We start from the raw sequence: 72,089 nt of genomic DNA, 5'->3' as shown, positions 1-72,089 counted from the left end.
CCGGTAAAACGCGCTGAAGATCATATCACCACTGTAATCAAATTACTACATGTTCTCTTTAGGCTCTTGGGTGATGTCATAGATTGAAACTGACCCAAGGGCAATTTGGGCCTCAGGCCAACACACACAAACTTGTGATGTCACAATCTCTCTGTTTTTTTTTTTTTTTTTAACTGACCGAGGGCACAAAATCAGGGCATCACCAGGGCATTAGTGAAAGTAACTGGCCTGGGGCATGTGTCACAAACTGGTCCCATTTATAAATTGTGCAGTAACTGGCCCATGGCAAATGGTTTCTAATGCTTGAAACTGTGATATATCAAATACGATTTACTTCCAGTGACATTTCAAGCAGAAAACTAAGTGGCCTACTATCAGTACCTAGTTTGTCCCATAAGTAGGAGCTTGGCCATGCTTCACACTGTGATTGATTTGGTTCTCTCATCTACTCATCTTTAAGCTTAACTTGTTATAGATCAGGGGTGTCAAACTCAGTTCCTGGAGGGCCGCAGTGTCTTCTGGCTTTCGTTCTACCCGAGCCCTCAAGTACTTAATTGGTCTAATTATTTGATTAATTGGACACATTTAACACTTCTCTCCAGGCTTCAAAATTTTTCATAGGTCGTGTACCTTGAATCAAGTGCATTTTGTAAACCATAAACTGTAAAAGACCTTGAAAAATATTAGATATGTCTAATTGAACAAATAATTAGCTCAATTATGTTAACTGAGAGCTTAAGTTGGAATGAAAACTAGAAGACCCTACAACCTTCGAGGACTGGAGTTTGACACCCCTGTTGATTTTGGAATACCCTCCATCCCTCTCCTCATAACAGCATCCTATAATTTAGACCTTTATAAAGAAGTAACCAGATCACAGAGTGGGAAGTAGCATTAGCAGTAACATGTGATGCTGAAGCCAATTGAAACACTTTACAGTACTTTTTTTTGCTTGCTTCAGTTGGAAAACAACCAGACTGCCATCACTGCTGCAGCAAGATCTCTCAATCATATTTATAATAGGACTGAGCAGCTGGGGCAAAGGGTTAGCTTGAGCCAAGAGCTGCTGGCTTCCCATTTCTTAAAGTTATCCCGGCCAACAGCCCTGGCCAGAAACACTTGGACAGGATGGTGAACTAGCTTTGCAGTGTTACGAGACTAATCCACAAGCACTTCTGTCACTTCATGTCTGATAACTGGCCAACTGGCCTGGTTTTCAAAGCTTGGTGCTTTAGTTGTACAACCGGTATTGAAGTATTTTTTCATAAATAATATTAGAAGATACATAAAATACTTCATGTCCTTCACTTGAACACTGTAGTTTTAGGCTGTAACACATTAACCTAGTTTGGAAATATTAAAAGTGAGTACATTCATTTAAAATTCACTTGCTAGGTTTTGAAAATCAGTTCTTACATTAGTACCCTTTAGTACACGAGGTCACTGTGAATGCTTTTACCAAACCATCTTTATCAAACTGGTTCATGCTTTGATATGCATTGACATACTTCACCTCTGACTCCTTCATTCCTTTTTCATGTGACACTGTGACTTTTCATCTCTGCTAACCCCACCTGCTCTCCATGCACATAGATAGAAAGAGTAGGTGGGGCTGACAGAGTTGATAGTTTACAGGGCCACAGGATTTGAATGTAATCATGAAGGCTTTTAGTTTCCAGACAAGCACAAAGCCAGGTAAAGGCAGATATAGAAAAAACTGGTAATAATAGTACTGGAGCAATTGAATCCAAAACCATCCATCATACAGTAGTAATGGAATTGTAAACAAAAAAAAATAAATTCAAATAGCCTGTGTAGCTATTTTTTGTACTTAAGTGTTGCTTGTTTAATAAACAATTGGATTGTACAGGTGCGATCGCGGGCCTGGGCTGGTGTGCGAACCTGCAGACTCTCATCCTGTCTGGCAATAGCATCACAGAGGTGGAGAGCCTAGAGTGCTGCCCACAGCTCTGGAGACTAGACCTGAGCAACAACAGGGTGAGTATCTGAGGTGAGGCTAGATAGCTATTCATTGATTTCAGTGAGCACCAGCAACCTGCCATATCTACAAAATACCATTTTATTTTTTCTATAGGATCAAAATACTGATATTTCTAATGGGCATTAGTTGTCTTAGTGGTGTCTTAAATTACAGAATTTGTTTTGAAAAGCTGATGCCAGAGAGCTGAACTTTTGCAGTCGTTGTAAGAAATAAACAATAATACACATGTTACTTGGTCACATATCGTCCATACATCAATGTAATGTGTTATGGTATATTATGGTTCTGTTTTCCATATATGTGCTGCATCTGTGCCTTCCTTACAAATCTTGCTTTTAGAAAGTTGTCTGACATGTGACTGTCAATAAAGAAACTGTAATAATCTATGTGTTGAGCTCTCTAAAGTTTAAAATATAAAAGCACACCACAGCGGGTGTGTCAGATGGATCTGGCCTGTTTGATACAGGAGATTTGCTCAAGCACACAATTATTCCCAGACATTGTTATTTTCGAAACAGTGTCTCTGGTTTCTGTTTCAGATTCAGGGTTTGGGTGGCCTCAGTAAATTCATGGCACTGGGAACCCTGGACCTGTCCCACAACTTGCTGGCCTGGCAGGAGCTGGAGAAAATCCGACACCTGCAAATCCTGGATCTGCGGCTGTACGGGAACAGCAAGCTGGAGAGCGACCCGCACTGTGAGCCCTGTCTCTTCAAAGCTGATTTAGGAGAATTCTAAGTTTAGGCAATTAACAGATTGCACAACAAGTAATATTAACTGGGATTCTATAAGCACATCATCGGTAGTATCATGGTATCTGCAGATTAATCAAAACAAATAATGTATTTACTACTTGTTATTTATGTGACCCTATGATTTCTCTTCAGCAATGGCTTCCCTCCAAATAAAACATTAGCGACGGTACAGCTCACAGGCACGTATACACAGGGGGAAAAATACAGCTAATAAAATACAGTTGCCTATAGGTGGCCGAGTGCTGTTCCCATTAAAAAGTGAGGTTCCTAAGGTATTCTTGGGAGATTTCAAATCCCCTAAACAAATTCCTATAATAAACAGTATAACCACGGTCCGGGTTCCACACACGGTGTCCTGTGACTCGTTTGGCTTCCCTCAAGGTTTCCTTTGTTTCCTTTGTTCCTTTGTCACAAAGGTCAATATGCTCTGGCTAATCAGCCCTGAGGTAGTGGTAGTGGCTCCCTTTTATAGCGAGACTCTCCGCCAGGACACGCCCACTAGCTGGTCAATAAACCTCAGCCACCCAATCCATGGCTGCGATTCCCTGTAAAATAAACACAGCATCACAGGCAGAGTGTCCAGCTTCTCCTTCACGTATGCGTCAGATAAGCCAGTGACAGTACTTTGTCCCTGTTACAGGCCTTTAGTGTGCTTTCATTTTATATCTTCTTGACCGCTTTGGTGAAGGAGACATTTGAGTCCTTATTAATTCCTACCCCATTCCATTTTATTCAATGTAAATGTTTTCACAGACCGCCTCCATGTGGTTGACTGTGTATCGAATGCCTGGATGGTTGACGGCCATTTTGTCTCCTCCAATGAGAGGCTTCAAATTGCTCTGTTTTTTCAAGATTCAGCTTTGAGTGAGCATCCTGTGGTAGGTTTGATTATAGTTTCATTTCTCCACAGCACAGCAGGATGACATGTGCACCACACAAACAGGAATAGGAGTTATCCAAATCCTTAACAGCTGCACTGGTTTTCAGTGGTTCTTAATTCACTCTTGCCTGACAAAAAAGTTAAACAACTTATGTGGCACAGTAGCCAACTTTTTTTTTCCTGAAACCTGATTATATTGTGATTATGTTGTGAAACTGTATTACACAAAGCAGAGAATAGCTGAAACTTAGAACTGGGTAATTCACATAAACACTGAAAGCACAAATAGTATTGCTATTGTTTCACAGAGGCATAAGCTTGGGAAAGATCAATTCATACCGACCCACAGAAAGAACCTGGCTCACACCTGTCCTTATGGAGAAAGAGTAAGTGCTGTTTCAGTCTTTATAGAATACAAATCTAATTGGATATATGTACAGCCCAAGATGACCTAAATTATTATAAAAGGTTCAGAACATTGAACTTGTTCTCTGTGGAATACAGGATTATTTGTTTTAAGATATAAAAGCTATAAATGGATTGAAACATTTATCGAGGGAAACTTTCCATGTAAACTTTATCAGGTTATCTAAAAATGAGGCACTTAGGATAAAAATGCACACACGCACACACACAAAACCCCAACAACATGTTCTTATATCTGTGACTTATTGAAACTACTTTTACTAATATTCAATTTGATTTATATAAGTGACAGTGCTGAAGTATTCCATGTGTGTCACCTGCGGTTTACTGTTTGATTTGAATATCTCTTTTTAAATACAGACAATATGCACACACACAAAAAAAAACCATTAAACAAGTGCGGCTTTTTATTTTATTAACAGACTCTTCACTTTATGAAAAGATTCCCTTTCAAAGAGACACAAAATGTGGGTAAGTAGGATTTTCAGTAATCCTTAAGAGCAAAATCAAAATGAATGTTCTGCTTTTTGTATTGTAGGCATTCCTTTTTAAGACATAACAATGATAACATGTTTTTGCAGTGATAAGAGTGTTGATTTATTTCCAGAAACAGACAAACGAAGATTGAAGTACCTGGCTTTCAACCTGCAGGAGGATTTGGTGCTTGAGTTATTCTATATGGAAAGGTACAGTAGGGGTCTTTCCATTGCTGCTCTACATGGAACAGTCTTTTGCATTTCCCTTAGTCAAACACAATCATATGCATGTGTTTTCCTGTTAAAATGATGCACAGTTTCCAAAGATGTGTTCTTTTGTACTATGAATAATAGTGTGTTTGCAGCAAGATCAGAAAATAAAAATACTTAAAGTTTAACAAATAAGTCTCTGAAGGGCACCATGACTACAACAACCAGGATCAGATATTTGTTTGCTTATTTTATCTCTCTTGTTTACAGGTTTTTGTTTAGCCAAGACCTATTTAGCCAAGAAGTAACTGTGCTACAGACAAATCTTGTTGTCCTTGTTTAAATCAATCACTCATTGTAACAAATATGCACTGAATGCTCGCTTTCATTTATTGTTATAATGTCCTGGGGGCTTGGAAATGAACAAACAAGAGGTACCTTTTCACAGTGTTATCATCAAGACAAGTCACATTTGTATGTAGATGTTGGAATGTTCTATGGTCACTATGTGTGGCTCAACATCAGGGTCAAAGATCACTCCCAGATTTCTTATATAAAAACTGATTGATAATCACTTTAACAATAGGGTTGCTGTAAGTCGTCATTATGGACAGCAACCTGGTTGAAGAGTTACTGGTAAAGGGTAAAGGTTAATGTCGTTTTTAATGTCCCCAAACTGTACAGAACCCCCCACCCTTACAGTTTGACATCTACTTAAACCCCCCAGCATCATGCTGTCAGCTCCCTATAATGAGCAGGCCTCTCTCATTGTCAGTGCTGGATGTATTTCTGGGGCTGGGAGTGTGTGGTTCTTTCAGAAGCCAGGCTGTTCTCATACAAACAAAGCCGGACCTCTGAATTTTAATGAAAAAGTTTGCAGACAGAGAGGCTCAAATTGAATGTCTGTGTGTGTGTGCGTGCGTGTGTGTGTGTGTGCGTGTGTGTGTGTGTGTGTGTGTGTGCGTGTGTGTGTGTGTGTGTGTGTATTTTCTACAAAGTTTTCTCTGCTAATCTCACGCCTGCTTGACTGACAGGACATGCAGCCTTCCCCTGAATAGTGCACGGACTAACAGCCCCATTCTCTTCCCACTCAATGGAATGTTTACAGAGAGTTTTACAAGGCAGTTGATTTTTTTTTCGATCCCAGCCTTAAGCCTCTTGTGAAAATGTCTTATTATCCCTTTTGTAAAAATGTTTTAGTGACTGGAGCCTGTGGCCCAAAGAAGGATTATGGAAGACTTGCTTTTCAAAGAAAAAAAATGCTGAAAGCCCCTGACAGTGTAACATGTCCCCTTCTGCTACATTTAAAAACCACGCTGAGCCCCGACCCCTTTCCTTAGCAGAAAAATCTGCCTGTAAAAATATGCAGGGTATTTAGTTTTGAATAGATACCGGTAATGCTTTCCATTAATAACAATGAAACATATATGAAGTGCTACTATAAATAGTTTAATTCTTATTGAATGTGTATAAAAAAGTAAACATTAAAATAATGATGCTATCAACACACAGTATGTTCATGTTGACACTGTCACAATGAATTATTGTTGAATTTGTGGTTTAATATGAATAAGTGGATTGACTCATTTATTAAAAGTTTCTTTCTATACATTCATTAGATAATTACTTCGTACTGCAGTTAAAAAAAACACATTTGCTGGTCTCTTGCTAAATATCTACGTAGATAGGTAGATATAAAACCCCCATTTTGAGCAACTACATATTTAACAGGTAATTTAACTCTACAACATGGTCAACTGACTGTAGAAGTTTATAAGTTTTAGGAAGAAAGTTTGTCTGAGACACAAAGGTGGGAGGGAGGAGGGGTGTTGTAGGGCAGACATCAGTGGCTAACATGTGATGCCCAAAATGTCCCTTTAAGAAGAAAAAAAAAACAGGGATGTGGGGGCTCTTACTGAAAGCTAAATTGAAACATCTTGAAGGCATGACACAACGGTTTTGTTTCTGCTTCGGACTGCGTCAGCCGTAAGGGAAAAAAAAAAACAAGACTTGTCAGAGTGGACCTATCAGGAGCAGATTTTAATATCGCTCACTGGCATGGAGGCTTGTCAAAACCCCCCCCTGGGAACACAGCGACAACAAATTAGTCTCCTTTTATGTGCGAGCAGAGGAACGACACTTGGACAGGCGCGAGATTGTCCGCCCAGGTTCCCATGAACCTCTCCTAACCTCCCCTTTCAGCCTAGAAGGAAGCGGCCATTGTGCCAGCACCTGTTTCTGTGGAAATTGGTAAAATGATGGCTTTGTTAGGCCGTTGTCTAGGAAACGAAAAAGAGGGGGAGGGGTATAAGTAGAGGAGGTCATAGAAGAGCAATAAATGGACAGAGATAAGAAATAGGTTGAGTACAGCACCAGGGATGAGCAGCCCTAGTAACTGCCTGAATTGCCTTTTTACTGTTGTGTTGTTTTTGCTTTCAAACTTTATTATTCAAAAAGGGTCAGTCGGTGTCAGTGAGTGACTGCGAGTTTTTATTGTGTGCTTTTATTTATTTTTTCTAGATTTAGAATTTATTTGTCCATTGGGGTCCAGTTATCTCAGTACAAAGATACACAGATATAGCCTAAAACGTGCCTTTTTAGGTATATATTGTATTTAACACACAGCCCGAATAAGTTAACAGAGAAAAACAAAATACTTCTAGGGAAATTTTGATATTTGCTTATAATTTCCCCCTCAAAATTTCCAGTAATACTTCCTATGAAAAAAAAAAATACATGAGTTAGGCCCTGTACTGGGTTTTGAATCCATATGAAAAAATATTATGATATTCTATAGTACAGCCAAAAACTTCAACACTCATATATTCATGTGGTTTGGGGAATTATAGTATTTTGGCAGTGAATATTGTATACATTATTGCAAGGCATCACATACGCAGCAGTTATTCAATCCTTGGGGCTCAGATAACAGTTTAATATATTATACATTTTCTCGTCTATTGTGGGAGTGATGAAAAGCAGGTGCTGTCAAAACTCAGTCTGTTGCATCCATTAACATGGCCTTTCTCCTGTGAACTCCAGTGTTCTCTTCCCTTATAGAAGTGACCTGGAGGAGACGATCTCAGGCTCTTTGCTGGAACTGATGACAGTTAGAGACAAGGAGAGGGACAAGTGCAACATGCTGCTGTTGATTCTGATGGTAAATTCTGCTCCAGAATACTGGCATTCTTATTTAATTTGGGCTACTGTAACAGGGCAGAGGATGAGTGAACCAGCAGCCTCACACACCACAAGAGAGCGTCTAACCACTATGCAAAGAGCTGTGCTCCTCTATATTTGTGGTTATAATGCTTTTAACCTCATCTCATCTCACAACAGGGAACAAAATCTGTAATGGCAAAGTGCTTCATACAATACTACCCGTTACACTAGTCCTTTGCAAGCTTGGGAAATATATGTAAAGCCTTTAAATACAGTGCTCAAAAAGACACTAAGTAAGTAGGAAGTTATGGCCAAATACGCAGCTATGACCAAAAGTTTTGCATCACCCTATATAATTAACTAATTTTGCTTCATAAAGTCGAATGAAACCTGTGGAATAATGTTACGCTAACATATTGAATTACAAGCCGCTTTACTTATTTCCATATACTTAACGAAAAACTGCCCAAAATTGAAAATTGTGACATTTCGAAAACTGATATGAAATACTGTACTACTGTTATGGCTTCCGGTAGACTTTTGCGATCTCATTTTGTAGTTTCTTTGATAACATGATGTTAAATAAAAGATCTAAATTATGTTCAAATTGTTTATTTTTTATTTGTTATTATGTCTCAATCCTAAAATTCTAAGTGATGCAAAACGTTTGGTCGTAGCTGTAGTGTCCAGGTGTGGGATCAGCTTGTCAGAGAATCTCTTTAAAGATGAACTGCGATCATCTGAGTGATCACCAGTAATTTCTCTGTGCATCAGGGCTATATTGATATACAACAGCATCCAATGGAGCTGTCCATTTACAATGACATGAATGCATGCATGCATGGCTGGGCATTGTCAAGGCAAGAGTCAAAGGCAGAATCCATTGCTTTCTGTTTATATATACTCGTACATATATGTCCCCAGGTTTTGAAGTGCTATATGTATTTTCATGCATAGTATTTTATTTTATAGCATGTTTGTGGACGTTGTGGTTTAAAAGGTTTGCATGTAAACCCCAATATCATCTGAAAATTAATTAAATTGTTAATGCTATCATGGATTAAATGCCAGAAGAGGTAGAATATGAATGGCATATGGCAATGAATATGAGGTAATTTAGAAATGGAATAAACATCTCAAAGTGTTTAAATCTGTGTTCGAATAATCAACGGTTTTCATGTCAAACGACACACAAAAAGAGTGGATTAATTTCACCAATTGACCACTTAATGTTGTTTATCCCTTACATAATAGCTGGTGCTAATGGTATGTTGTCCTCTATTGTGAACAGGCCACCCTGGAGTTCTCCCTCCCACTGGAGCTAATTCAAGACACTCTGAGGATCACCAGTCTAAACAGGATTGGGTAAAGGTCTTATTTGATCTGATTGGTTTATGTTGTGACTTCTTACACCTGAATCACAGCTGGAAGTTCATGTGAGATGGACCACCCCTTATCTCCAAGACAGCTGCCACATGGCTAGCCGTAAGAAGTTGTATATACTGTCCAACCACCTTATCCTCAAATTAAGTGTGTGATAACCTAGAACTTTTTTTTATTGTCCTGGTTTATTGATGTTAGCTCTTTTCTTCTTGAATTTTGATATTAGTTCACTGGACATGCCAGTGTTTGTATTTTTTTTTTTTTTTTCTCACTGCCTTTTTTGATTGGGATATTTAGGAATGTCTTCACCCCTGACATGTTCCTGCTGACCCCTGGACAAAGGGTCAACATTGTGGCTCTGCTGGTTGGAGCAGTCAAGCTGGACAAGGACAGTAAACAGGTGACAAGCTCATTGATGTTCATTAGTGTCAAGCTTCCTCAGGCTTATGTGTCCACTGATTTACAAAGGTAGTGGTTTTTGTTTTAATGATAAATAGAACAAATATAATATAATAAAGCAGTAATACATTTTAGCAGGCAGTGCCAAATAATAATTAGTATTAAAAAACAAAACTTTTTAAACACATTCTGTGTATTTAGCACATAATATCAATCATAAATAAAATCTAGGTTTCTTTAGACAGCTTAACATTTATACAGCTATAAGAAATACAGCGTTGCTCTTCTGGGATAACAATCAACTATGATGTGTCCAATCAAATACCAGGCAATAATTCAATCAAATGGTTAGGCTTATCTTTCGAACAGTGTAGTCATAACTGAACTGTTTGATAGCAAGAATTCAAAAAGCATCCAGTGGGGATTGACTTTTTATAGGTGACCGAACTTGTTGGATATTTAGAGTGCATTTGTTTTTATATAGTTGGGATTAAAACTATAATGGGGACTATCTGCCATGGTCACTTTAAGGAAGGTGAAGGCAGCTTTCAATGGACAGATTGCATCCAGGGAGCAATTAACCCAGCTTACCCCTTTAGTGCAGTAAAAGCTGAATCAAATGTTCTAATGTAACTCACTGTACAGGTGTTGTTAATGTGTTTGTATAGGATATCTAGAAACATCTCTCAAGCAGCTCTGAGTTCCAGTCAGTTGGAACTTGCGTTTCAATAGCTATGGATAAATACTAAAAACACTGTACCTATCAGTATTGCAAACTGCTGTGCCTCAGCAAATATTTACTTGTGGTTGACAGGCAAGAACTTGTGTCTGTGTATGCAAACCTGTAAAGACATATCTGTACTTCTCCTGTACTTATTTACAGAACACTGCATGTAAACAATATTATGAACTACAAACAAACTCTTGTTTGGTTTTTTTAATCTTATTGATTCACTTCTTACTGAGCGCTGCACCAGAATTCCAGGGTGTGAACTGATCTGTGAAAACTTGTAGGGCTTTGTGACCTGCCCAAATCCCAAATATCAACACATCGTTGTCAACTGTGTTAATGTTAGCATTTTTGTTCTGGGCCAGCTTGCACAAAGCAAACTTTTGTGGAGCAATTTCTGTAACTGCCCATAAAAATGACCTGTTTATAATGTGTCTCAATTTTGATCAATTCAATTATGTCTCAAAATAGATAAATGTTACTATAATTTTATATTGACTTACTACCACCAGGTGGCACTCATTGATAATGATTTTCAGCGTGGCTCAGCGGCCCGTGGATGAAAAGAAATACTTGTTCTTTTCTGACATTTGAGGCACCAATGTTAACCTCTTACATTTGTAAAATCTGACATACAGCAACATAAAGCTATATCTTTTACCATACAAGTAATTAAAACATTATAATAATGTTGAAAAATTCACTATGGAATACAGTATTGTCAAATATACAGTACTACAACATGCATATAACTTTCTAGTTAATGCCATAGAATACCAGTATTTTTCACATGGGTGATTTGTATTTTTGCCTTAATCTGTGGCCTTAGTCAGTTGAAGCTAGTAATACAAAGCACTGGGTCGAATTTACTAAGCTTGTTCCAGTGGATGTTAAAAATAAAAGTGCATAAAAAGTGAAGCAAATCCAGAAGGTAATTTTACATTAGTGTCACTCAAAGAAATGTCAAATTAGTTGTTAAGGCTTCTAGGAAAATGACTATCAATTTATACTTATCATGACAGATGTGTGAAGCAGTCCACATGGTAAAACTACAGTGTGGACTCATCTGAGAGTTGATATGGGTTGGGACCTTGTGAGGCAAAACATTGTCAATAAGGAGAAAGATTTATTCTTAAATAGTACAAATATTACCAGCTTACACGGGATAATTGTGTTATTTCTGTAAACCACTTCTTATTAGAGTTTGTGCTGTGGAGCCTTCTATCAAAGCAGGCTGTGCTGGGTTTATCACCAAATGCCTGGGGGCTTTTGTTGTCACTGTAAAGCCTGCTTGTAATAACAAGCGCATCGTTTGACCTCTAATCTTGGTGCTTGACCTTGGCTTAGGGAAGTGCAGCTGGTACATCTGTTTCACATTTCAGTTCATCGTGACAGGTGGCCACCCTTCATCTACCCGACATTCACATGCCGTCTACACTCAGCCTTTAGAGATGCAGAGTATTGTAACCCCTGTCTCTTATTTACTCACTTCTGATTTTGCTTAAACAGTGGCCTGTAATGGTGAACACTGTAACAATTCACAATAAGGGGCTGTTTTTCAAAGCTTAGTAACAAACTACCAAATCCATTGACATATACCAATAATGGCCCTCCACGGACGATTTGCGTAATTTCATTAGTCTATGTATTAAGTACTATATGTCATGTCCACAACTGATATCTTGGGTGCTGTTCTCAGGATGGAAGCCTATATGACCAGCTATTCCTGTGTCTCTACTTCCTGCTTACGGAAATGATCAAAGGGGGCGTCTGCGATCAGAGGAACCAACAGCTGCTTGTCAGGAAGTACAGAAATTCCAGGTATGCCTTTCAGTATCACAGTCAATTATATGAGAAAGGGTTCTATTCCTCCATGTTACTGTGGGCTACAGGTTTCTATCATCCCTTAGTGTGTTATCTAGTATCTACCACTCACCCATCACCCATCTCCACATGTTTTTTCAGTCACAAACGGTTCCAGACTTTACTGGCCTCAGAGGTAGCCGTTCTGTTTGCGGTTGTCCCCGCGTTTTACACCTTCATCAGGAGTGACTGCAGAGTGGGACAGCTTCTCACACTGGCCACAGGGGATCAATGTACAGCCGAGAAGGTTACTCTCATGATGCAGAGGAGCGCCAGTCAGAAGGTACACAATTTTAATCACTTTGGAGAAGTAACGTTTTCATGTTGAATGAATCAACTCTTCTCTCTACCACTTAGTAAATGTCGATTTTAATATAGGATTGGGATTTTTTAATTATACCAGTAATATAAAATACTTTTTTTGTGTGGACAAACACAGCTTATATCTGTTTCTTACAATCTTACAGCAAGGCACGGGGCAGGCTGTGGAGCTTGCCTCAGAGTACATCACCCGCCAGATCCAGGAGTCTCACAGCAGCCAGCTTCACCTCAGTGCCAACCCCTCCCACAGCATCCAGGAATCCTTCATCCTGTCTGTGAGTACAGCTCAGTGAATTAGTGTGGCTCAGAGCGTGCTGAACAGAGCATGCTGGGTTCACACTGTACACAGTATTACAGCTACATTAATAATAGGTAGCAAAATGGCTAGGAGAGCTGTTTGGATGCTTGGGTTAGGCTCAGGTCACAAGTGATTCAAGATCTGGGATGAATGGTAGATACACAGGAGCAAAACAGAACACAATACAGTGAATGAAACAGTATTGTTTCCTTTTCCTTGCAGGCCAGAAATGTGTTACCCCGTAGAGCTTTCTCTGCCATTCTCCAGTCCAGTGAAACATTACATCAGGGGTTAGTAGCATCAATATTTTGACATGAATAGAAGACTTCTGGTGTTCTCTGTCTTGGTACCTCTAGTGGAGCAGATCCAGAAACAATGACATTCATGATTTGGCTCTCAGTCACTAGAAATGGCTGCTTTCTTAACAGATGAGGAACATGGTAAAAATTTAAATGAAGCTTCTTTTTCCAGAATTCGGAACTCAACATGGATGAAGAAACAAGCTTGGGGTCAGTTTTCTGGAGCTGCAGATCACATCATTATTCCAGGTACCATTGCTTAATGTCTTCCTGTAACAGCGCTAAGAGAACCTTGGAAATTTACCTTGAGGTATGAGTATATTAGTAACACTGATATAATTATTTACTTGGAACTTCTGTAGTTAATTAACCAGTGAAGTGTTTGAAAGCAAACAATCTTGTCAAAAGTGTCAACTATATCTTGTTGCTAATTAGTTTTCAAACTGGAAAAAAAATACCCTGCATCTTTTTTATTGATTTGTTTTTAGAGTTAGGAGATGCAGTTCTTCTCGGACAGCACAATGTGGGACGAATCCTTGCACTCCCAGAAGCCAACCTTGCACACATTCAAATGGATACTGTTGCAGGTAGGCAGGCCCCAATTTGCCTGTTATTCTTACCAATTTGCCTTACATTTTCAATAGGTGGAGGATCCTTGTTCCACAGATTTAGGGTCATTTTGTATCCTTTCATTTCTGGTTCAGCTTAGGAGGAGCTGTGGAGGATGAAGGTGATGATTGCAATGAAATGTTAATGTGAAATAGCAAATATTTTGACAGAAAACCATCAAGAACACAAAAAAGTTAAAGCAACAATAGAAACCAAGATCTGATTTGTATTTGCTGAGTCTCAGAAGGGGAAAGTGCTTCTGAATGAGCATCAAACATGACATCCCATTACTGTAGGTGATGTTTGGTGAGGACGTAAATGAGTACTGAGATTTGTAGGAATTTTAAAGAAAGCAAAGAAAATAAACCAATACAGTTGTGCGTACATCAAAATAAAATGTTGTTTTTTTTTGTTTGTTTTTTTTAAATCTTTCCTTCTTCAACAGTGCCCAATGGCTCTCTGGTGGTGCACAGAGGGAGACACATAAATGAACACTACTTTTATGTGGATCTGACCCTGCTGGAGTGGGATTGGATGTTGGGATACTGGAAGCCCAAAGGATCTTCTGGGGACAGGTAGGGCATTTCCTCTGTGGTGTGCCAGCCCTGGGACACAAAGACATTTCTCACAGTGATCAGAAACAGTGATGGAAAAGCCTACATATCACTGGAAATTGGAAATTGGACAAATATGTGAATTTAATTGTTTCCCATCAGAATCACCCTCCATGATACAACCGACGAAGTTGATACCATAACCCCAGTCTGCTCAGTGGAAGGTAGGAAATTAATCCTCAAGAAATGAATATTTTACCCCAATAAATAGTCTGATGTGTTGATTCAGCTTCTTTTTTGGTGGAACTTTCAAAGTTTTTTATGTTATTTTTAAAAACAGGCAAATATAAAAAGAACTTACCATCCAAAGGTCCCAGGGGAGTCCCAGCCACTCTGTTAAAAAAGGCTGACACTGAGAGGCCTAGCTCAGTTTCTATGACAACCGAGCCTTCAGTCTCCAAGAAAACAGAAAATGGAATGACAGAGGTATGGTAGTGATCTGTTCTATTACCGTATTTCCCCTTGTACTGTACAGAGTATCACCATTACAGCACCAATTTGCTCATGCAAGTGTCTTTCTAACATTACCACCCCCAACCTCCCCACCACCACCACCACCCTTATCACCCTTCCCAGTCTCATCATCTAGGCTCCTTGTCTGTATCTTTCAAAGTGAAAGAGGATAGTGATCCGAACCCAACAGTCCCTTTTAACAGTGACAGTGACCCAGCAGCGTCGACATCCACAGAGAGAGCACTGGACCTGACTGCGGAAAATGGAATGGTGAGAATTATATTGTATTTTCCATAACTAAATGTTATGCATTTCACCTTCATAACCATTTTTGGGTATGCATGAGGACCACAAAGTGTAAGCTTATTAGATAGTTTCATCACCATTATAGACAAGGTGAACTGTTGGACTACATATCTCTTCTTTTCTTGTGTGACACTGTCATTTTTCACAAAATCAAACAGGTGATTTGATTTCAATCCATATATATATATATATATATATATATATATATATATATATATGTATATCCTGCTGGAGCATTAAGATCCTGCTTGTATTTGTACTAAATCCACAGGGGCCAGGACAGGAAAAACAGTCTTTAGGAAACTCCATTGAACAAGCAGAGCAGGGGGCGAAAGACAGGTATAAAGATTTTAGTGGAGTGTTTTTGATAATCATGATAAAACTTTCATGCTGAGTTTGTACAATCGATTTTACCAACGTATTTTTATTGTCTTATTAACTTTTGACATTTCATTTTTAATATACTTTCTTAAGTCTTCTAATTCTTTCTTTTGGGCTATATTCACTGTTTCAAAAGAACCCAGTCTTCATGCTGGGTTGTGCAATTTAAACATTAATAAAGGGTATCTCCATGCATGCTGTCAAGTAATGTGCCCCTGATGGGGGCTGGGGGTTATCTGCAATTCTGTTCCTGTTTTCCATCCACATTAAGCAACTTGCATAACTAGCTTTCTTATGAAACAGTAAAACCTGGGTGGGCAATGGTTCTGCGTGATGGATGCTGATATTAAAAGTTTGCAGGAGCTATGTGGTTCATAAATCAGACTTTATGGGAAGTCTGAAGACATCTTGGACCACAGGAATCTATGTGAAAAGCCAACCTTGCATCAAGTGCCTCTGTATTTATGAGCATTTTTCCATGAGGCTTTACAGTTAGATAAAGGTCAAATAATGGGCTTTCATCTTGTGCTTATTAATCTCCAGACATGTGGAATAACGTCCACATGTATAAATAAATACCCTTCTTTTGAAAGATGAATCTTATTTGCAACTGCCCCTTTTGACTGCAAAACTGTTGTCAGCTAGTCAGTCTGCTGCAAAATAAGGTTACTGTCCTGAACCCACTTTGAATACATTTGTCTATACCTCTGGATGTTCACTGCCACAGTACTGAACAGCCTTATCACTGAGATTCATTTCAATAGTTTATGCTGTTTTTGTTTCACAGTTCTCACATACCTGTTCTGTTAATTGGACCATCATACCGTATGTGTTCTGAGAAAAATAAAATAAAGTCTTGTTGCCTGTCCCTCTTTGCTAGCTGTTTTCTCATCAATGACCTTAACAAGGTTACAGAGGACCATGGGTTGCTGGAACAGAGGGACAGCAGGCCACCAAGCCCCAAGAAGAAGATAAACTTCAACTACAAGGTCAGCAAAGATAGATGGCCTTGCTGCTCTTTAATCAACCAATATGTTTATATATATATATATATATATATATATATATATATATATATATATATATATATATATATATATACTTCAGATCACATCCACAATATATATTAACTTTACTTAAGCTGTACACAATGTGAATTCTACATAAGAATAACAAAGTGAACTTTAAATGACCAAGTTTATGATATTATCTATTTCGCTGTGATTTTAGTGTGCCATTATACCTCTAATTACTGCCCCATAGGTGACTGTGATTCCTGATTCTGAAACAAACCCTTGTGTCCCTGGAAGGAGCAAGCAGTTGAGAGCAAAGAGTGCAAGAAGGTGCCACATTGTATCTTACAGCTATATATTTTTTTAGGACATTGAGATGCATGCTTGGCTTTCGAATATTTTATATTTAAAGTTGCGGGCTGAACATTTTGAAATCTTTAAATCCTGTAATTTATATTCTACAAACCAACCAATAATAAATAATTGAAGGGATTATTGTTATTATCCTTATAGTCTGTGTCCTGTTTTCTCATAGAAGGATCCCTGGGATTTTCCACAAAGTCCCTGGAATGGACACTTCTTCAGCTGATGAAGGGGAGATCTCCTATAGGCCAGAGAGTAGCTCCTCCTACCAGGCACGGTGCATCGAAGCATGGAGACAAGTCCCTCCAGGAACCCCCATGGAAACAAGTTTTGTCTCAAAAGGTATCTGCTGAGTACTAGGTTTTGTTCTTTTTCTGAATTTTGCAGAATGCTTTAAGACATGTGTCTCACTCACATTTCTCTGACGACAAGTAAAACCAACTGACCCACCTGAATTGTTTTTATTCTCTTTCAAAATACCCCCCCTTAAGTTCAGTGTACTTGGTCCACTCCTTCTTATAGTCCATGCATAATTGGAGGAAACACAGTAGATTTTAAATGTTTCCTAACCATCCACATTCCACCATAATCACCTAACTTTGCACACAGTGACTTTCAAGTTGTGAAGAATGATTTGGGTGGGATGGGTTTGTCTCCGCTGACACCTAAAGGAGTGGTACAGAGACCTGTATTATGATAGTCCTGTAAAACAAGTCTATTATTACTTCCTGTGTTTTAGATGACAGGTCCTGGTTGCACCACCATGCTTCCAAAAGCACCCCACGCATTAGAGGACTCTGCAGATCGGCAACCATCCAGTCCGCCAATGAGTGGTTAGCCAGAGGCCAGCACATTTCCTCCCAGCATGCCTTGCCTAGACTGCCCAAGCCAGTCTATCTCACCGGATTGCTACAGGACACAGCAGAGGTCAGAAAGAAACTCTTCACCAGATTCCAGCAGAGACGTTCCAACTTACTGAGGTCTCAGTCTCTGCTGTTGACACCCCAGCCACAACAAGGTAACCTTCAAAACAGCAATGTGTGAGGGTGTTGTTGCTGTAGATATGACATGTACCCAATTTGCACTTTTCTCACAATTCCTTAATCTAGCCAGAGGTTGCAACAGGACACAGAGAGAGAAAAAAACAGGCTATTTTAATAGTTCTCTATCTTATATACTGCACATTTCCACAAGGAACTCCAGTAAATTGAAGAATTAAGTTCAAGTAAGTTATTAAAGTAAACACAATCAGTGGGCAGCTTTTTCCTTTGTGAATCCGATTAAGGTAAATAAAGATAAAGTGGTTGTTCTTGTCACTTTAAGAGCCGAACCAAGTGGCTTACAGAAATGCTTCCCCTTCTGTTTTTTTGGCTTGTAAAGAGCGGAGACAGCATGTGCTTACTGGGCTGTCTGAGAATAAATCAAAGAAGTAGTAAGGGCCTTGCTACCATCTTTGTTCACTAAAACTGTCTGGGCCTGGTCTAGCTCTTTCGCTCTTTGTGAAAGAGCGACAGCTTACAGCCAAGGGCCTAAAGAAGAGGTACTCAGGCCCTCACTTGGGGGGTGGCTGGGGGTGTTTTTCAGTACCCAGGAGCACTTAAAACATAGCTGGGGCTCAACCGAAGTCCACTTTAAAAGTGGCCTCTATTGCTTCACGCTGAGAGGCATTGTGCTGCCAATGCAAAAGGAATTTATTTAGCATGCCAGTGCACTCTAGGGGTTCCTTGGTGCCATAGGGAGCAAATAAAACTCAACCCCTTCACCCATTCTTCCATCTCCAAAACCTTCATTGTCATGTATTCAGGTATCCACACAAAACTGAAATAGTCATTATTTTTTCAAAGCTACAGGATACATTATTAGGAACAGTAAGCCAACTGTAGAATGGTTATTCTATTAATGTTTATATCTGTATTTTAAATGACCAGGGCATTATGTGTGAGGTTTGTGCAATGCTCCACAGTGCTGATTTCCAGAAATTGACACAATCGTTACAGAGCTTCTAGCCACTTATCTAAGGGAGCCAGGCTCTATTTCAGTTCTTGGCTGTGAGCAGCAGGGTTGCCAGTGTGTACACCAACACAAGAACTTCACTAATAAAAGGAAACTGTTAAAATACCAGGATGATTACAGTGTGGGTAAAAAGAATCCTTCTGTTTGCTTTCAGACAGGTCCCACGGAAAGGTTCTGGATTTTGGTTTCTCAGTGAAAACTGCGTCGCTGGAATCGCTTCACTCCACCCACCTGAGATGAAAGCAAGTTGCCTTTGCAAGACAATTTTACTAAGACCCACGGGGGTGTTGTTTGCTTTAGTTTTAGAACCACACAGGTCCCGCTGGACAGCTGTTTTCACGGTTGCTGTGATGCTTTTCATCTACAAATTCTGTACAAGGGATTTTTTGTAATATAAAGTTTATATACAGTATTTTAAAAAATCTTAATTTCTTATTTTTATTATTATTATTTTGGGGACATTCTCCTCTTAGTCTTAAAAGGGTCATATCAAGTGTGCAGATATTACTAGGAAGGAACTCAATTAGATTATACACCTAGTTTACTGATTATCCTCAGGGAATTAACAACTGGATACAGTGATGGTAAATCCAAAAAACAATGGTTAGTGCCATTTAAGTTGTTCTATTATGGAGATAAAGAGACCGCTTTAGTTATGAAACGGTATAAGAAAGGTGCAATATCTAATCCTTAGGTTAACATTTAGAGTCGTTCTCAGTATTTGCAGTTTTCCAACATGTATTTTTTTATACCTAAAGCTCAGGCCCAAATAACTGTATACTGTATTAAATAAAGATTTAAAGATAAAGAGTTCATTTGGGGTTTAAGGTGAAAGTTTTGAACAGATGGTGTTACTAAGTCATACCTATCAGTCATGACAAATTTGAGTTGTACAGGGCACTCCGGTCTGGCAAACCTCTTAGACCTCTTTGAAGTTAGCAAGGATGGACACAAAGGAGCCTATGATATCATAAACTTGGACTTCCAAAACACTTTTGACAAAATGCAACATGAAAGACTAATCCTGCATTTCTAATCACTGGTAATACATGGAAGTGGCTTCATAAGTGTCTAAAACATACGAGGCAGAGAGCACTTGTAAAAGGGAACACTGCTAGCTGTGTCCATATATCAGTGGGCTACCGCAATTGTTTCCTGTTTGCATGGGATAGTCAGCAAACTTGTCAAATTTGCAAAAATGTGAAGTGTTATATGCCGGTCACAAAAATGTAGGATCCATGCACCAAATGTGGGGTGTAGAACTGAAACAGGCACACCAACAGAAAGATTTTGGTGTTGTAATAGACTCATCACTGTCAGCAACCAGACAGTGTGGGGAAGCAATCAAAAAGGCAAACAGAATGCTTGGATATATATCCAAAAGTGTAGAGTACAAATCCAAGGAGGTTATGATGAGGCTGTATAATGCACTGGTGAGACCGCACTGTACCAAAGAGACACTGGGGGCCTGGAGAGAGTCTAACAAAGAGCAACCAGACTAATCCCAGGGTTTAAAGGAACGAGCTATGAGGATAGTCTGAAAGAACTGAATATGTTTAGTCCAGAACAAAGACAAATTAGGGGAGACATGACTGAAGTCTTTAAATTCTTAAAAGGAGTTGACATAGTTAACCCTAACTATTTCTTTAAAGGGTACATACATACCTTTTTTATTTTATTTTGTTACATGTTCCCATGTGTTGCTACAACTGTTTACGTAAGGTGTGTGTATTGTTTTAATTAATTTTCGGGGTTTTTTTTACATTTTGACCACTTTTTTAAACTTTTAAATTGCATTCTCTGCCTCAAGATGGCTTCACATGTACCCGCATGGACCTCTCAGAACTGCATTTCCCATCATGTGAGCAGGAGGATGATGGAAAATGTAGTGGTCACTTTTTCTGAGAGGTCCATGCGGGTACATGGGAAGCCATCTTGAGGCAGTTTAAAAAAGTGGTCAAAATGTAAAAAAAAAAAATAATAATAATTAATTAAAACAATACACACACCTTACGTAAACAGTTGTAGCAACACATGGGAACATGTAACACAATAAAATAAAAAGGTCCTTATGTACCCTTTAAGTGCAGTACAGAAACCTGGACCAGAGGACACAGTCGGAAATTAAGTGAGGCTAGACTTAGGACAGAGGGAAGAAGACGTCTTCACACAGAGAGTGGTGAGGTTATGGAATGGGCTACCCAGTCTCGTTGTTAAAGCAGTATCACTTGAATCCTTGATAAAGTTTTGAGATTAATCAGCTACGAGGAACCAGACTAACTGAGATGGGACGAATGGCTGGCCACCTCTCTCTCATTCATACATTTCTTATGTTCTTTTACCTTCTTTCAGTAGATGGCGCCAAATTTTCAAGGTATCTTCTGTTGTTTGTGGTTTAAGGTTACAATATAGCAGGTCCTTATAATCAACATGTCTTTATCCACTAAGTTAGATTGTAAACCTTTCTTAACAAACAATGGTCAAGGATATAAAAAGTGCAAATGGACCCAAGCAAAAGTAAAACTACTCTGTGGACTTCTATTGATTACAGATTTCGAAGAAGACCCTGTCAGTTACAGTGTAGTTAAAGTGGAGACTTTTTCTTCCATGTTACTGTTCTTTTTCACTACAGTTTGTTTTCATATGGTTCATTTACCTTTGTTCTTAAATCGTGAAAAATATTTTAATAAGGGCATCAGTCTTAAGCAGAGCTTGAGAAAAAAAATAGATACTGTTGCTTCAATTAAAAAAAAAAAAAAAGCATGCCATTGGTTTCTTGGCACTGGCCCACTATGGTGTGTGAGGGGGCTAGTTAAGAATGATTTATTCCCACTGTGGGATTCACAGAATGGTTTCAGTTTAACAGATTTCCCAGAGCAACCGGAAGCTGCTACCAGCCGCCACAGCAAGGAATTCTCATTCCTGTGTCAGATTGCTTTAACCCCTTCCCACCTGGAGACTGCTGCAAAATAGTGTGTTTATGTATGTATGTACATACATATGCATCTATTTTGTTATTTGCTCATTTATTTGTTTGTTGATTGATTGGGATTTGTGCAGGTGACCATTAATAACTAGTAATTGGAACAAACTTTGTTATATGATTTATATAATAAGGATTAAACATAATACATACACAGGTTAATGATGATCAGATTTGGGAACCTTACCAACTAAAACCTTACAATCTCCAACATAACATCAAATGTGCCAATAGAGGTTTTAATATTGTATACTTATTGTATACTTCAGTCCTCACAACTATTCTTCAGACTATTTTCTACCCCATCCTTTTTACACTTGTGTATCACACTGTTTTTGTTGCGATATCAATAAGAATTGTAATGTTTTTCTATATTTGTTGTTGTAAAATATGTATTTATATTAGTTTTAAATCAACACACACTCATTTGTACAAAAGGGCAAATGGTAATGTAATATATCATTTATAATGTATTACCTGTCAAATAAAGCTAAACAAATTTTGACATGGTGCAAGACACAAGACCAAGCAGAACACCAGAGAATCAGGGAATCCATCTATTCAACAATGGGCTTGCTTTTTCCTTTTCTATTTCAATATTATTTATTTCAACTTCATTGCAAATAAAGTGCAAAGTAAAAAGTGCAAAGTAAAAAGTGGAGTCTTGGTTGGCCAAAATGATTTTTTTGTTTGTTTTTTTAACATTTATGTTCTCCTCTTTTTAATATAAACTGAGACGCTTTATTGCCCATTTTGGTTTTGGTTGGGTGTCAGGGTCTCTGTTTTCAATCGTGTCCTGTGTTTTCACAGCTCACTGCTGGGCAAGCCTAGGGTATGCGTTTCTGTCTCCAGAGGGGGCCTGCCAGGTACATCAGCAACAGCTTCCTGTCCCCACCCTTCCTACCCACCTCGCAGGCACACAACCCCCTCCCTGTGCACAACAGGGACCACACACAGGCCAAACCCTGAGCCGCAATACACACACAAATTGCCAAAAAATGTCTGGAATTTCATAAACATTTATTTTACTAGAAAGGTAAACACTAATCTTTTTGACACAGACTGACAGAGAAAGTCTAATGTTTTTAGTATTGTTCAGTACAAAAAAAAAATGTATACCAGTATCTGAGAAAAATACTGATACTAATAATATTGGTATGTTTTTTTTTTTTTTTTTTACAACACATATAAGCTATGTCCACCATATTTTTAAGCCAAGAGGTAGGAGGAAAGTGGAAGGAGGAGAGGGAGGGAGGCTGATGACTGATTCTACCATGAGGCCAAAAACATTACCAATAAGCCTTACTTCTATTATATTAAAACTTACGGAAACTATAATAAGATCCAAAATGGAAAATTACCTATATGCTAACAATATCCTGGGAGACAGTCAGCATGGTTTTAGGAAAGGGAGATTGTGTCTAAATAACCTGCTTGACTTTTTTGAGGATGCAACATTGACAATGGATAATTGCAAAGCGTACAACATGGTTTATTTAGATTTCCAGGAAGCTTTTGACAAAGTCCAGCATAAAAGATTAATTCTCAAACTGAATGCAGTAGGGATTCAAGGAAATGCATGCACATGGATTAGGGAGTGGTTAACAGGTAGAAAACAGAAAGTACTGATTAGAGGAGAAACCTCAAAATGGAGCGAGGTAACCAGTGGTGTACCACAGGGATCAGTATTAGGTCCTCTGCTATTCCTAATCTTCATTAATGATTTAGATTCTGGTATAGTAAGCAAACTCATTAAATTTGCAGACGACACAAAAATAGGAGGAGTGGCAAACACTGTTGCAGCAGCAAAGGTTATTCAAAATGATCTAGACAGCATTCAGAACTGGGCAGACACATGGCAAATTAAATTTAATAGAGAAAAGTGTAAAGTATTGCATGCAGGAAATAAAAATGTGCATTATAAATATCATATGGGAGATACTGAAATTGAAGAAGGGAACTATGAAAAAGACCTAGGAGTTTATGTTGACTCAGAAATGTCTTTCAGGCTAAAGCAGGCTAATATTAATAACAATAATATATATATATATATATATATATATATATATATATATATATATATATATATATATAACATGCTATTTACATTAACAAATCCTTTTGTGTAACCAATTCATTTTGAATCCACCAGCACCTCAAGGTTGTGTATTGTGAAAAGCACTCCAGTGGCCTGTCATTTTGACAGACAGTGATTGGACAGTGCATGGACAATGGTTTGTTTCTGTTGTTCTTGTTGTCCCAGCCTGCCTGCCTGACTGGCCTGGTCTGGAAGACTGCACAGGGTGTGTAGGAAGTCAAAGCACTGAGGCAGAGCGAGAGCTGCTGGAGCCTGGGGCTGCACACAAAACCATTCAATAGAGATGGGGATGAGCTCTGCTCTGTACAGCAGCTCTATACAATCACAGGACTGTTGATTGGGGTTATTCTCCACTGTGGACATTCCTTTAGATGACAACTGACTAACAGTCAGACAACCTATATATTGCCACAACAATGTGAAGCATCACATTCTTACTGAAACTAGTCATCCTGTCTCTTGATAAAATGCATATTCATTTGGTCAAACTTACCTTACACAACCACAGCAAGGTGATGCTGAGGAACTTGTCCAACTCTACATACTGGTATTGTATGTACTTTAGATGCCAGTCATAGTGATCTTTACCTCATCCTGATACTGATAGCTGTAATTCTGCTTTGACGGCTATGACTGGGGTTATCTATTATTAGCATACTTGTTGGTAAAGTGGACTGGTTGGAGTCAGCAGCACAAGAAAAGTCTTTCGCATCTAACCATTCCTCCCCTTAACCAGCTATCGATTATGTCAGTTGTATTTGGCATGGGATCCTAAAACTACTCTTTTCTGGGTCACCCAGCATTAAATCAAAGCTTGTTAAGGTCCCCTTTTTTAGCATTTTTATATTCCCCCTTTGGCCTGAGGCCTAGGATTTATTTGCACTTGACTCTAAAGAGGATGTGACTTTTTTTCAGGCCAGCTGGAAGTCACCCCGTAAGAACACAGGAACACGGGCAGGAAATTGGACACCCTGGGTAATGGCAGCTTAAGATCCCCAGGGCCTAATTTGTCAGACAGCATGACAGTCTCCATCGGAAATGTAGAGATTATAGTTCAAAATAAAAATAAAAACAATTCAAGATCTAATATGATAATCCACACGATAACATGCCAAAAAAAGATTGGGAGTGATGAAGTTCCAAGACAGCTGAGAAACTCATCTGTCAAGGAGTTATACAATTTTTGTATGAGCTGGAAATTGGACAGTTATTTATTTAAACATAAGTAACAGGCCAGCAGGTGGCAAACATACCAAAGCTTTCAGCATGTGAATGTTGAATGGCAATTCAAGGTCATCTATGGAAATGAGGGTGCAGAGGGGATCATGAGAAACCATTCATTTTCTGTTAGTGGTGTTTTACAGGGGTTTGTGTCATTTTCCTTTTGAGGGGTAACATGATAAGCTTGCTGTGGCAGGTCTGCCACCTGGGGTGGGATGGGCACCATGTGGGAGGGTCCAAATTTGCACCAGTAAAGTTCAGGTAAGAGGTAGATAGCCAGTTTTGCCCTCTGAGGCTCTGTGTTTCCATATACGTGTTGCTTGATACAGTTGGAGTCCAGCTATTATTTGTTTTAGCAAAAAGAACAATTTGTGTGTAGACAATTGATTGACTTTAAATGGACTGTTTTTTTTTTTAACCAGCTCTAACTGTTCAACCCACGTGTTTCTTGAAGCACACATTTCACATGAAACTTCAAACCTAGGTGTCAAAACATCCTTAATTATGACAAGTACCTTAGAGTGTCATTGTTTGTTTCGCCTTAATTTAAGACACTTGTTATTTGTGTTTATTTGACAACTCCAGTAAGTTAATTTAAAACACAAACAGAAATGTGATGTCTAGTCTGTAAGTCTCCTTAAAAGTAGCAGGGCAATCAAAGGAGGTCCAGAGAATTTCCCCCTATTGATTGATGACCCAAGAAACATGGATAACAATATAAAAACAACCATGATTATGTTTAAAAGGAAGCAGGAACAATAGAATCCAGGACAGTGATACTTTAATGAAACAGAAATACAGTACAAGAGATTTTCTAGTTATTATTTAAACATCTTTTTGTTGTATTATTTATTTAGCAAACATTACCCAGTCGCTCTCTCTCTCCTCCCTTCTCTGTCTCTCTTTACTGGGGGAGGGCAAAAACGCAATTGAGAGTCACTTCAAAAATGGAAATGTAATTAGGCAATATATCAGCCTTTGTAACTGCCAGCACACATGTTTCAAGCTTTGGTTTGGAAAGCAATAGGCACTGAGCTTGCTCCCAGATCTGTGGACAGAACCCTTGGCAATTGCCAGATTGCTTCAAAATATACAGTAGTGTGCACATTGATGAGAATACCCCAATGCATCTGTTGTTTTGATTTGTTGTGCACATCAAAACTGGAATTGAAAATCTTGAAAAATTGTCAAAATGGGCTGATGGTCTATTTAATTGATGGCTTTAATAGGCTGCACATGCAATTCATTTAAAATAGTAAGAGAAAGGGAACACATAGCCACAAATGGTAAAATGCATGAGACTTTTTAGAAGTTGTTTAAGATGCCTAATTAAAGCACAAAGTGGTCTAACATTTTCACACATGACTGTCTATTGTCTCTATATCATTGATTACAGAGCACAAATTTAAATGCTCACACTGAGGTTTTCATGCAGGTGTAGGTATATATATATATATATATATATATATATATATATATATATATATATATATATATATATATATATATATAAATGAGGTGTGCAGATTTCATAATGAAAAATCAGGACATAAAAGTTAAAATGAGGGGGTCACATGCTTCCCCAGGACCTCACAGAACTAGAGGTTTCAGTGTGTAGGAGCCTGTGTGTAGCCTGACTGTGGCTTGCCTTGTAGGGCACTCCAGCCCAATCACAAGGCACTGAGGAGCAAGGATGAGGGTAAACCACACCTAGGACATCAAAGCATGTTGTAACAAAACTACTTACCATTAATTTCAGTAATTCTTCAGTGTGACAATGGTTGTATTGACAGTTCTTGGGATGCCCTGAAGTGCCAAACAGAATGTACTAAAACATTGCCCCCCAAACAAACTACAAAAGACATTTTACCAGGGGTGTCACATAAACTCTTAACGGTCCCTTCTGGAATTGACTTGTTGATAATTCTAAACCTGTAACTGGTCCGTTTTCTGCCCATAAAGTGCCTGACCTTTTTTAATCTTATAAAACAGGTCTGAACCATACAAATGAAAAGCCAACAAAGCCTCTAATTGGCAGATATCCTGGGGGCAGCCTGGAAAATTAAAGCATGACGCAGTGGGAACTTGGAGGGTTAATTATACCTCTTTTGTTACCATAGGCAAAAAGGTTGGAATCCCAGGCCTAGTGACAAAATTACGTGAGAGAATAACGTATGAAATCAGAAGGGAAAACAAGTGATACACAAGTAACCGCAGATCTTTGTGTGTCAGAGGTTGAAGGTATTGGGTGTAATTGAAGGTTACAGTGTGAAAGTAGTTTTTGCCATTATTTGCCACATAATGCAGGAACAATGTGCTGAATTACGATACATACAACACCATCGACTTGGAATTCATTGTGGAATTACCTCCCTGGCTTGGGGTTAAGGTAAGGATAAAGGTTATTAAAGTAATCTTTTTATATTTGCTCATAGAGTGGCAATGATTAGGAGATGAAATCTCGCAGCTTTAAAACAAGCTCTCTACCATTGTGCTAACAGAATCAGGCTCCTTCTAGTGTGTCATGTCAGACTGCCAGAATTTTCTACTAAATGTATTGGTTCTCATGTTTTTGGCTGACCGGTCAGGTGTAAGATTTGGGGCGATCTGGGGCCTCACTCTATATGCTGGATCACGTTGTGAGTTTTTGATAATGCCAAGCTGGTCTGACCACAAACAGCCAGGACTGAAGCCACACAGGGAGTTATGGGGATCATTAACCGTTAGGAATCCTAGAAAGTGCCAAACAAAGTGTGGAACAAATGCATCCAACAATATCCACTCACCTGGTTCAGAGGCCAGCTCAATGTGAGAGTCACCAACACACACATTTATCTTTCAATTCCAATACAAGCACACATTCATTGATGCCAGAATCTCTTTTTTTTGTGAGAAATAATAAAATGAAATAATAATGAAAAAACACATTCAGCTCTAACAATTCTGACATGGTGTTTTATATTCACTCTCCACTGTAATGTTTAGCAGTTACACACCATTACTGTAGCTGTTACTACATTATCCATACGATGAGCTGTCAATTCTTTCAAACTTGACCCAGGAAGTGTTGCTGCAGTTTTGAATATCAGGCTGCATGTTTTAAGTGAATAAACAGTGTTGGTATAATATGTTATACTTACTTTGTATGAAAGTTAACTCATTATTCATATACAGTTTATCAACTGACCAGTCATGCTGATTAAGAACTGAGATTTATATTATGGTGAAATACTTTATATAACAGACACAAAGTTGACTCACTTAATATAGCTGTAACCTTTGGGAAACCTGTGTGTTACTAACAGTCTAGCACAGTCACCTGTCTGCATTTATTATTAAGACTGGTGTAAAAAGTTAAATCTATTTTATGTGGCTCTGATTCAGGCATGCCAGTAGTCAGTAACACATGTTGTCTCTGTCTATTGCAGTTACTAACTCACTTACAAATGGGTGCTTTACAGATTTTTGGCCTTGCAGCTAAACACAAGGCTCTGTCTGATGACAGTCAGTAACACCTACAGGCAATTCTTAAACCTCTCCCACTACGCTGTTTGCTGCCAGAGTCTCCTTTATGTGTTTTTCAGATGCAACATAAAAAGCATAACCTTCAGATTTATTACACGCTTGTCCTGACTTTCTTCCCTCTTCAGTGGTCTTTAACTGCTGCTGAATCATTCCCCAGTCTCCTGAATTAAGCCTTCAAAAATCTTCTGAACCTCAACCCACATTTGGGCAGGTGGCTGTGGTGTAATAAGCTATTCACATGGGTAAGCATTTAAGTTTTATTTATATACATATAACCTTTAATCAAACTCATTCAAGTTCTATTGGGTACATTTTTAAAAACCTGCTTCTGTACTATAGTCTATTCAATATATTTATAGAGTCAAGTGAAGTGAATAATGGTCAATTTGTGCAAAAATACTGAATACAGACTACCCACCACCAATAGTCATTTCAGTCACATTTCTTATATTAGTATTCATCCTCATTCTTGTCTCTTTTCCCATAAAAGAGATCACAAAGCTGAAACATTTTTTATATATTCGTTCGTTACAATCCTAGACACACAGCCAATGTTTGCTTACTATTGACACATCAGTACAGTACTATGATTATTAAATTGTTTTGTTTATTATTTTACAAGTAAACACAACATCTGCTGAACACAACTCACTGAGCATTAGCGGCAATGTCCTGATATCTTATTGGACATTTTATTGATGTTCAGTTCCATTTAGCTCCTCCCAAAATGTCAAACTTCCAGTCAACAGATGGCAGCATTATCAGCTGTGTATAACACTAGCTGTGAAGGGGAATCTTTTATTTCTCATTTAAGCACCACTGGAATGTGTCCTAAAACCACACTGATTTCAATTGCATTCCTTTTCTCTCTGTATTAATCCCAGAAAGATCTTGGAAGTCTCCCCGATGAATAAAACAGTCCATTTAGACTTCAATAATGCTTTATGGTACATCCATATTGGGTATAACATGTTGACTGCCTTTATAAAAATGTAAGAGAGCAGGCCAGCGCTAACCACGGCAGAAAATAAATCTGACACATTCGGCGGCTGAAGTGACATCGGATTTCAGAGTCTTGATTTCATTACAGACATGAAATAGGAAAAGATAAAGCACACCACATGTAAACACAGAGCACGTGCGCAAGTTTCAGAGTGACTTCCAAGACGTACAGCTTCTTGTGGCAAACAAAAAAAGGGAATGTGTCTAGATTCACAGGGAAACCAACCTTTGAAAACTAAGACAGGCTGTTTATGCACTTTACAAACAGAAGTGGCTTCTGGAGTACTATTAGGTAGAGTAACTTTGCAGTTGTAAAACAAAATGCATTTGGACCAAAAATCACTTTGCATGTGTACTGTAAACACAAGTTGCACAGAGCTGGAACAGAGATCTTCATACATACTTTTAACCCGAGTGGACAATAGAAATAATATAGCATATATTGTATCAGGATGCATTTATGAAGCAAATGCTACCAGTAATTACGATAATGCACAGGCACAGACAGTGCAAGAATGGAATCAGATACTGAAAGGATTCAAATTCAATATTGGGGCAACAGAACTCATAACCACTGAGAATGATTGTAATCAACATAAAATATTAAGGGATAGGTAACAAATAGATATACAAAATGATACTCAAAGCTACTTATCTATAACTTTTATTATTAAAAAAAGGTGATCCTGCCTGCAATCGAACCTCCACTTGACGGCAGGGCAGCTGGAGTAACAAGCTGTCCCTGTGAGTGCTACAAACAGAAACCACACTGCAATTTGTGCTCCGGCCGATCTGGAGCTCCAAGGGAGGCAGGCGGTCGGGGCCTAGGGCGTGTGCCATGGGTGGTCCGGCCGGTGAATGTTTATGATCTAAGCCAACCTAATCTAACTGGCTTGTTTAAAGGAATTGGATATGATTTACAAGAGCTGCAGTGCCCAGGAATAGGAAATAGAGGTAGAACTTTCAGTCTATATTAGCTTTTTGGAGATTGGCTTTCTTACTTTCTGTCTCTCTTTCTACTTTTTTTTTTATTCTTCAGACAGATGAATGTTACTTAACATGGAGGCTGTCAAATACCAAACAATTACAATTGCCACGAGGGTGGAATTCAAACAGGGCTCAGTGGATTTGCAATGGCATATGATGTATTTCACCTGTATTTTAAGAGATTTATTTGCAGTGTGGAGGATAAATGCAAAATCTTATTTCATGGGAAAGTGAAGGCATTTCAGTGAAATTAAATATTAAATGGAGAATTATCTATCACCATTTTTTAAATCGGTAGTTTGTTATTGAAGGCACAGTTCCTACACAATTTAAAAATATGCCATGGGATATTAATGTCACTACACAAGACCTTGGTTTAACCTTTTGAAGGCAGTATTTCCAGCTGCCTAGTTCCCCCTCCTGTACGCTTAGTCACCCCTGTCCATATGTTGGAAGTCTCCATCTAAATACTTAAAAGGTCCATACTTGAATAGATTCTATGAACTTTGCTGTTAAATTGCAGTATAGCACTGCTATTGTTTAAATCATTAAAATATGACTTGCTGAGATATGCATGCACTGTAAGGTGTTTGATTTTCATAACGTTGGTACACAAAGAGCCCTATTTTAATTAAGGAATTAAGGCAAAGATATCCATTCCAAATATACTAGAAGTTGTGCTGGCAGTTTGTGCTTTGATAACGTGAGTTGACTATTGTGAAAGGTGTATGTTTTGCCAGTAGTTTATATTTATTTTTTTATTTAAGACGATGCCACTTAAGAGACCGTAAATAGACTGCATCTATCAACAGTGTACCATACACAAAATTTCAATCAGGAACATTTGACTAATTTGCCCTAATGAGGAGAAATGTGAGTCAGAGCCTCTGTCCTTGGTGTATGCAGCATATTCTTGTAGATTGGATTGTTAGCATTTATATCATGTGTGACTCTCAAGTGCCCCCATTTCTCTATAATTTGAATTCTGTTTCTTGGAAGAACCAGGAAACCAAGGTGCAGACAAGCACCACATCAAGACAGCCCATTAACCAGTTTTCAAGCATAAAAAATCTGCTTATGTCAAACAAATTATCCAAAAGGATTCTTCCATCTTTAATCCATATTAGAAACAAGTTTTCAACCATAGCACTTTGTGTGCTTGTCAGGTCCTTGATCTGAAACTGAGAAGGCCAGAGTGCTTGTAAGGCACTCATTTTTGGTCAAATGCTAGAGCAACATTATGTGTGTGTTCTTTTTGATTACAGGCATGTCATGAGGTCCTCACTGTAGAACAGTCTTTGGCCAAGCGTTCTCAGTGCACTGTTGAAACAAACAGGATAAATAAACAAAATTAAGGTTAGCCTAAACTGATGTGATTTGGATCTTTGCAGAAGATGTCAGTCAGGGTGGTCTCTGTGTTTGTCCTTCTCCTACATCATAAAAAAGTTACTTTGTTTGAAGAAAGGAAGTCTGCCTGGAATGACATTGGGGGGGGGGGGGGGGGGGGTTATGTTTTCCTAAAGGCTGCCGAGGTTTACACATCATAAACATAAATACATAGACCACTGCACAGCTTGTACCAAATCTTTGAAAACAATACATACATGTGTGTTAGTGTCTGTGCTTTTTTTTATTTTTAAGACAGCTCCAGGATCGGGTTTTCCACATTTTCCTCTCCTGGCAGCTACCAATGAGGCTCATCTCCTTTCCACAGAAAATAATGCTGAGTTGCATTCTCAGAGTTCAATTTACTGTTACATTGGAGGCCTGTGGATTGAGGTTTGGGCTGTACCTCTCAACCAGGGAGGTGGGTGGGTGCTTACTTGGATCAGTTGGGGGCCTCAAATTTACTGAAGCGAATTTGCAGTAACCGCTCTAAAGTTCAAGAGACACTAGTAACCACTGGCTAAAACAACATGCCCTCACCTTCTAAAATTTCATTTTTTGAAACATATTAGTCCCTCAACCTTTCTGGCCACACAAGGCCTGTTGCCAGAAGCTACAAAACAATACAGTGAAATCTTTAACAGATAAAGTTTGTATTTATTTATTTTCATATGCTGTGTATGCAGGTGTGTGTGTGTGTGGACACCATAACCTGCTGTCTTTAATAAATATACTTAAATGGGCACAGCTAGTGCAATGTTTGGGAGGAAAAAGGAGTGTCTATTTGTTCTCCATTCTATAGCACTGTACAGTATTTACTACCATATGTGTTAATAAAAAATGACTATGAATACACTATAGGACAAGTTAGGATTTTTGCAGCATACATTGTACTATTTCTTTTTTTTCAAAGTGAATTTTGAAAAAAAAAAAATAGAAAGAGCATAGTGTTTTTCCTAAACATACCTTTCTAACACTTAATGCTAATTGTGTTCTTTTATTTATGAAACAGGCAGTTTTTGCACTGACATCATTTTCATCATTTTTTTTTTGGGGGGGGGGGGAGCTTTTGTTTTTGATATACTGTATGAAATTAGTGTTTTCGGTTACTTTCCAAAATGCTTGAGCGTTTTTTTTTTTGGGGGGGGTTCTGTCAAAATATGTAGTTGTAACTCGACAGTACTTGCACACTTAAGTTGTACCTTCTTTCCTTTGCTGTCTTCCACAGCGAAATCCCTATGGTCACGGGCACATTCTTCTGGGGTTTTTGTGTGTAGGCATTTTTGTACATTTCACCACAATTCTGTTTTAAATCCACCGTATTTTAACAGTAATAGTTTTAAATCCTACTAACAAGCCTCCATTCCTGATTGTAATCTCGTTTTAAATCCCCCCCAAATCAACACGACACAACCATCATCACAGTAAAAATAGTTACCAATAATGAAGCGTTCTTACCTTTGTATAAGTTAGTGATCAGCACGTGTCAGCCACACAAGAGCACAGCGTGTGTTTTTCACTAAGTACTGTGCAGAATAAATGATTTTTCTATGGGTAACGGGACTTCCTTCCTATGCATTGAGACGCGGGACATTTGTTAGGAAATCGGGACTGTCCCGACCATATAGACTGTTGGCACGTATGTAATTATAATAGCGTGCACGGGGGTAGTGGTCAGGGCTGGTAGGTGACGCAATCAAGACATAAGATAAGCCCGACACCAGCTCCTGCACCTGCTCTTTCTGTACAGCGGTATTGGCGCTTTGCATTCGCGTCCGACTTTTGCATGTGAGAAATCCCAGCCTGCGGCAACCGCGGTTCGCCACAATAAGAACACACTTTAAAGTATTGTCCGAGCTTCTAAAACACTGTGGTATACAGCGCTCTGAAGACAAGAAAATAACAAATACAGCATCAAAGAACACTATTACATTGCAATTAAGAAGTAAGAAATTACTCAAATACAATATTGCATAAATAAAGTTTCACTACAATTTCTTAAATGTGTGCAATAAAGAATTATGTAATTATGTAAAATAATAAGTAAAGAACTTCTAAAGCTGATGGACTTTCTTAATGTATGAAACCAATCGGTTCTTCAGTTTTCACGCACTGAACTGGGAACCATTGGTTAGATTGTCTGTTTCTTTGGGGGTTACATTCATCAGCGGCACCGAGCAACTTGCTGTACGGCAGATACATTTTCATGAACTACGTCGTGACAAACCAAGGTTTTTGAATCAGTAATTCTAAATATAAGTATTGTTTTTTTTTAATCAGTAATTCTAAATATAACAGTAATATTGCTAGACGCTTGTAGTCACATCTCAAACCTGATATCGGAGCGTTGCTTCCTGCGTTTGGTTTGCTTGGGAGAGTTGTTTTTGCGGCAGTCAGTGAGAAAAGAGTGCTTATGACAGCTCGGTTTCTGCATTGAATTATCAGCAGTGTGTAGAAACAGGTAAAAATCCGTCATTCCGGTCTATTTTTAACGTGGTAGATTAGTTATATAATTAGTCATTAATCATGAAATATAGTCGCGTTTGAAACTAAAGACTATGTTATTTATCTTTACGCCGAAATTGATGCTTACGATTAATGCATCCACTTGTTCTTGCCAGCACTACAGCTTGCTTCATTTGCAGCAGTAACATTGTGTAGTTAGTAATACAACATATTACGAACCGATACTGTAAGCAATTGATAAATGAAAGTGGCTTCAAAACATGTTTTTACTGAGTCTAATTTGCTTTCTATCATCAGGTAAAGAACATAAGACGAACTAAACATATGGAGTTGTGACAAATGACGTTGATGTATGATACAATATAGTATTTATTAGATTATTAATATTATTTCAATCCACTCATTAAAAAAGTGTTTTTTTCTAAAAATGTGATGATTATAAATTCCTCTGTACTTCTCACCTGTAACGGTTTTAAGACTCACTTACACCGAGTCCCTAAATAACAAGGGAGTGCTAATATAGTCGCCTCAGTTTCACTCTCCCTAGATAATGAACCTTAGTTGAATCACCAGGTTCAGTTTACTATGAGACTGGTAATACCTACAGGCATCAGCTATGGAAGATCTTGCTAATGTTATGTGAGTTATATACACAGCAGAACAGTTATTATTTAGCCTTTTGTTTTTTGGTTTTGTTTTAGCTCAGTGTAATGGAGTTGCAGGCAGTTGTAATGGCTGCTGGAGGGGGCTCTCGAATGATGGACCTCACTTACAGCATGCCTAAACCCCTGCTCCCTGTGGGAAACAAACCCCTGATTTGGTACCCGCTGAATCTGCTGGAGAGAATCGGCTTTGAGGGTAAGAGCTTTATTTGAGGTTGCTAAGTTTTTCAATTACAGGGTGAAACTTAAGCGTTTGTTCCCAACATTTATTCTTTAATATCTTACCAGTGAGGTGTCAATGGAACACAATTCAATATCATTAGTAACTAACAGAATGTGTTTGTTTGGGATATAGCAAGAGAAAAAATAAAAAAAATATGTATGATTGTGCTGACCAACAAATAGTGTGGGGAACCATATTGACCTCTACCCACACTCACACCTGATTGGTCTTGCAGTAAAGTGGCAAATTGAGTATTTTTCCAGATGGTTTTGATCTACAGCACAGCAAAAAGTCACAAGAACCACTTATCCAAACGTGATTAAACTTGGTTAGGACATTCGTTAGCTCAAGTATTAGAGGGTATCATAATATTAAGAAATACCTTTCCAAATCTCTATACCGTCCACATTTTTTGAAAAGTGGAAGTAGGAAACTTTTGATCAGGGGGTGGGGTATTCAACTGACATACTTGTTTTGACTTGCACTTAAAAGGATAACTGCAATTGTTTTAATTTATTTTTTTCTGCTGTTGATCTGGTTGGCAGACATCCTCTTTAGGAAGGGGGAAAGGTAGCGAGACTAAGGGGCTGTAAATCAAACTGAATTGAGATACCATTACACAATTCTAATAGTGCTTAGAATTGATCAAATCAGCTTTGCGTTGCTAATAAATCGGTATATTGGGAGATAAATTGTGAAGATGTTTATATATTTATACAGTGCTGTTATGGCAGCTTGGGTCACATGCTTATCCTAATCTGGACTGTTTACTTCTTGCTGTCAAAAACTTTTTAATAGATGTTCAGAGCAGCTGTGTTGATCCTCTTTTTTGTTATATATATATATTAATCCCACACATTAGGCAGAGCTATTTTTTCACTTGCCATTTTAGAAACATGTTTGGACAGGAATAGGGACATGGGTTACTTGCTATATAGATGAAAATGCCAGGATCTAAGCCGAGCTCCAGAGGGGTTGTTTGAGTGTAAAAATAAAAATAAACATAACAGTGTATTTTTGCTGAAAGCTACTGTACCACTTATTTAGCTAATTCCCTTGGAATCAGTTGGTTTACTGTTTGCTCTCTATTTTTATTCTGCACTCAGAGGTGATTGTCATTACAACAAAGGAGGTTCAGAAGCAGATGCACATAGACACCAAGATGAAGTTGGAAATGGTCTGTATACAAGAGGACGCAGACATGGGCACAGCCGACGCCCTACGGCACATCCAGCAGAAAATCAAGGTGAGCATCTTCATTTTTACATTTAACGATTATGGTTTATTTATTTACGATGAAAAAACATATAGGCCTCTTATTTTGCACTGAGAAATAAGAGTTTTGTGATAAATTGAAACCTTATGTAAACACAGAAAAATATTTAGTATCAGTTATTTTGTGATGCAATAACTGCAGAATTGTATGTAAATTAAAATATATACCTAGTGACAAAAATAATGCAATAACCAGATTCCCCATCCACTGGATCCCCCTTATGATTTAAAAAATAAATAAATACTGATTTTTAGTGCTTGTTCAGTTGTGATCATTTAAGGTTCAACTATTAACAGAAACATCTCAGTGGAGCAAAAGAGGAATGGATCAATGGTGGGCATCAGAAGGGTTTATGGTAGACACAGGGTCTTGCCACTTCAGGTTTGGATGATGCAGGGATTTTGCCAGATGGAAAACTGGAGTGATTTATAGATTAACAATGCTACTCTATGAAGTCTGTGAGTTAAGCAGTTAAAAAAAATAAAAATAAAAAGAAGCAGCAGAGTTAAGATCTCTAAAGTCCACAAACACGCAGCAGTCATGGTAAGCACTTTTCTGTTATGGCTTCACAGACTGTCTCTGTTCAGAGTATTTTACATGGGGGCCCAGAATGGGCCATAGAAAAGGGGCGCCCCGGGTTTAACCCGGTCGCTGTGTGGAAAGAGTGAGGTCAGCAGGGCTATTGAAGAAGCAGATCCTGTGTGCTGCTGAGAGATCACTGATCCGTGCATTCCTGGCTGGCTGAATGAATCGCCTCATTTCACCTGTTGAAAACCCAGCTCCCTCTCTGCTCTCTAAACATATGATGTCACAATGCTCAGTGCTGTCCAACAGGCAGGTCACTGAATCCTCACTGGAGTTAGCCAGGCCTGGAGTACATGTGTTTGAGAGAATAGTATACTGTATCTGGCTACCAGTGTAGCATCTTACCACGTCTTAGGAGTGTCAGCGTGTTTTATGTTGAATGAAAATATTAGATTTGAGTTCTAATATAGAGTATATTTGTATACCCCTACTTTTACCCCTTACAATGCAGAGATAAGACACATACACACAAGATAAATGCACGTCATAAAAATGGAAACATTCTGAAATTCTCTCCATTTAAAAAACTACAAACTAAGTCTTTGCCAAATTTCCCAATAGCTAGTCCCAGCTCGTATTGTGTGTACATATTTGTCTTTGTTTAAAAATAAAGGGTTTAGCCCTGCGATTAAATATATAGATTTATCTGAGTAGTACCTACCCATGACAAACTGCAATGTGAAGACAGATGAGTCCTGGAAACAAATAATGAAATTTCACATGGTTGTTACATTCATTGTTCAGTGCATTGTGGGAGATGAAACATACACATGTACAATGCAAATACTATAGTACAAATACAATAGGGTCAATTGAACTTAACAACAGTCGATCTAATACTGCTGTAACTAACAAAAATAATAATAATTTAAAAAAAAAACTAAACGGTGACAGTATTTAGATCTGCAAACGTTTGAATATTCCAATCAGTGTAATAAATGTCTCTGTTTGAAGGTTAAACAGTAAGGTTGATATTAAAGTGTATCATTCAGTTGTGTTGTCAATCCCTGTATATCATAGCTTCGTGTATTAGTCCATGGGCCAAAACTCAAAAAGCCCTTAAATTTTGAATGGGCTGCACCCCATCAGATTAAACTAAGAGGTTTACAGTAAGGTTAATATTAAAGTTCCTCATTTGATTGTGTTGTCCATCCCTGTACAGTATAACATAGCTTCATGTATAGCTTCCTGTGGGTTTCAACAACAGTAGACAGTACTTCAGAGAGGTTCAACCTGCCAAAGACCACATGATACAGTCTTACAGCTCTGGAGACTTTGGATTGTACAGTAATTGCAAGTCCACCCCAACAAACAAGCTTTTTTATTTTGTTGACTACTTTGGCTTGCCTCTACTCACAGATTATTTATGGTCAAATATCTAGCAAGCTGGGGTATCTTGCACTGTGTCAAACTATGTTTATTTATGGTTGATAGATCACTTATAGTCAAACAAATACTTTGTGTCTCAGACTGTCTTGAGTATTGAAGGATCCTGTAATGTAATCTCTTGATCTCCCATAGTCCTGGTGGGTCGTTGGTTCACTTTCAGCCCAAGGCAGCAGTAGGCTAATGGCGCTAATTGAAACCTTTGCTGTCTCACTCAGAAAGGCCAACATCCTCTCTCCCTCTCACAGGGTGGTCTCACCAGGCAGGTTTGGGGTGCAGCTAGTATTTGTGTGTGGGCTTTTTTTTTTTTTTTTTTTTTTAACACTTCAGGAGTTGAAAACCTACAAACTTCGTTGTTTTGTTTTTTTTCAAAGATTGCACAGTTGTGAAGTTGTGTCCAAAATAGTAAATAGACACCTTCAGTCTTCAGTGTTTAGGATTTGCATCATTTACAAACACACTGTTTAACATGACAACAAAAATTATTTGGTGAGGTAGAATTAGTAGGCCTTGTAGATTGATGATTTTGGTGTAGTTTGTTTTTATGTATAGACAACTGTGTTAAAATCAGGTTAAGACATTATTCAATTTCCCAAACATGTCATAAAAATAGAAGTAGAAGGTGAAACTCTTAACAATAATGTTTTTAGCCCCTTATTTGTATCTCGATCTCCCAAGTCCATTGGCATGATGTGTTGGTCACCCCAGCCTTTCCCAAGCCGCTCTGGCTGTGTGTCACATCACTGCATGCCTTGTTGGAGAGGCCCGGAGTGAAGCAGTCTTTATAGAGCGAGACTGTTTAACGGGCCCCACTACTGCGCTGGTATGTTTATTTATTCATCAGGGCTAGATGGGCAGAGCAGATGGTAACCAGACATTTAAAACAGAAACAATGGTAAATTCAGTGTCATTTATTCCCTCCTAGTTCCTGGGTCTCTCATAGCTCTACTATTTTCTTATCCATGTGAGCACTTGAGGCTTTAAATAATATTATAAACTATATATATACAGTACCTTGCAAAAGTATTCAGACCCCTGACCAATTCTCTCATATTACTGAATTAGAAATGGTACATTGAAATTTCGTTCTGTTTGATATTTTATTTTAAAACACTGAAACTCAAAATCAATTATTGTAAGGTGACATTGGTTTTATTTTGGGAAATATTTTTAAGAAAAATAAAAAACTGAAATATCTTGCTTGCATAAATATTCAACCCCTGTGCTGTGGAAGCTCCCAGTTTACACCGATGAAAGAAATTGCCCTAACGAGGACACAATTACCTTACCATTGGCCTCCACCTGTGAACCATTAAAGTTGCTATCACATTTTCTGGATAAAAACCCCACTGTTGAAGGATCATTGGTCAGGCTGTGAATCTGAAGGAAAATGAAGACCAAAGAGCATTCTACAGAAGTAATACAAATGCATAGATTAGGGAAAGGGTACAAAATAATATCAGAGTGTTTGGATATCCCAGTGAGCACAGTTGGATCAGTAATCAGGAAGTGGAAGCTGCATCACACCACCCAGGCACTGCCAAGAAAAGGCCGTCCCTCAAAACTCAGCGCTCAAACAAGAAGGAGACTTGTGAGAGAAGCCACAGAGAGGCCAACAATCACTTTGAAGGCGCTACAGAGTTCAGTGGCTGGGAGTGGAGTAATGGTGCACCAGTCAACCATATCAAGAGCTCTGCATAACACTGGCCTGTATGGGAGGGTGGCAAGAAAGAAGCCGTTACTCAAAAAGTACCATCTGAAAGCACATCTGGAGTTTGCCAGAAAGCATGAGAGTGACCCAGCTGCGATGTGGGAAAAGGTTTTGTGGTCAGATGGGACCAAGATAGAGCTTTTTGGCCAAAACTCAAAGCGCTATGTGTGGCGCAAACCTAACACTGCCCATGCCTCAAGACACACCATCCCTACAGTGAAGTATGGTGGTGGCAGCATCATGCTGTGGGGATGCTTCTCATCAGCAGGGACTGGGCATCTTGTTAAAATTGAAGGAAGAATGAATGGAGCAAAATACAGGGAAATACTGCAAGAGAACCTGCTTCAGTCTGCTAAAAAACTGAAGCTTGGGAGGAAATTCACCTTTCAGCAGGACAATGATCCCAAGCACAAGGCCAAAGCAACATTGGAGTGGCTTTGAGAAAAAAAAGGTGAATGTCCTACAGTGGCCCAGTCAAAGTCCTGATCTCAATCCCATTGAGAATCTGTGGCACTATTTGAAAATTGCAGTCCACAAGCGTCGTCCAACCAACCTGAACAACCTGGAGCAAATCTGCCAAGAAGAATGGGCCAAAATCACTCCGACACTGTGTGCAAAGCTGGTACATACTTACCCCAAAAGACTTAAAGCTGTTATTGCAGCGAAAGATGGCTCTACCAAATATTAATGTGTGGGGGTTGAATACTTATGCAAGCAAGATATTTCAGTTTTTTATTTTTCTTAAAAATATTTCCCAACATAAAACCAATGTCACCTTACAATAATTGATTTTGCGTTTCAGTGTTTTAAAATAAAATATCAAACAGAACGAAATTTCAGTGTACCATTTATAATTCAGTAATATGAGAGAATTGGTCAGGGGTCTGAATACTTTTGCAAGGCACTGTGTATATATATATATATATATATATATATATATATATATATATATATATATAGTGTTTATAGCCATTTCTAAACCATTATAAAATGTAAGAACAATTAATTAAAGGTACATTTTCTGATTCTACCTTCAAGTAGTCCATTCTGATGGTGCAAGTATAATATGTTTTTAGTTTTTTGTTATAAACTGGGGTCAGTTTACACAGCAGATTAGGCAGTCTGCCCCTAATCAAACGCCTGTTTATGTTTGTTTGATTGATCACATGTAGCAATGTTGATCATGTCTTAGAGCATCCTGAAGTGTCCTTTTAATCGCATATGTTAACTTGCTCTGGTACTGTATGTATTCCGCAGAGCTGGTTGAAGTAACAGAATTGTGCATCTCTGGGGCTCCCGAGTGGCGCATCCAGTAAAAGCACTCGCTAGAGTGCAGGATGCACTCTATAGCCTAGACGTCGCCGGTTCGAGTCCAGGCTATTCCACAGCCGACCGTGGACTGGAGCTCCGAGGGGGTGGCGCTCAATTGGCCCAGCGTCGTCCGGGGGGAGGGAGGGTTAGGTCGGCCAGGGTGTCCTCGGCTCACCGCGCACCAGCGACCCCTGTAGTCTGGCCGGGCGCTTGCGGGCTTGCCTGTAAGCTGCCCAGAGCTGCGTTGTCCTCCGACGCTGTAGCTCTGAGGCGGCTGCACGGTGAGTCTGCAGAGTGTAAAAAAGCGGGCGGCTGACGGCACACGCTTCGGAGGACAGCGTGAGTTCATCTTCGCCCCTCCCGAGTCAGCGCAGGGGTGGTAGCGGTGAGCTGAGCCTAAAAAATAATTGGGCATTTCAAATTGGGGAGAAAATAATAAAAACTGATTGGCAACGACTAAATTTATAAAAAAAAAAAAAAAAAAAAAAAGAATTGCGCATCTCTGTTGAATGGGTAATCAAACAGTTTGGCCATGCTGAACTGGTCTATTGAAAATGTAGGCATAACTTCATGAAGCCATACTGTCTGTATAGTTTCTTCCAAATACTCCAAAACTAACAGACTTTATAACAAGGATTTATGGTGGTAGTCTTAATTATTATTGTAGACATTAGCTACATCTCAATCCTCCTCTACGCTGAAAAGATTTTATGTAAACTTCAGTCTTCAAATCAAAATTAGTATATTATTATTTATTAAGTATTCAATCTGTGTGGCCAGAAACAGCTGCTTTTTGTAACTGATGAGTACACAGAGTGCTTGTCAATAAGCAACTGTTTGTTTGTTTGTTTGTTTGTTTGATGATATTTATACAAGGTTACATTTCAAGCATTCATTAGCACTCAATGACTAAAGAGGCCCTTATCTAACAACTGGGGGAGGAGGTAGACTTGAGGGCATTGACACTGCTGAAAAACGAATCCTTACAGCTAAAAACAAGAAGTATGAGTAATCCTGGTGATTATAATACTGTTCCACAGGGCAGACAGTTTAGGAGTAAAATTCTATGGTGTAATTAAAAATTCAGACAACAGAAAATCTCAAAATCAAACATACTTTTTGCTGCTTTGGTGGAAAAATCGAATGAATCTCACAATACATACTTCATAGGTGATCATAGTTGTTAACTCCTTCAACTGGTCATAATTGGTCCGTCTATTGTTTGGAATCCCTCTCCCCCTACAACAGCGATGCTGGCAAAGTGACTATATATTTTGAACAAAAACATTTTCTTATAATCTTAATATGGTTTTAGAATTGAATAAACAGATCTCTTTGATTTGTTTATTTTTCTGTTTTTCTCTGCAGACAGATATTTTAGTTGTTAGCTGTGACCTGATCACAGATGTCGCCTTACACGAAGTAGTTGACTTGTTCCGTGCCCACGATGCCACGCTGTCAATGCTGATGAGTAAAACACATGAATTCACAGAGACCGTTCCTGGGCAGAAAGGAAAGAAAAAGACAGGTGAGTGATAACTGCTGTACTTGCTTGAGGTTTGCATGCTTGGTATTAGAAGCTGTGGAGGAGGCTGTGTGGTCCAGTGGTTAAAGAAACAGGCTTGTAACCAAGAGGTTCCCGGTTCAAATCCCACCTCAGCCACGGACTCATTGTGTGACCCTGAGCAAGTCACTTAACCTCCTTGTGCTCCATCTTTCGGGTGAGACGTAATTGTAAGTGACTCTGCAGCTGGTGCATAGTTCACACACCCTAGTCTCTGTAAGTTGCCTTGGATAAAGGCGTCTGCTAAATAAACTAATAAAAATAGCTGTTTGCTAGTGATATGAAATTGCATTGAAAGACAGTACAGTAATCACTTTTAGTGATGTAGTCTGACATTTTCTTTTGAGATGTACTGCCTGTTTGTTTCCTTCAGCTAAATGCCATGTTTAAAAGAAAGATTAAAAATACATCTAGAGTATACAGTATATATATATATATATATATATATTTCTTAGCAGACGCCCGTATCACATTGTAAAGTATCACATTTCAGAATATCACATTACAGATAAGAGCAAATAAAATTCAAATAAGAGACTACAGTGTTCAATTACATGTAAGAGCGGGTTCGAGTAAGAGCAGTTAACTTATATTAAAAATATAATTTTTTTTTATTCTAATCAAAAATCTCCAAGGGGATTGTCAGTGTGTAAAACAGCAATACAATAAAGGCTCTCTCTTTTCTGGTGTGTACAATAAAGTGCATATTAAGGCAAACAAAGGGGAAAAGGAATATGCAAAAGCAGTGCTGTTGGAAGGCACACTTCAGTTAGGATTAGCATTCGTCATTGTCTTCCAAACAGTGAACGGAGGATGAAAAGATCCCCTCATGGCGTCTGCTAAATAAACAAATAATAATAATAATAATAATAATAATAATAGAAGCTGGCATGATCACTGCTCTTATCTACACAACAGAGTGACCAACTCCATCTCCTTTGCAGTTAGCGCTCAGGTGGTCTGACTGATATCATGGTTTTAAGATGCTTGGATAATGAGATTGTAAAGGAATATGTGGAAGATCTTTTCAAAAGAGTAGCAAACTGACAGCTTTATTTATTTATTTTATGGCCACCAGGGTATGATAGACACCAGTTGCCCTGATAGGGGTTGAACATTACTGTTGAATCTCCCCCTCTTTGCCACAGGGGAACAAAGGGATTTTGTTGGGGTTGACAGCTCAGGAAAGAGACTGCTGTTTATGGCCAACGAGGCAGATTTGGACGAGGAACTTGTCATCAAGAAATCCATCATGCGCAAGTAAGCATTTCTCTTTGTGGATCCTACTTATTATTTGATTTATTAAAAAATAAATACGAACAGGCCTATAAAAACAGTGACCCTTTTATTCACACATTTTAACGACTGTAGGAACTTACGCAGAATGGGAATTTTTTTTATCATTATTGTTTTTTTATTACAGTTAAGGTTTAACAAAAACAATCAAATATTTCTCTTCATATTTAAGTAAAAAAAAAAAAAAGTGAATAAATAATCCTGTTTTTATTGCAATATGTTACTATACACCTGACATTGCTTTGTGTGTGATTGCTAATGAAAACATATTGGATCCATCCCAGTCTGTCGTGGGACCCCAAAATGATTCCAACAAGTGTAGGATTTGCTTCTGCTTTTGCAGGAGCAGGCTATTTTTCTCTGGCTGTCTGCTGTTAATAATATTCCGCTGCATGTTTTTTTTAAATTGAAATAGCTTTATTATTGAAGCGTTTTATTGCAAGGCTTCAATTTTCTTTGGATAGACCTGTGTCCTGCTGTGCCCAAACTGGAGCAGCTCTATCTGATACATAGTCTCAAGTGTTCATGTCAGTAACACAAGCTCTATAGGTAAATATGACAGTAGTTCTAATATATGCTGATCCCTTTTAGGCATACTTCGTACAACTAGTCAATGATGATTAAGTATCAAATAGTAAACAACAAATAAAAAAAATGCTTTATACAAGCCATCAATGTATTTTAGTAAATTATATGTATTTATTTATTGGTAAATCAATATTTATCAGTAAATTATTTACACAGATACTGGTCTTATTAAATTGAATTTCAAACACTTAAATTTGTTTTCTGATTAAAAAAAAAACAACAACACTTTGCACCTTAATTCAGTTTCTGCAAGCAGTCAGACAGCATAGTTTGATTGCACGGCGAATAATTTTAAATGAATTCCTATTGGTTTATAGTTCCTATTGATTTACCATATTTGGATAACTTGATGACACAGGATTGCGATTCACATTTGATACACTGTTCCTCCAAAACTACACAAATGCACCATTCAAAACTTTTATGATTATATCCCAGTAATACCCACTGCACAGGCATTACATAATGGGTAATTGGCCTTGAATTTATTTAAACACCATGCCTTCCGCTGAGGCCTCAACTTTTCTCTTTTGGGGTTTAATCTATGATCAAGGGGTACCTCAATATGGTCACCCCATCTTCCCAAGCAGGTGACTAGTGTAATAAAAAATATAGTAATCCCATCTTTATAAAAGTCTTGCGTTGTGTTGTCTGCTGCCTCCTGTTGTACAAGCTGTCTGCAGTCGGTCCGGAAGTGGCTGTTTGAGCTGTCATTGCGTGTGCAGAGCAAGGGCCCTGTGTGCCATCTCTGAGATCTCGTAAATACTTCAGGGAACCAGACAGTAAATCGTGGCTTTAAATAGGCAGACCATGGCAGCTGTGATTGCATGGACCTCTGCATGGTTCAAACACACACAGATCAACCACATGCACACAATTCCTACCATGTTATGCCTGCCATGGGTATCTGGCCTTTCTGTATGTGCAAATTTGGTTTACGATGGTGGAAGCTGCAATAAGAAGTAAATAAAACATATGCATATTGTTTTTATTAAGATTCTCTTGCTACTTCAAAAAATCTTTTGGCTGTGTACTGTAGGTGGGTTACTTCCTGCCAGTTGTATATGAGATTAAACCAGTTTTTGGTACACTGGCGTAGGAAATCAGAAGGGGGCATCATACAGTAGTTGGTGCAGTCTGCTCTTTCCTCAACATAGTGGCTGCACTGACCAACATGTCCATCAAAACAGTCTCCATTATAAAATGAAGAACACAGTGAAAATCTGGATACTATAAAACATTTTACTCCCTGAAGAGGTAAATTCATGGGCCAAGATATGTAATTATGTAATAAGGGAATCAATTAGTTTGCTCAGATTCCCTTGGCTGCACTTCTGTCTGGAAATCGGCCTGCCGTTTAAATAGATGTGCGAAATTCCGATCCAGATGTATCCAAACATGCTGTCAAATAAACAACGTTGTTATTGTTTCATTTATAGTTTGCATCCGTGTGTGTGTGTGTGTGTGTGTGTGTGTGTGTGTGTGTGTATATATATACACTGCTGTGCAAAAGTTTTAGACACATTAAGGAGTTACAATATACTACTTTTGTCCACTATTATAACAATTTTGACTAGCAATCTTTAATTCACATCGATCAGAATCTTCAAAAACTAGTGATCACAACTCAGCTAATATGAAGTGTTGTAGTAGCTAATCTATCACAGTTACCCAGTGGTTCTCAACAGGGGGGTGCGAAGCAATCCAAGGTGGGCTACTACGACCCCTCTTACCCCAACCCTTATGTTTTTTTTTTTTGTTTTTTTTTACACAGATAGAGCAGGTGACAGGTGTGTGAAACCATATTGCTAACAGGATCTGTACCCCTGTGTCTTGTTACTGTGCAGATATAGAAATCTGGCCATAGCACGTTGGACACAGAATTTAATTAAAACTGGTCGTCTTTGTTACTGGCAGAGGACAGGTCTAGATCTGTTCAAGATGTATTTCCTAGGAGTTCAGTCACTGGTAGGCGGTTTGTGATCCTCCTGGTGATTCTGTTTGCCATTTCCACATGTTTGCAATCGCGCGCCTTGGCTGCGGCCATGCTACACATGTCATTTTAGTTGACCTTTTAATTGATTTTACAGCTTGAAAGCTCCTGCAGATTTCTCTCTCATGGTATCTTGCAATACTCTAGAGTTGGGTTTTTGGCATTGTTTAATTCTTTCTAGTTGTTTTTCCTTTTTGATTTACATCTCCCTTCATGTAGAAATAAGAAATAATGCAATAGAGGTCATGTTTTAGCCTTTCTCTAAAAGACTGAATATGTTTTCTAATAGATCACTTTAAAAACACTTGATCACAGATTCTCGGGTAAAACTTGTAAGGCTCTAAGTCAAGTAGGCAAACATTTTGGCTAGTGCCTTCATTACATTGATTTCACTTTTACCAGCGATCTCATAATTATATGTGACATAATTAGGGTTTCTGATTTTCGGTTTTAACCAAAAAAATACACCTGATACAAAAAAATGAAATTGGTGCATGTTCAATAAACACAGAAAAGGCACTGGAAATGGTTACTCAATTCACATTGACTTGACCCCTTTCCCCATGAAAAAAACAAATAAAATACCTACAAAAAAAAAAAAAAAAGCTTTCCCGCCTCCCTTTAGGGCAATGTCCCTTCTTCCTTTCCTTTAAACCCATCCCAGCTACTGAGTGGCTGCAAATTCCTACATTTCTATTGGAGGATTGTAACACGCTTGCGAGTTTTTAAAAACAAAATTACAAGAAACTTGCAATATTTAAAGTATATTACAGTTTGATAGGAAATATTTACACGCTTGAGGAATTTAAAACAGAATTGCAAATTGTAGCGAAATGTATAAAAATGCTTAAACACACAAAAACCCCAGAAGAATGACTATAAGGATATAGTTGTGGAAGATAACAAAGGAAGGAAGGTACAATTGAAGTGTGCAAGCACTATGGAGTTATTATAAATATTGTGACACAAAAAAATAGAAGTAACCGAAAACAATAATTTCATACAGCATATAAAAAATGAAAGCCCTAAAAAAAGCGATTTACATATAACTCAAAATTAGCAAAAAAAAAATAAGCACCGAATAATGAAATTAATAAAATCTAAAAAACAGGACCCCTAGACCAGGGATACCAGGGATACTTAATTGCACCAATTATTGGCTTAATTCGTCAAGATTAACAGCTGTTTCAAATCTTTGGTCATTGAGGATGTAAATACACCTAGAAAACCTGCAGGATTGGAGATTCCTACCCTAGACATAACACACTTGCACTATATTATCACTTATAAAGATAATTGAATTGTTATTCTGACAAACATTGAGTGTGCAAGGTCTAATTGCATTTGGTTATGGAATATTAACACCCAAAAACTAGTGGTATTCAGCATCTGACAGAGCCAATAAGCCATACAACCGTATAGAGTACGCTCCCCCCTCTCCAAAGTCTATAGTTACTATCCATCCTGTCTTTATTTAAACAACTTTGGATACAAAGGCCTTCGTTTTTCATGTTTCACTGTGCTAATGTTGACACAGACTCTTTCCATGACAGGGCTGGAGTTGGCTTTGTCCCCATTGTGAGAGCAATAGAAAAGTGCATTATGTCTGTTAAACCCCTTTAAGGTCGACCAGGAACAGTGTCCTGTCTGGGATTTAGGAAGTTTTGGGGGGGGCGGGGGGGTGTGGAGGGGTTAGTAGGGTGGTTAGTCACCAAACAATTCAAGGACGGCAGGGGAGTTGTCCCTCGAAAAAAAGAAATATGCAAAATTATGTCTTTTGATTCACTTTAGAGACACTGTAATGCTCTGTAAAGCAATCTTCTTTTAACTAAATAACTTTTTGAAAAAATGATAAAATAGTGGCAACGATAAATAAACATGTAAATGTGTTTATTCTTTATTGTCCAATTTATTATATTCAGCAGCGCACAAAAAAAAAAACACCTGTGAATTTATAGTTTATGTTTGAAATTGAATGCACTTTATTGTGTAGCATCTGTGCCGTCTGCTAAATCCTTTGTCAAAGCCCAGTGTTTGAATGTTATTTTACAGGCTAGAGGGTTTGTTCCGCTGCTCAGCTCTGCATTTATTTATCACAAGCCAACAGAAGATACCAGCACATTTTGCTAAGGCCAAATAAAAAAAATATGTGTGCTTCTGGTTACGCTCGAAAAAAAAATTAGGTAGGTAAAACTTGTTATTTTATTTTATTTGTTTATTTCCCGAATAAGCAGTGTTAGCATGGGAAAAGTGGCAAATGATAGTTTAGTTTACACTGTTATCTTGCTTCATTCTCCCACCATCTCCCACCATATATATATATATGTATATATAGTGCCGTGAAAAAGTATTCGCCCTGTCTGATTTTCTGCATTTTTGCACATTTTTCACATTGTATTTGGTCAGATTTTCTTGTTGGTTGTAGTAGTATATAGAGGGAGTCTAAGAGAAAAAATGACATCAAAGTTTGGTGCTTCTTTCATTTGTTTGGTGTGCAAGGTAATCAAACATGCAATCTTCAGGTGTGAAAAAGTTATTGCCCCCCCCCCCCCCCCAGTTAACTCAACCCAATTAAAGGGATAATTAGGGTCAGCTGTTTGAGTACTTTGGTTAACAACCAGGCCTGATTTGGGCCAGCGCTGCCCAATATAAATCTGACTAACTTTGGCCCTTACCATCAGAGTGAAGTTGTCAGCACACAGGTTCTAGAGGCACATCATGCCACAAACAAAAGAAATTCCTGAAGACCTCCGGAAAAAAGTTGTTGATGCCTATCAGTCTGGAAAGGGTTACAAAGCCATTTCTAAGGCTTTGTAACCCTTTCCAGACTGATAGGCATCAACAGTCAGAGCCATATTGTCCAAATGGAGAAAGTTTGGGACAGTAGTGAATCTTCCCAGGAGTGGTCGTCCTGCCAAAATCTTTCCAAGAGCAAGTCTTAAAATCATCCAGGAAGTCACAAAGAACCCTAGAACAACATCCAGGGATCTGCAGACCTCTCTTGCCTCGGCTAAGGTCAGTGTTCATGACTCCACCATCAGAAAGACACTGGGCAAAAATTGGATTTATGGCAGAGTAGCAAGGCGGAAACCATTGCTCACTAAGAAGAACATGAATGCTCGTCTCAAGTTTGCCAAAAAGCACCTGGATGATCCTTAAGAGTTCTATAACAATGTTCTATGGACAGATGAGTCAAAAGTGGAACTTTTTGGCCGACTTGGGCCCCGTTATGTCTGGCGAAAACCAAAAACTGCATTCTACAGTAAGAACCTCATACCAACTGTCAAGCATGGTGGTGGTAGTGTCATGGTTTGGGGATGCTTTGCTGCATCAGGACCTGGACGCCTTGCCATCATTGAAGGAACCATGAATTCTGCTCTGTATCAGAGAATTCTACAGGAGAATGTCAGTCCATCTGTCCGTGAGCTGAAGCGCAGTAGGGTCATGCAGCAAGACAATGATCCGAAACACACAAGCAAGTTTACATCAGAATGGTTGAAGAACAAGAAATTTAAAGTTTTGGAATGGCCTTGTCAAAGTCCAGACCTAAACCCCATTGAGATGTTGTGGCAGGACCTTAAACGAGCAGTTCATGCTCGAAAACCCACAAATGTCACTGAGTTGAAGCAGTTCTGCATGGAGGAGTGGGCCAAAATTCCTCCACGGCGCTGTGAGAGACTAATGAATAACTACAGGAAGCGTTTGGTTGCAGTTATTGCTGATAAAGGTGGCGTAACCAGTTATTGAGTCTAAGGGGGCGATTACTTTTTCACACGGGGGCATTGGGTGTTGCATAACTTTCTTTAATAAATAAATGAAATATGTATCAATTTTTTGTGTTATTTGTTCACTCAGGGTCTGTTTGCAGTAACACTCTATTAAAAATGTATTAAAAATATGTTGTTAATTGCACCACATTTCTAAACCATAGACACAGAAATGAATGCTTGCTGAAATCATACATTGTTATACATTTACATACATGAAATGAATGTAACTGTTTATTTCTAATAGTACAACAGAACAGAAACAGCGTTTACAGCATATTTTTTTTTTCATAGAAGATAAGTACTGAAACTGATTATCAATATACACATGACAACAGAAAATAGTGCTTACTGAACCCCCCCAGAACTGATAGCTCCCAACCTATTTTATAGAGTAATATATTTAACACCTCATTCGGCGTATAGTAGTTAAAATAAAACTGGTAAAACCTGCAGGTTAAAAGTAATACAGTAAATAAGTATTTAAAAATAAAGAAATGTATCTTCTCACACCACTGTAAATAACAGCAAATAAAAAAAATAACTAGGTTTTGTCAGAAATTACAATTGCCTGTGTAAACAAGGGAGCTGTGTTAGTCCCCAGTACCAGAGGGGAAGGAGCTGCAGCCATCCCGAGTGCCAGGGAAGGAGCTGCAGCCATCCCGAGTGCCAGGGAAGGAGCTGCAGCCATCCCGAGTGCCAGGGAAGGAGCTGCAGCCATCCCGAGTGCCAGGGAAGGAGCTGCAGCCATCCCGAGTGCCAGGTTGAGGCTCAGCCTGCCTCTATCAAAGACCAGGCGGACAGGGCTGTTTTTACTAACCCAGACCAAATCCAAATGCCGCCTGATGCCAGTTTGCCTCAGCGTTATCTCCTTACCTCCCTTGAGACTTATGTAAGGGAGCGCACGTTCAACCCCCATGATATCGTCGGGGCTTCTGTTTGGGGTCGCCCATTTAACCCCCGGTGCTACCACCTATACCCAGTGTCCCCACAGTTCGCTTCTTGGGGCTCCTCTCCTGAGCTCAGCTCCAGTGGCAACACTGTGGACCTGTAAAGAGTTAAGTGCTGTTTCTTCTTTGTTTGCCGTGTGAAGGACAGTCAATAAAAAGCACCTGTTGGTTCAGGTCTGGAGGAGGCAGCCCTTAAAAAAAATGACAGGCTTCTGTTGCAGGACCCCCCAATAAAGCCTGTTTTATCAGTGGGAGTTCTGTTCAGCAGGGCACAGGTGCTGGGGAAATTCACATAAATCACTGTGTCATACACAGTTTGTCACAATATGCTCTTCTACCAGGCAGAAATGCACTCTTTAAAGATTCAGTGAATCTTTTTTCTCAACTGACCGTGGTTTGCTTTCTGTATATTACTAGGTAGAGCCATTTGTCTCTTGTTTGTTAGTGCATTTCTTTTTTTAGATTGTGAGCTCCCATTACCGTCTTTCTGTTTATTGATTTATTATTAATAATAATAATAGTAATAATAATAATAATAATAATATATCAATTATCCAAAGTTAATATTTACGTCTTATTTACTTTGTTGTGATAAATGATGTGGGATATGTAACTAACATTTAAAAGAAAGTACTACAGTTAAAACTTCAGATTGTGGTGGCTGGACTGAAGCAGCCTGCCAAGATTTGTCTTTCTAGCTGGGAGCTGCTGAGAAAGCAGGTTAAATCTGTATTTGTATTCTCAATTTTCAAATAAAATAATACAGTAAGTTTGGAAGAATTTAGAGCATATGGAAACACGCAAATTGTTCTACATAGCAAATCTAATCTGTCCACTAAAACTGGAAACAATTGATTATGTATTGAAAGAGAAAAGTACTGTATGATGTTAAAAACACTTTAAAAACTTACCACAAACATGGACCATCTCATTCAATGACCAGCGCACTGGACAATACAACTGCCATTTCTTATTTATTTGCCATTTGAATCAGCCCATTCGTTCGTTGTACAGAAGGTTTCGATAAAAAAGCAGAGCATGTTTTAGGTTATAAAATGATTCCAGGGTGGAAGTTATTTCACAGCACTTAGAGCACTCCTAAAATGCCCCTGTCGTAACTATTTAAGACCTTGTTCTTCTGACGGGGGCATATGTTTCTAATGCTAATAAAAACAGGCCTGTCAAACAGGCCACCGGTATTACTGTCCGTCTGTGGGTCTGGATGTCTCCAGTAGATTTGTTTTCTAGATTAGATAAATCCTACAGGACTCAAACTTCAAGCTGAAGAGTACACTCCATTTGTTAAGGTAATGAAGCAGACTGTCTTTGTTAGGTTTGTAACATTGCCTCCCTACCCTATTCAGGGTAAAATGAAGGTCGTACAGTGCTGTAGAGCTCTGAAAATTGGTGTGCTGGTGTTTGTGTTGTGGACTGTGCCCATCCCACGCTGGTCTGAGACTTCATTTATTGATTCCCCTGTGAAGCAAAGAACTTTCCACTGTACAGCCACACATAGTCTCAGTGATTGAACTAAAACTCAAGTTAAACCCCCTTGTCTCAAAATTGTAAACCTAACTGCGTTGCAGCCTAGCTCTGTTTGACAATGATTTTATTTGTTTGCTTATTTATTTAGTCACATATAACCTCTGTTATGCTCTTCAGTATCAGTTTTATAAGATAAGGATTGTGAAGCTACTGGAGGATTTATAACAGCTTTACTTTTCAGATTTTCAGCACATGATATATCAGTACTTAATCTTTTTTTTTTTTTTTTTTTTTTGCCCTTTCCCCCACCCAACCCAAACATGATGAAGAAAGACACTGAATTGAATATCTGGGGCTGGGGCTAGTGCAGAGCGTGCAGCAGCAGCAGCAGCATGGCATTGTGAAGGGGTCAGAGGTTCCAGGCATTCTTCATGCCTGTTTGTGAATGTGTGCGAGATGTACAGATACCACATGTTAGACATGTGGTACTCATCAATGGAGGATGTTACTGGGTGACGCAAAGCAGACAGGAATGCACAGTGAACACCCTCAACTGGGAATTTCTTTCACCATGGGTGGCTCAATGATGCACAGTCCCCTGTTCCAGTCAAAAATACCCATTAAAAACTGAGGTGAACAGGACCCTGATGCTAAAAACTAGATGAGAACCGCTGCTGTGTTTATCGTTACATAATTTGGCCAGGCGGGGTTACATGCTGGGACTGTATACTAGTCTCTTTGTTGAAGTCATTTATTACTTGGTTTTACTTTATTAGTATCAATATTATTTTCTTTATATATATATATATATATATATATATATATATATATATATATATATATATATATATATATATATATTATATATATATTATTTTCTTTATATATATATATATATATATATAGCTACATTACTTCAGAAAATAACACACAAAAAATCCTATATTAATCTTGTTTTGCCCCTAGGAACTGAACAAAAAGTTGGAAACTTGAAAATGTTACACCATGTATTGACGGTAGTTCAGACATGTATAGCAGGAATGTTATGGCAAGTGACCAAACTGTCTGCAGCAATTTGCTGTACAGGTATACAATAACAAATGATAATAAGACACTAAAAAAGTGCTGCAGCTATGGTTTGGCTCAAATTATTTGCCAAACATTCTGGGTTTTTAAATCTGTTTGCCTTTATTTAGATGAAAACTTTTAAATTCCAGTTTGCTGTATCCTTAAAAAAAGGAAACAAAACTTGAGTGATTTGTAGAGGACACTAATGAGAGTAATTGGATTTGCCAGTGGGTCCTGGTCTCTCGGGGGACATGTTGGGCTCAGAAGCGCCCCTGCTGGGCTAAAACCCCTTAAACTGATGGATTTAGCAAAGATGCCAGCATCTTCTCCCAGCATGGAGTTTTAATAACCATCTGGTGAGTCGTTGCTGGGAGCTGAAGTCCAGTTTAAGAAAGTGAGCTGCTCACCAACAGCAGCTGAAGCTCCAGGCCTCAGTTTGTGCTGCCTTCTCTGGTGGTCTGTTAATGGTGGAACAGAGTAAACACATTGAGAAGCTCTCGATGTGTTCTGTTTGTCTCTCAAACGTATTCAATTGTTCTATATTTCATCAGCAAAGGGAACTTTTATCTTTATTCCAAGACTGTTTGGCAGAATACAGCAATGGTGGGTTATTTGAAAAGCAATATTTAGCTATTAACTCACTGTAGCTACATTGGCCTTGAACTTATGGATACGGTTCTAATGCCTTTATCAATTTTTTCTACTTGATTTTCTTAGGTTTTAACTCAAGAGTTTGTGCTTTAAACATCCCATCTTCATTCTTTTGAATTAGGACTGCATTATATTTTTAAATATTTACACTCCGATCTACTAGTATAACTGCTATATAATTGACTTGTATTTGGTTTTATTAATCTCTACATTTTTTTAAAAAAGCAGACACTGTGGTGGTGGTGTTGTTCACTGACCAAATGAAAGCCAGTTGATATGAGTGAAATACTGTTGTTTGACAGTTTTGTTTTTCTTCATTGCTGCTGAGCACAACTTTTGCAATATCTCTCAGTGGTATTAATGACCAGCAGTTTAGAATTTTTCTATCCATGTTCTAAAGGAAGTTACCCCAACAGAACCTCTTGAGATCTGGTGCCTTGTTCTAAAGAGAGGCCTGGGAGATCAGACAACATGGCACACTGCAGATGCACATTGGACATGAAAAATCACAAATAAAGCAACTGCTACTCCAGGCAATACAAAGCGGTTAACATGAACACTTAGGATCAGTGGAGGAGTCCAACATAAAATATACTTATGTTGAACGTCCTTGAGGTTAGTAGAGCTCACATGAAAGACTGCACTAAACTGAATTAGATCTTTTTAACCTTTGCAGAAATGTCATTTTGAACTGTGTTTAAGACTGCGGTTGATTTTTAATTACACTGAAGTCCCAGCTCTTGTGTCTTTTTAGTTATTTAAATTCTGAGGAGTTAAAAAAGGTAGAAACATTCAAACATCCATTTTAAATTAACATCCTATACAACAAAATATATACTTTTAAATATATTTTAAAACCTTTACATAAAAAAAGAAAAAGAATGTGTCAAACAGCAGTCTTAAAAAAAAGAAATGCTGGAAATAATTTTGGTCCCCTGACATTGTCATAATTCATTATGAGACCACAGTGCATTAGTTGATTGAATTTGTCCTCAAAGAGAAACTAGATATTGAGGGGGATTACCACTGATGTCTTTGTACACAAAGTTATGAAGGTGATAAAGCTTTGAATCATTTCAATTAAAAGTCACCCCTCAATGACAACACTAGGAATTCACAGGTGCCGCTCAGTGTTTGCTTATTTGGAGTGCAGCACCTGCTTTGGAGAACAGAAAGTATATTACACAAACATAAGTTCATTAAAAAACAAAATCTTCAGCGTTGAACAGATCACATACACCACAGTTTATAAAAGGAAATGCAACACCCCAACTGGGCCGTGACTCTCAGACAGGCTGTGGTCAGATGTCAGTTAGTTCAAAGATCAGAGTGCAGATCAGTCATTGCAGGTGTAGGTGTCGACCCCTTTTGGGTCCATCCGAGCTGTAAGGAAAGATTTACTGAACACTTGGTCTTTGGGCTTAACTTGGGTTAATTATGCTGACCCCCCTAGCAGCTGTGAGGGGTCTTCAGAGGGAGTGTCTCCGAACACTGTTGTGTCAATCGCATGCTTGCGGGTCCTTGCAGTGATGTTTGGCCAGTTGTGTGAGCAGGAGCTTTGTGAGCGTTGCTATGGCAGCTGTTGGGGGGTCTTGCAGTGGTAGTGGACAATGGACTGATACAACAGCATCACAATTACTTTATTTTGGTGCTTTTTGTAAAAAAAGTCTGGAAATACATTTCAATTAAAACATAGGATAAATAGAAAAGGTAAGGATAAAATACCAGACCTGTTTAATATTACCAACTTCAGTTGGCCAAAAACCTGACTTAAGACAATATTGCGTCATAGCTTTGGTCATTAACTAGTTTGTTGTTCTTATTTTCAGACATCCTAGAATGCATATCAAAACTGGCCTTGTTGACGCACATCTCTACTGCCTGAAGAAATCTGTGGTTGACTTTTTAGCAGACAACAAGTGAGTCCATTAGAAATATTCTACTGTACCATTGACTAGTTTCCTGGTGTTCCTGAAGACTAACCCGTCATAAGGCCCTGGCTCCTTGATTTAATGTCAGAACAACCTTTTCCTGTCCAGAACCTGTGCACACTGAGTGTAAACAGGTAGCCACTCTTGAACGGGTCATATGGAGGCCTTTGCCGGGTTAACATTGAAGGCTGTCACAACCTAACCTTTCTGTTTCTGTTTTCTAAGTAAAGCTGAAGTTTTTGTTTATATTTACATTTGATATTATGCAATTCCTACTAACATAGGGAGGAGCCAAAGCTCTCTCTTGCACGTCACTTTGTTTACTCTCAAACTGTGCATCTTTAAAAGGTAGTGCTGAATAATACGATTAAAGGAAATTCACTATAGAAAAATCTAAATGGACTAGGAATGACTTAACAACACATAAGAAACAGCAAGAGAAAGCCCCAGACTGCTGAGAGTGCCTTTGCTTATCTTTACATTTAGATTTACTGTATGCAGGATACCGGAGCAGTGTTGGTAAAAGACCCCAGTTACTCATTGGCAATGACAAAAGCAATTTTTTGTTGTTGTTGTACCAGGCCTATTAACATCTGCCTGCCCCTGCATTCTTTAAATGACATTGGAGTTCTGTGAACTTGCTCTGAATGTGAAACAGGGGCTAGTAATTGCTTCCACCATTCCCTCTACCCCCCACCCTTTTCTCCTGTCCCTTTGTGCTTGTTAAACTCACGTTGTGGGAAATCCCAAACAGCCTCTTTAAGTGGCGTTGAAAATAAGCGCAGGTGGCATTAACTTGAGAGCGCATTAGCTCCATTCATATCCCCTTTTTTCCTTTTTCCAAGTAGGAATTTTCTCTTGGTGTACATAAATACTTTCTGGAGCCGTTTGTTCCCTTCGCTTCCCAGTGCTTTGACATTTTCATTCAGAGGCCTCCTGATATAAATATCATTTTCTTTAATCCGCTCCCCAGACATGGGGTCTAAAGGGTTTTTTTTTGTTTTGTATTTTTTTTTTTTTTTAAAGTGCATTGACTTTTTTTTTATTCAAGATTTTCTCTCTCTCTCTCTCTCTCTCTCAGCTGCTCCACTGTGGAGCATTTAAGAACAAAATGGACAGAGTAGCTGTTGTTTCTTTCTTGGTATTCACATGGAAATTCTAATCTCCTTGAAAAGAAGCTAAGAAGAAGAAGAGAGAAGGGAGAGAAAATAAAATCAGAGGGCTTTAACAAGACCCTGCAGGCTTACATGGAATTTTAAAAACATTATTTGCCCTGATTCTTTTTAACTTGATAGGGAACCATGAACTTGTATATACAGCGGATCAAAATTAACTTAGTCTTTTTTTTCTTTCTTTTTTTTTTTTTTTAATCCTTCCTCTTGTGATCGTTGTACAGGCTTGTAAAATTCTGCATGGATATTAGCCATATCAGCAAAAAGTGATTATCCCTCACATAAACACACTCCCTCCTTTTGGACCCCCACTACCCCCAGTCCAAACTCCTGAGTGTAACAATATGTTCAATGAAAACAAAAACAAAAATGTGATTTGACCCAATTTGACAGTTACACATATTGCACTAATTAGGCTAAATTGGAAGAAATTATGATACATGACCTGCACAGAAAAGGGGTTTCCCCCCCAGGGTTCCAAGACATTGTTCCTCTGAGATATCAGTTCGGAATTGAGCCTTTTGTATGCCAGTCACCCTCCATCCCTTTTTTCTTTTAGACATCTTAATTAAGTGTCAACTAACAGGGACAGGACACACACAGGGATTTCTTTCTTAGGTTTTTAGTATTGATTCATCTTTAGCTTTTCACTAAGTTGTAGTATTTTATTTCTTATGTATTGTAGGGGGGAGGGGGGCGGTGGGCGGCAAGAATTACTAGCCCAATCAGCCTTCAAAATGGTAACTGTTTTCACACCCAGCATTTTGACAATTTTGAATATGACTAGGAAGCAGCACATAATGATGCCTCCTGATGACCTAGAAATCAACCCAGAGATAGTTAGGTATTTTGAGAGCTCTTGCAGCCTTTAGTCTGTAATCCTAAAATCCACTGGAAACAATTATTTATAACAAAGATTTTGTTTTTTGTAACACTGTTTGCTTGTGGCAAGTAACCAGAGTGACGTTATTGTGTTGCTTGTCTAAAATGGTTTTAGGTTAAGAAATTGATTGAGAAAGCAGTTTAAAAAACTAGAATAGAAATGTATGTAGTCTGGATTTAAGTGTGTTCTTTCCTCACAGATCCATCACCTCCATCCGAGGGGAACTGATTCCATATTTGGTTCGGAAGCAGTTCTCTGCGTCCACAAATTCCCAGAAGACAAAAAATGACTCCGAAAAGAACCAGAAAAAAACGGATCTGAAAACTCCAGGTTAGAGCCTCTGAAACATGAAAAAGTGCTTTTTTTAAGGTCCTAGTTTAATATGCACTACGCTGAAGTTCGACTTCAGATAAATCAGTCACTCAGAAACTTTATAATCACCCTTTGTTTCACATTGTGTTTTTGTGCTTTGAGTAGATATCCACATTTCCTCCAAAGACGAGGACCTGCTCGATCTTGCCCGGGAGAAGTCCTGCTGGAACGACCACCGCGGAGACATGAGTGACGCGTACCACGGTGGCAAGCTACGCTGCTACGTGCACATCATGGAGGATGGCATGTGTTACCGTGTCAATACCCTTGCTGCCTACATTGAGGCCAACCGCCTGGTGAGTGAGCACACAGCACAGGTAATATAGGGGCATGATGCACAAAAGGAAGTTCATAATATATGTATGGATTTATTTATTTTTTTAAATAGTATAAAGATTATTTTTACTAATTATTTAAAAAATTTGTCTGATTTTTGCCATTTTCTAAAACTCCAAACGGTAAAGGTAGGATTTCTGGTTAACCTGGTGAGGGTTATATTTGTGAACATGTTGTTTTTTTTTTTTTTAATTTATTTATTTTTTTAAAATCACATTTTGTAAAAACGTATATGGTATTGAATCTACTTTCCGTATAGATCATCACAGAAGGAGGAGCCCAGTGTGTGGTGCAGCAAAAAAAAAACATTGCTAGTTAATACATTAATTTTCTTTTTTCATTCCGCAAGGCTCCCAAGTTCTTCTCTGAGGAACTTCCAGTCCACCCCACAGCGGAAATCTCTGAACAAAGCATGGTGAGTCAGGGTCTCTGTTTGCAGGAGCAAAAACCTCTGAAGATGCAAATGTGGTGTCTTCTAGCCGTATAACCCTTCTTTAACTTGACAATTTTCTTCTACTTGATTTCAGAAAGTAATATGTCACAGAGCTATTTCTTGGTGAAAACATCACTTGCAAGTTTGTAAATGTGTCACACATTATTGAGATCTGCTTTTGTGGTGAAAGTTGTAATGGGCATGTCCTTAAGGGTTTCCATTTCCATTCGTTTTATGTCTGCGATATAACAGTTCTCAACTACAGCTGAAGGTATATTCAGGACTAGGATGGATGATTGATAATAATTAAAAAACATAACAGTTTGGCAAAAGGAGACAGAACCTTAGCAAAGCCGTGTGTTTTCTTGTTTGCTTTTTGCAGCAATTTTTATTTTAAAAAAATGTGTTTTTTTGTTCATGTTTGCCTCTCTGCAGGTTGGTGCTGATAGTATCATCGGTGCTGCCTGTCATGTGTCTGAGAAATCTTCCATCAAGCGTTCGACCATCGGAGCTTCCTCCTGTATCAAGGAGAAGGTTAAGATCACTAATTCCATCATAATGAATGGGGTTACCATCGAGGAAGGGTGAGTCAGCTGCAGGATGTGACTTCTCCACTTTCTTTAAAATGCTACCACACCACATTTCCTGCAAATTAATGACAGAGTATGTTAAGTGGGTTTAATGAACCAGTGTTCACAATCAGAAGGTCTAATGAGGGAGGATGCACTTGCCAAGAGTCAGAGGTGAAGTGATTAAACTATGCACCTTTCCATAACAGAGTGTTATACTATGAACAAAACAATCTCACACATTTAGGGCATGATTTAGTGAAAGATCCATACAAAGAAAGAAAGAAATGGGGTAACTGAGGCTCCAGACTATTAGTAGCAAGTTTGCGAATCCTGAATTCAGGTGCCAAGCTTAAAGATTGAGGATATGACCTTCTGGTGTGGGACCCAGCCTTCTTTTACACCCCAGGTACTGAAAAGCAACTTTGACAAAAGTGGCTACCACTGCTTTCAGAATGCTAGTTTTCACTCATTTTGGAGCAAGCCATTTTCGTTTTCCTGCATTAAAAAAGAAATATGCTGAATATTAGCACCGCGCTGATGGAAAGACATGGCTGAGTAGAAGGGGAGGCAGCAGACAGCTGAAAGCTGTTATCAGGGAGGCAATTTAGAGAGCCGTGGACGTGCTGAAAGGTCCTGATTGCCCCAGTGACAGACAAACGGACACAGGGACAGGGAGCCGATTCCAAAAACAAAAAAGCATGGCCAAGCTTCCTCACATGCCATGGAGCTACACATTAAAAAAAAAAAATATATATATATATATATATATATAATTTTATGTTTATGTTTTATTGTTTTTCTGGGGTTAGAACCAAGGGACTAAGAGGCTGCATGGCCCAGGGTGTCTAAAGACTAAGAAAAAGGGTGACCTGTTGACTAAAGAAATATTACTGTTAAGGTTCAGCAGACTAGTGTTGTTTTAAGGGATAGGCTTAGACTGGTCAGCCAAGAGAATCTGGTTTCACAAAACCAGCGTCTGCCTCTAACGTAATGTGTGACTCCTGAACCTTCCCTCGATGGGTGAGGAGCACAATACCTAAATTAGGTAGTCGCAGCATCTAATATCATATCCTCATAACCATAACTCTACCACGCCTAGATCGACCTACGCTGTCGGCCCTACAATACTACCCATAACGTTGCCTTTTAGTGCTGCACTTGGCAGATGTGAAACTGCATGCAGCTGGGAGTTCTAGGGGTGGGGACTGCTTTTGTTGTTAAGAATGTGTTTTAGCTGTGCCGTCAACCCGAACGGAAGCCTGCACCAATAGATGGGTCGATTGACAAATAGAGACAGATACATCGGAAATAAAGACTAAAATATATACTAAGCATGTTTTAAACTGTTTTGAAAAAAAAAATCACCATGCCATGTAAGCTGCCTGATGGGAATAGATGCAAAAATGCAACAGTAAATTGTAACAAAAAAAAGGGAATTTATCTGTTTCAAATGCTTAACAATGCTGTAGAGCGCTACATCAAATCTTAAAAAGGAACTAGGTTAGGTCTATTCCACACTTAAAATATTAACCAAGAAATGGGTTAGCAGTCATCATTTTGTCTACAAACTTTTAAAAACAGCATAGTAGAAAAAGTGAGCCTGGTTACACATGGTGTTGTGTGAGTGCGTGAGTGCATTAACAGAAAAAAGAAAGAAAAAGCTCTTCTTTTACAAAATAAAAAAAACATTTGAGATTAACAAATTCTTGACATGCAGGAGGGAGGGGGCTGTGGTGAGGAGGAGTCAGTAATTAGTGGTATTTCACTGCAGCTTCTTAGGTGGTCTTTCTGTTTGAGGCTTGAATCCTTGTAATCTCCCATAGCTACACCCCCCCCCCCCCCCCCCCTCCCAGTACCTGAATAGATTGCCCCTGTGCCTTTGCCAACATAAACCTGCTTCTGTTAACTACAGGACTTCGCATGCAGAAAGTTCTAAGAGCTCCCACACAAGCTCCTACAGTGTTTCTACTAGCTAGGGTGGGGTGACGATGGAAATAGAGAGCTACAGCATTGCAGATAACCACTAGGATCGCCTCTACCCATTTTCTTGACTAACCTTGTAATTTGAAATGATTTGCTATGAATTGCACCATGCATGTTAAACTGTCACAGTTAGAAGGGTCCAGTTATATTTGTATTCACTGTTCTGTTAGCAACCTTCATACCATTTGTTTTATAGCCCCTTCATTTTCTTTTTTTTACTGATTCTTAGAAAATAAATATTGTGTTTTGCAAAAGTCAACATATGTTAATTAATTTTTTGTTGTGTTTTGTGCCATTTAAGAATCATTAAACCATTAAATGACTACAATTTTGATAGAGATGTAAGTAAATTGAAAATGGGATTTGATGTAGATCCAAACAGATGTTCAGGACTGTAATCATAATATTTCTGATATTAATACATGTTCAGATAAAATAAACTGCAGTGACACTTTTACAGTGGGCGGTGCTATTAGAAATTGGGGATTTACCTTCTGTTGAGAAAGCTGTGTAAAATGTTTCATACCCATTCAGTTTTAAAAGATTGCCTTTTCAACTTTGGTTGGTATTTGATTGTGTTTTTGACCATTTATTTATTGTATGATTTCAAGTGGATTGTTTTGTAATATATGCTAATTATTTATTTACAAAAACAAGGTGGTGCAAAAAAAAAAAAAAAAATGAACTGTGCTTTAACTGTGCAATTAATGGAACTTGAAAGGAACTCTAAGTTCATAGTAAACATGTTCATGCATCAAAAAGTTGGCTTGAGTATTGATATAAACATTAAGCTCTGCAAATAAAGTTTTATGGAGCCAAGGAGATCTCAGGAAAATATTATTCTTTAAGTGCTGTAAACAGACATTGGAATAACGAAATATGTGTGGTAAGAGCTTGTATAGTGACTGAGCAGAAATGTACATACAGTAAAGATTCCACCAGGGAGTCGCAGCATACATAAACTTGAACCTCATTAGAGAATCTAGGTTTTGACTTTGTATGTGAAAGTGAGTTTATATACAGTCAATCATGTGTTTTGTAGAACTAATGTGCAAACAAGAAGAGAGGCTTGCCCAATAAAATGTATATACATTTGTATAAACTGTTTGCACAGTTCTGTTTTCAGAGTATAAATGTGCCTTGCTTTCCGACCTTTATAGTTATGTTAACAATCTTCCAAACCACTTTATGAAATACGGAAGTTACCATTATCATGCAAGCATATATCAAAAAAATATAGATTAGGAAAACAATGCAATGCAGATAGTGATAGTGACAAGTAGTTAAATGTACAATAAAAAAAAAACCAGTTTTTAAATGGTTTTACTTGTTTCTTAAACTAAGTGGCATTGAACAAGATATGGACAACGTGAGCAAAGCGTGAGCTCACCTTGTCTCTTGTGGCTTTCACAGGTGCAGTATTCAGGGCAGTGTGATCTGTAACCAGGCTGTCATTGGTAGAGGGGCTGACATCAAGTACTGCCTGGTGGGTAGTGGACAGTGCATCGAAGCAGAAGGTCAGTACTTATTGCATTTATCAACAACAGTGATGTAATGGGACATCTGAAGTCACAATATCGTAACTGCCTCAATACACAGGTAATTTTATTATACGTTCCATGATGCATAGGATTTCGTGACATACAATAAGATAAACTTATCAATAATGATTGACTTAGGTTGTGATCCAAAACTTTCCTGAGATACAGTGGAAAGTTTATTCACACTAAAAGTAGGTCATTCAAGAGTTACTTGGACTTTATAGTTTGTAGTAAAAATCATTCTGAGATCCTCAAAGGTAGGAAAGAATATAAATAATAAACCGACACCAGTGATAGTTCTTGTTTTCAATCACTTACCCTTATTTATTAATGATAACTAAAACATTGTACTGATTTTATAACACACTGTACTGATTTTTACAGCTGTTTCAGTGTTCTCATATTGATAGTCATGGTTCTAATAAGGTTCTGGTGAAGTGTACATTCATTTTACACACAAGGAGACAGGAGAATATGTTCCATACACTATCCCGCTGCATTACCCAATGGTATAGAAATAGCAAGTGTTCTACGCAAGTTTAGACATGTATTTTCTTTATTTCTGTATAAGATTTCTGATAACATAATTCTTTGCAAGATCTTAAAACAGCTTATTAAAAATAAAGCCCTTGTCTATAATTGAGTCAATGTAAACCTTTTTTTTTTTTTCTTTCGTTCTGCCTGGGGAGTTGTACAGGGTGGTGGTGTTTGTGTGTGTGTGTGTGTACAGGGTGGTTGTTGAATTCATGGTGGTCCTGGCCTGGGTTCTAACCTTTCTATCACTAACACTGTCAGAGGCTTCACTAATCTGTCCAGGGGCAGCTCTGCTTAATTGACTAAACAACAGGGAGTTGCTTTACAATGGGCCCACTTATAAACTGCAACATCCCCTTTCTGTTGAGTGTCGCAGGATGCCCTGGTGAAGCTGGATCTTATCAGCTGCACATAGCCTTGGAGGCAGCGGTAAACTGAAGTCAGGAACCTCAATTTACAAACCTGCCTTGCTAGGTCCAAAACTGGCTGCCCTGGACCTGATATTTTTAGGTTATGCAAAATATTTTAAAGTTACGCAAAAAACAAAAACACTGATTGGAGAAAGAAATTAATAGTAACAGTGAGCAAATAAAAAATAGCCTATTGGTTCATCTTTAGTAGACATCCAATTGTCAGAATTTCTCTGGTAAATTATTCTGATAGTCAGCTAGTATAATCAAGGTTGAATTGATGATCTTTGCATTCTATATTGTACACTTTTTATAAGATTATGTAAAAAAAATCAATTAAAAAAAAAAAAAAAAAAAGTTATAATAATGTAGGGTTTTGTGGCAGCCGGATGTATTTCCCTCCACAAATGGTATTAGTATTCATGTTGGTTACTTTGATAGACGTTACACAAAGCACATTATGAAAGCTGGATGCAGTTAACCATTCCCTTATGACTTAAATAAAAAACAATAAAAAAAATTGGAAATCCTTTATCTTTGAAGCTTGAAGTTCTGCCGATTTTAGAAAATGTCATTCTTTCTGACAAAAGTAATGAACGGCCAATGTTTAAATAATTTACTGTGCAGCGTTAACAAAAGCCTGTTTTTGTAAATCTGCATGCATAATCTGCACGGTTTTATTATATGTATTTATTTATATATTTATTTGTAAAAGGTTACATCTAAATACATGGAGACCGATAAGCGGGTCATCTTACATAGAACTGCATACACTGTAACCATCCTGTAAAGGATAGCTTTGTAGATAAACAGTGAGCTAACATTGGTAAACACATTAAATATCTATGTTAAAAAATGAGAGCAAGATCAGAGCGTTTCTAAAAAATAAAATAAAAGACCACCCTGTGAGGGAAGAAAACCAGACTTTAAGACAGGTAGGTGGTCTTAATCTGCAGGTGCCGCTACATTAAGTCAAGTGTACTCTGGGCCATTGAAAAGCGCTCTGTAGGAGCTGGGTCTGTGAAGACATGGTCTGTTCTCTCTTTGTTTTATGCGCTAGTTAATTTTAGTTAAAATGAAAAACAGGCTTTGTTTAGATTCTGTTGCACCAAAACGTGTCTATAAGGACCATTGGTTAAAAAAAAAAGAGAAAAAAAAAAATTATATATATATATGTATATATGTATGTTCTTTTCTTAGTATTGATGGCCAGTGTTCATGTATTTACCTACATCCACTTACAGTAAAGCTTCTTAACCCCAGTGCTTCGTAACACCAGCAGAACCCCATAGCCACTGCTTTTCAGAGGTCACGAATGTACTGGTTTAATGGTACGGTATAGGACACCACCTTCTGAAAGACACCGCCATCCCTATCAGTATCCCTAAACCAGTTTAACTTGTACATACCTCCAACCATTTTCACATATTGTCCAAAACCATGGAATGGTATCGGAAGCATTCAATTTCCAAAAGGATTGTGCATGTCACTCAACCTCCTAATGTGTCGGTCCCATCCAAGCTGTTAAACTGGTGGTCTCAAAGATTATAACTACCTAGTAACATTTTTTTTTTATTTATTTGATAATGTTGAGTAATACCTTGTATTTTTCATGGATTTTTGCACAATTTAATTTATCTTTAAGCGAAAATGGCTCATTTTCGTAATATGACATTCTTGCAAGTCTCACTTAATTGGTCTCAATGAACAGTTTGTCTATTTTCTGACAACACTGGGTACATGGATTTGAATTGCTTAACCTGTTTACCCTTCATACTTGAAATCCTCATTCCCTCTGAGTTACCTTTTGGGCCCTATACAGAAATCTATCAAATCTGTAACACATTTATTTAGTCACTAATTACAGTTTTTATAAAGGCTGTCTAATGTTTTGGATCTGGGTAATGCTGTTAGAAAAGACAACATGTATTTAATATTAAAATACAGTATTTTGTTAATTTTATTTATTTACATGAATCTGGAGACTAATTGTAACTCTGTAATATGAGCATTTCATTGTTCTGTACATATGATGATTTCATCTTTCTCTACTGAAGAAGAAATTTGAACTTCTGATCCTGTCCGCATCTTTGGATGTATAAGCGTTTTTAAAAAGTGTTGTTTTTGTTTTTACTTCTAATTTTCTGTTGGTTTTACTCGGTTACAGTCCAGGGAATGTTTGCGTCCTGATTGCCATGTTGCCATGGCATGTTTCCCACTGCAGCTTCCAAATATCAGTTCAAATGTCAGAGAACCTAGAAGTTATAATATCCTTTTGAGCATAATAAACCTAATAAGACTCTTGCAGCTATATCATACCTGGATTAAATTAAAAAGAATAGCTAGTTTTACAGTATTTCACTGATTATTATTTTTGTATTCCAGCTGAAAGGAACAATGAAGTGATAGTGAGCACCGACCAACTGATGGAGATCTAGAGATGCTGAAACTTTGTTCAGACCCAGCACTGGACACTTAACTCAACATGGACATACAGACCAAGCATCCCAACCTGTGTTCTGTTTTTTTATATTGTTGATCTTCCCAATAAAAGAGGAATGTTTATTTATCTCAGGATTGTTTTTTTTTGTTGTGGTTCTTTTTTGTACTTTGGACAGTATCATGGATTTGCAGACTTTACTTGCCTTATATTTGTAAATTCTGGTCTTATATTTGTAACAGATCTTACAATTGAGGTACAGTAGAAATAGGTACATTTTTACCCCCAAAAGCGTCCGATTCAGACTGCCCGTTGTTAACCTACACCAATGCAGCCTGTCAATCTCACAGAGTCTGTTGCTGTGAAGAACGTAGGGCTACAATGGGGTTAATTTTATTTATTCTTCAAGTACACAAAACACAGGGACCACCCAGCATGAGCCTGTCAAGAAACAACATTCCCTTCCACTTTCATATAATGCAAGAGAGAAGTTGCTTCAAAAATATTTTGTTTATGGCATTGCTTCTCTGTTGCAACCCCTAAATTACAGGTCTGAAGATCTTAAGTCACGAAAGGGCTTATGGTTTTGTGATTTGAAGAGCCAGCATGAAGACGACAACTTGGCCACATATTGATTTAATTTAGAATGCATAAGTAGGTTATTAAATGAATGGCTTTCCTGGGGAGGAAAATTTTAGTCATTGTTATTATTGTCATTGTTTAAATCTTGAAAGAATTACTGTCTTACTGTAATTATTTGTTTGTTTTTTGTTTTTTTACATGCCACTGTTATTTAACAGTACAGTGACTACCAATATAGTATTACTTAATACACGCGTGTGGATTATTATGCAAAGTAAAATTATTGTGCAGCATTTGTTCAGGATTCCATCATTCTTTAAGGTTATAAATGAGGAATTCACGGTGGTTGATAAGGGTGACTGTAGACTGTTGAAATTATGAAATCTGAACACATTTGTAGTCTGTAAACATAGGTTGTGGAATTGAAGATAGAACATACAATTTTAGGGCACTGGTTACCAGAAATGCTGTGCATGTAGGTTTGGTATTGCAGACTTTCCTCTTGTTCCAATCTGGAAAAAAAAATAATTCCAGCTACCCCTAGTGGGTAACTGGGAATGGTGACTTCCAATCAGATTACCAATGGTGATCACGTGATAACTATCCCAGCTTGTCTGCAGTGATACAACAAATGGCTGTGTCAAGTTCAATAGCAATCTGGACCCTTGCTGGTGAAATCCTTCTCATAGGTTGCTAATTATTTTGCGAAATAATTAAGCTAGAAGTTAGAATGAATGCCATATTTTTTTTTGCTGGTTATAATACTATTGGATATTTATTGTTGATAGCTTGATTAGTATTTTGTTTTAGTGTTTCCAAAAGATAGGCATTTATACAAAATACCCAGATTGTCACGTGCTGAATTGACCATGTGTGTGGAAGTGCTATTTAGTTGCCTCATATTTGTGGTTGCCAACACAGCTCACTTGGCATATGTTTGGGACATTTAACACTCTTTAAATAACTGGGACATAAAACTGCATGATTTTCTGAAGATCTGAGGTCCCTCTGTAACGTTGGCACCTGGAAGCGTGTCCATAATAACACCCTTTTCACATCTAGAAGGCTTGGCTTTCTTACTTGCTATTTTCAGCAGCATATAGCAGATGTCTGTGTTTTCTTCTTCTGTGGATCAAATGGCATCTGCTAGATTATGTGAGTATCATATCAGAAAATCTTTCTAGATCAAAGTTGTTAATGAAAGCTAAAACTACATAAAATGCTGCACTGTTTAAATGTCAGATTGGATTATTAAATGAATTTTAGTATATAAAAAAGACAAACATGAAATTATTTTCCAGTTATGTTCAAGGGGAATGGATGGGGTGGTGGTGGTGGGTTTCAATCGTGTTTCTGGATTTAGAGAAAGGATACTCTACTATGTCCAGGCCAAACACAGGCAGATAAAAATTTGCTGCTGGAGAAGTTCTAGAAGAAGGGATTGTTACCATGCATGGCCAATGAGGCTGCTTTGAAAAAGGGAGGGGGAGGGGGGGCTGGGCAGCTGGCAGGCCACCCATGTAGAGAAGAACCTGCATGTTTGCTGCTGACCCCTGGACATTAACAGAACACTTCCTGAATTTCTGTCCTGTGTTCTTGAAGCACAAACTAATTTCCTTTCTTTCACACAAGCCTTAAAGGCCCCCCAGCCTCCCCACCCCTCCTGGCTTTTTCAGAGACTTCATTTAAGCTTGCATCTCAACAAAACATGAGCTTGCTTACTGCACCTTCACAAGGGCTGTTAATGACCAAACGGATGTGCATTCTGTAGTAACATACAGAAGATTAATAGTTCTGACAGTTCTGTCCTGTACTGTATGTCTTTCCTTGAAACGCAGTGAAATCCCAAATTGCAGACATGATGTCTATGCTTGAATGGAGTAATCCATGTCCAAATCGTTAAAGAAATAATAATCATTTCATTCTTTATACAAAACTGTTTGCTTCAATACTATGTGGTTAATTCAATTTAGTATATAGCTTCTTAACAGATTAGTAACACTTCTGCTGAAATTACTAATATGATAATTAATTTAACACATAAAATTTTGGTATAATATATATCGCTTTACACAATTAATAGTGAAAAGTAACAGTGGTTTTGAAGATGTTCTTTCTAGGATCTTCCAACATTCTTTATTTGTGACATATTTTTCTAAGACCTAGAAATACGAAGTATATTTTTTTGGGTGGGGTGCATGTGTAACAACTCACAGTTGCTAGTTACTGTATAGTGTATGTTTAATCCTGCTATGGGGGAGTTACAGTAATATAAGATAAGGACATGCAGGCACAGTTCCACATCGGATGTAAATCATGCTGTTTGTGAAAAGTCTGCATGGATACAATTAGAAATTGGGGTCCTCATTTCATCCAGAAGTACTAAAAAGAAAAATGAGAAAATCCTTGCAACTAAAGGCTTTGCCAATGCTGGGATGACTTTGTACATTGGATGGTACATATCCACAGTTAACAACTCAATAAATACACCTGTAAACACATAACTAAATCTTTACTGTTAAGTATTCGCTTTATAGTTTGTGGTTACTATTAGGGAACAGTCCAGAGATACATGCACTGCTTGAAGCACAGGCAGCAGTAAAACAAGCTACCCCACTTTCAAATGTACCACTATACCTCAAACCTGCCTGGGCAGGGCCACTCTCTTAGGGGGTGAGAGGGGAGTTCAGTCTCTTTGTCTGGTCCCTTGGCCTCTTTGAGAGGTGTCCTGCAAAGGTGCTCATTAATGACACTGATAGAGGTCTTGTGCCCTGTCTTTTGAAATGTATTTAGATCAGAACCAACCCTGGCTGTGTTTGCACCCAGAGACTTTGTGGAAAAACCCTAACTAGTCCACATATGTGAGTAAGAGGTAGGTTGCAAAGAATTACAAGAACATTCCATTTCAGGGTTCTGTGACATTATAAAAAACATTTTACTTTTTTGTAATACACAGATTAAAGTCAATTAAAAACTAGGGTATTGTACTTATAAACTGTAAATTAGTTTTATTGTATTTATTTATTTATTTATTTCAGTTTCAATGTTAATTGAATTCATTATTTTTAATAATTACCTGGGACACCTTGTATACTTGTATGTTTGTTTGCATGGGTCAGGCTGTACTTAATCACAATCCATTTACTGTATTGTAATTGGACACATCTCTGTATGATAATATAATGGCATGTAGTGCTGTTTATGGGAAATTATAGTGTGGGCAGGCTTTGGGGTTTATGACATATCGTTTCATGTCCTAAATAAGGCTGTAATGGCTAATGGGTGATTAAAACATTGTTGCTCTTAGAAGACCAACAGACAGTCTGGAGTCAGCTTTAGTGTTCTTAAGAGCCCTTAACATTCTGGGACAGATTTACTGATCCTTTGCTCCAGTACGAATTTTGCACCATTTTTTTTTCTTTTCAAAAGTGTTACAAATGTTAATTTCAGCAAAATCTTAGACAAAGTAAAAATTATTGATTAAAAAAAAAAGAAATAGGGATGTAATTTTATAAGATCTGTATTTTATATGGTAAAAAAAAAGGAAAAAGAGCAAACAACTTGATTTGGTGAATAAAAAAATACTCCATATATTGGCATTTGTTTTAAATTCAGCATGTTTAACTAATTGTATCCTTGAATGTATAATGTACTATTCATTTGTTAGATAATATGACTTAATTTTAGAACCCTGGTGTCTGCAGGACATATTCTATTCCATACCACGTGTACAGTATGTCCAGTTTTAAGTGCTTACATAT

The 72,089-nt window shown here is 38.2% G+C and overlaps 1 protein-coding gene across 4 annotated transcripts; it reads left to right on the top strand.

Annotated features, from left to right (window-relative positions):
- The first annotated feature begins 33,923 nt into the window (after positions 1 to 33,923).
- On the top strand, positions 33,924 to 67,875 carry eif2b3 (eukaryotic translation initiation factor 2B, subunit 3 gamma). Of its 4 annotated transcripts, XM_034000797.3 has the most exons (13): positions 34,284 to 34,618; positions 34,921 to 34,973; positions 35,325 to 35,481; positions 36,615 to 36,754; positions 43,146 to 43,305; positions 44,490 to 44,601; positions 56,969 to 57,058; positions 59,325 to 59,455; positions 59,603 to 59,793; positions 60,183 to 60,248; positions 60,702 to 60,850; positions 64,235 to 64,338; positions 67,692 to 67,875. In XM_034000797.3, the coding sequence occupies exons 3-13, from the start codon at positions 35,334 to 35,336 to the stop codon at positions 67,742 to 67,744; spliced, it is 1,344 nt and encodes a 447-aa protein (XP_033856688.1). In that variant the 5' UTR covers positions 34,284 to 34,618; positions 34,921 to 34,973; positions 35,325 to 35,333; the 3' UTR covers positions 67,745 to 67,875. The 4 variants fall into 4 exon arrangements, with proteins under 4 accessions (XP_058887642.1, XP_033856705.1, XP_033856688.1 ...); XM_059031659.1 differs by lacking the exons at positions 34,284 to 34,618; positions 34,921 to 34,973 and adding an exon at positions 33,924 to 34,102; XM_034000814.2 differs by lacking the exon at positions 34,921 to 34,973 and having other exon boundaries at positions 34,281 to 34,388.
- Positions 67,876 to 72,089: the final 4,214 nt, after the last annotated feature.

This window comes from Acipenser ruthenus, chromosome 10, assembly GCF_902713425.1.
Source record: "Acipenser ruthenus chromosome 10, fAciRut3.2 maternal haplotype, whole genome shotgun sequence".
Lineage (NCBI taxonomy): Eukaryota > Metazoa > Chordata > Actinopteri > Acipenseriformes > Acipenseridae > Acipenser > Acipenser ruthenus.
Note: the sequence above shows the minus strand (reverse complement) of the source record. Positions and strands in the feature narration are given on the sequence as shown.

What these genes read in the sequence shown, in the direction of transcription:
- eif2b3 (XM_059031659.1), top strand. Translation starts at nt 35,334, where the DNA reads ATGGAGTTGCAGGCAGTTGTAATGGCTGCTGGAGGGGGCTCTCGAATG. An exon ending in AAATCTCTGAACAAAGCATG is followed by an intron (nt 60,249 to 60,701) that starts GTGAGTCAGGGT and finishes GCCTCTCTGCAG; the next exon opens with GTTGGTGCTGATAGTATCAT. An exon ending in GGGGTTACCATCGAGGAAGG is followed by an intron (nt 60,851 to 64,234) that starts GTGAGTCAGCTG and finishes TGGCTTTCACAG; the next exon opens with GTGCAGTATTCAGGGCAGTG.